The 72,089-nt window shown below is 37.2% G+C and overlaps 1 protein-coding gene and 2 long non-coding RNA genes across 7 annotated transcripts in view; 1 reads left to right on the top strand and 2 right to left on the bottom strand.

Moving 5' to 3' along the window:
* Nucleotides 1-1,860: 1,860 nt before the first annotated feature.
* On the bottom strand, nucleotides 1,861-51,701 carry LOC139978511 (repulsive guidance molecule A-like). Of its 2 annotated transcripts, XM_071988798.1 has the most exons (4): nucleotides 50,987-51,701; nucleotides 24,210-24,349; nucleotides 15,296-15,747; nucleotides 1,861-5,762 (listed from the first exon to the last, which is right to left on the bottom strand). In XM_071988798.1, exons 1-4 carry the CDS (start codon nucleotides 51,001-51,003, stop codon nucleotides 5,061-5,063), a joined length of 1,311 nt encoding a protein of 436 aa, XP_071844899.1. In that variant the 5' UTR covers nucleotides 51,004-51,701; the 3' UTR covers nucleotides 1,861-5,060. The 2 variants fall into 2 exon arrangements, with proteins under 2 accessions (XP_071844899.1, XP_071844898.1); XM_071988797.1 differs by lacking the exon at nucleotides 50,987-51,701 and having other exon boundaries at nucleotides 24,210-24,874.
* LOC139979111 (uncharacterized) lies at nucleotides 31,647-40,121 on the top strand. 2 transcript variants are annotated; one of them, XR_011797085.1, is made up of 3 exons: nucleotides 31,647-32,371; nucleotides 32,632-32,778; nucleotides 39,416-40,121. It is a non-coding gene; the product is annotated as an uncharacterized lncRNA (long non-coding RNA). The 2 variants fall into 2 exon arrangements; XR_011797084.1 differs by having other exon boundaries at nucleotides 31,647-32,778.
* Nucleotides 51,702-68,869: 17,168 nt separating the features above from the next.
* Nucleotides 68,870-72,089, bottom strand: part of LOC139978961 (uncharacterized) — a 16,645-nt gene continuing 13,425 nt past the window's right edge. For all 3 annotated transcript variants that reach the window (XR_011797058.1, XR_011797057.1, XR_011797056.1), the window contains 3 exons: nucleotides 71,374-71,940; nucleotides 70,007-70,066; nucleotides 68,870-69,205 (listed from right to left, as the gene is read on the bottom strand). This is a non-coding gene — a long non-coding RNA (uncharacterized lncRNA). The remainder of the gene's footprint in view (nucleotides 69,206-70,006; nucleotides 70,067-71,373; nucleotides 71,941-72,089) is intronic.

Consider the following 72,089-nt stretch of genomic DNA (forward strand, 5'->3'; position numbering starts at 1 on the left):
TAAGAATGAAATTTCAAAGTAAACGACAACAGACCGAAGAAACCATATATCGTAATGCTAGTGGAAGGCGGGGGTTGGGGGGGGGGGAGGTTGATATGATCATTTTGCGATAACGACAACTTGCTGACTTCTACCCAAATGGCAATAACCTGATCCATTTCATATCAATCACGCCGAAGATCCTTGACGATGATTGGTCACACTCTATCGAAGGGAAGACTCGTTGAATTTTGTTGCAAGATTTGCGAAATTCGATCTTAGCCAAAAGGCCGAAGAGCGATATTTTTACAATACACAACTTGCTTACTGCCTTTTTATGTATACACACGAACATTGAAGATATCTGGACTAGACTTGACACTGCGTCGCCGAGCATAAATAAATAAATATTAAATAACTAAATATATATATGTATATATATATATATATATATATATATATATATACATATATATATATATATATATATATATATATTATATATATATATATTAAATTATATATATATATATATATATATATATATATATATGTATATGTATATATATATATATATATATATTATTATTATTATATATATATATATATATATATATATATATATATATATATATATATATATATATATATATATATATTGACGGTATACTCTATTATATATTACTATCAATGCACTAGGAGGAAAAGCCTTCAATGTTTAATATTTTAGATTCAACACTTGCAAAACCAATCTCTGTTTGCAGAAATTAAACATTGTAAGCTATAGCGAAAAACCATTAAAATTCTTTCATTATGTGTACCACGATGATGTCATATTTAGACTTCTTCAAGTCTTCAGCCTTGTGTGTGATAGAACATTAAAAGTGTTTTTTTTTCGCGAATGGAATAAGATTTTTGTAAGCTACTTGGGAATTATTTTTTTCATTACAGATGTCTCGATGCGTCAATTCGATTTGCTTTTACACTGAGGAAACGAAAATCTATTCATTTTCCCCTCCGTAAACTTATGTAAACTGCGTGTAAATAATGCAAACTTCACGAACATCGATGGCCAGAGAATTACCTTATATATTGAAATTTCATATATGACATAAAAAGTTTTGTTGTGGGATGGGGGTTATTATGAAAAGGTGTGTGTGTATGAGGGTGAAGGGGTGACTGGACGGGGAGGGGGGGGGGCGCTTGGTGTTGAGGCACAGGAGGGTGAACTTAGGTTGGGGAAGTATGCAAAACGATTATATGACATGGTCGCTACTATGTATATATTAATAGGCAGAATACTTTTGAAGAAGAGTCACCCAGGAAAGAACCTGGGCTCGAAAAACCAAATAACAAACCGACTGATCCGCTCTCAACCTCAGTCCCCTTGCATCGAGACTGTAGATGTGTGACCATCGTCAGGAGTGTATCACCATTCCCTTAGAAGGGGAACATAATGCTAACACATGACCTTACCAAAAAGGTAGCGTACTGGTGTATATGCTTTTAGCTAAGGATGGGACCCAATTTGGCAAAGTGCCGGTTACCATACATAGAGGAGGCCTATAGGTTTGCTGTAATAGCCTATACTTGTTAAGCTGTTATGTATATGAGCCAGCCGCAAGGATGTGCTTCTATCTATCCTCCATTAATTCATTATTCATGTTAATAAAGGAATGCTGTTTTACAATAATTTGCCATGCTCAACTTATACTCCTGGAAGGAAGTAGATTGCCCAACATGCAATGTGAATGTATTCAGATGATTAGGTTCCATTATACTTTTTAGCTAGAAGCCGGATTGTGTTATAGTATGTGTTTGTGCGTGAGGTTGCCTGCATTGATTTGATTTATTGGACTTCAAAAGTAACAAGGACAGAAATTTTAAACAGTTTCATAAAATATTTATTTTAGAACCAGCGGGTACACATTTTCTTCAAATGTACAGTATTTGTTCCAATATACATTTTTCATGAAAATTACATCTCAGCGAATAATATCGATTGTAATCAATTATTTCAAATTGTCTATATTCTGACCAATTCTTGTTAAGAAAATTAACAACATTTTCTCTATCATGAAAATACACAAAATGTCCATTTAATGGACCATGGCATATTGACATCCTTTACGTCACGTTATACTTAGCTCATATGCACAAAAAGTGTTCGTTCCCCATGCAATATAACGTTCATCCCACAACTTCGCGAAACCGATCCCATGTGTGGTGGTGGTATGCAACTAACATTTCTTCCCAGATATTCCTAATAAAGGTATACATTAACTTGGAAGCTATCGACGTTTGTACATATCATATTTTTTGTAAGCTCGTAAGAAAACACTTATACTTTAATTAATATTCTCAAAATGCAGCAATTGAAAAACATTCTTCGAATGCTATAGCCCACAACATGAAGACACTATAATAACAGATTGGAAGCTTTGACGTCAAATCACGCGAGAAGATTTCTTTACACGGGTTCCGTGGACGCTTTTCATTTAAGAATAACTAATAGCAAAGCTTCAATGTTTCTCCTTTATGAAATTTATTTTACACCTACTTTTAATCGAACATTTTCTCATCGTGAAATTGAACTTAAAAAACTCCTTAACTTTAGCACGACAAATATATTTTTTTTTAGTTATAAATCATACAATTTCAATTTGATGCTGCATGGCTATTGGAAGCAAATCACATTTTGAAGCTATGTGTATAAAACAATTAAGGTGGGATTCGTGAAATTCATCTTAACATTTTACTTGGTAATATCAATATAACATATTTACGACTATTTTGTACAATAATTCAAAATCTGATCATGCGCATGGAACTTCATGGCATTAATGATCGAAGAGTTGCTCGAGTAACCTTTGACCTTTGACCCACAAAAGCAAAGAAAAACGTCTAAGTATTTTTATATTAAGCCGAAGTTTTGAGCAGAAATAAATACTGTGAAATAAGAACAGACATGAAATAGCTGTCGTATTTCTTTGTTCTTTTGAATACGCATACATTTATGTTTTAGAACGTATTTACAAATAATTAAAATAAAAAACAAAATAAAAAATACGCATACAGCATTTGCAGAAGAAATTTCTGGTAGGCTATTTGGTACTTGATATAACATCTTTGTGTATGATGGACGTTGAGTCATTTTACACATTGAAGCGGTAAATAAGATTATAATATATATATATATATTTATATACTTAATTATACAGATTTAACATTTTACAAGTTTTGCATTTTGTTTAACAATTGTTTCAATATGAGTTTAAAAAAAAGAACAGAAAATCCCTTCAGTCTCATAGTGGCCACACCCCCCCCCTCTACCCCTCCCTCATGAGAGTCCAACAGCCTAAATTAAAATAGTGTACAGTTAAATATATTTATCGATACAAATTGAATGCAGGATAACACCAAACAAAAATGGCGCCTTGGCCGTGTGACATGTGGACACAAGAACATTCCATGTTTATATAGGACATTGGTTCCTGAACAATGCATTCTCCATGGAAACAAAATGGATCAATGAAAACAGCCTGTGGGTTTGTAAGTCCCCCCCCCCCCATTCACGTTCCGTTAACCCATTAGCTGTTCCCCTCCGTTCTGTCGTTTTTCCAACCTTTCACAGTTTAACGATGCAGATTATGTGAGTTACACATTAAGTAAATGCACTAAATTTTAAATCTAATAGAGAACGGATATTCCCTGGTTGATGCTAAGCTATACAACTTTGTTGTTACTGTTATGATGTGCCTCACGCCCCCCTCCCCTCTCCTCCCCCTTCCCCCGCCCCATCCCCCTCCCCATCCCTCTCCCCCTTCCCTTTCCTCGCCTGCCTGACCGTCTCTTCTATAGTGTTGTGCATTCTTGGTTAGCGTTGAAACGTTTAATTGCTATCACTTACACACAAATGGTGCTGAAATATCACCACTATTGCTTACGGATTTTCAAAAAGGCATTCTCCCGTCGGTTTTTGATCCTCGGAATCATTTCTAGATTTGAGGAGTGTTCAATTGGGTAATTAATTTTCTCGGTAATGCACAAACAAAACCTTTGTGGAGGATAGTAAGCACTTGTTAAAAATATGAACTTGAGTGACCAAAATGTTCACTTTTGTAGCATATTAGGGAGCAATAATGACGCCTTTTAAATAGAAGCTGTTTAATAATGCCGGCCCTTTCAAATTCTCTCAGCTATACATAGCGATGCTTGCAATGACCCCCCCCCCACACCCCCGCCTCCCCAAAGAAATGAAACGAAAACAAGATAATTCTCTTTCGTTTCTTAGACAACGAATAATCACTGTCGTTTCTAATTGTAGTTAAATAAAGAATAATATTAAACATTCAATTGCTAAAGGTCTTTAAAGCCCTTATTAGACTTGTTCAAGACTTTGGAAAGGATTTTTCTTATCTGCTTGTAATCTGTAGGGCTAAAAAAGAGGATGGGGGAGGTGGGTGGGTGGGGGGGGAGGGGAGGTGAGTCATCGTATGCATCAATGTCACCACCTCTCCTTTAAAATACACCTTCACCCTTTCGGTTTGTGTATCTGCAGTGTATATTGCATTGCAGCACCAAAATATAGATACCCGGTATAACTGAACATGTCACGTAAAGAGATACACAATGAATGCATGTGTACGACAAATGATAGCCATACTACAAATCGTTAAAAGCTGCAAAATCTCAATATTGTCGGAAGATAGTGAAACCGAATAACTGGGAAACCGCCAAACAACGGTTATCGCGGTAAAGATGACTTTCGTTCCCTTCGATTTCAGTAGATCTTCTTCCGACGAAAATGTAGGTTTCTAGGACGGATATCTCTTCTTCAGCTTCATACAGTGCAGGTAATTGGGTGAAAATTGTTAAATTCATAAAAAAAGGCGAACGTTTGGAACGTATACTACACACTTTGGTTTCTCGTGAGGATAATCGTGAGACAGATATCTTATTAGAAGAATCCTTTTAACGATTTATATCGAAATATGAGTCCTCTTCGGATGAGATGGTAAGCTCAACTTGGGTTGGGTTTTTCTGCGGTACATTGTAAAATATCTGATCGGAATTACCAATCATAAATATCGAATAAAAAAAGTTAAAGCGAAGACGATCATAAGTTGGTAAAAAAGTGTCGACCGCGAGATAGTCCTTGATGGAGCAGCATTACCATATATAAGCCTCCATACAACATTATCTTGTTCAAAGACACTAGTCCTATTACGTAATAACGAGGAAGCCTCTGGGTTCAAAAGCTTCATGTCACTGAGGGCGCTTTGTGCTGCTTTTGTAAAGTTCGAATCCCCCGTGGTGATCAAATCAAACACACACGAATCCAAGTAAACGTCTATGACACCAGCTTTCCGGCACTTTGAGACAGCATTGTCTCTTATTGATGCAAAGTTATCCCTCACAGATAAACCTTCGCTAGATTTACCCTCCATTCTCGTCTGTACTAAAAAGTCTGCATACGCTATCCTCTCTGACTCAGGGCAGCCTTTCACGCAGAGCTGAATGTCGTTCATGCCACGGCTGCGAATGAGTTGCTCGGGCATTCTTATAGCGAATGTTATGTATTTGCCCACCTGCCTGACAATGATGATGGTAGCGATGTGCTTAATATGAATCTCGATATGTTCTCCTGGTATATTGGTTGTTATGGAGACGGTTCCCGACCGTCTGCTCCCGTCGATAAATGTGTTTGGTAAGGAACCAGATCGAACTTCGTACATCTTCTTCTCCGTACACGGTACATTTTCTTTTATGATGACGACCAACTGAAATTAAAGACAAAATGATAAATAAAATACATCATCAACGGCAAGAACAGGGAAAGCAATAACAGAGATAATCATTTCATTGATTGTGATCTTGGAAGGAAGAGTAAACAAGCAGTTTTAGCCACAATTTAACATAAATGAGTCGAACATTTTGATATCAACTTGTGACTACAGTCAGATAATTGATTTCCAAAGGATTGGTAAACATGTGAGTAAAAAAGTATTGTATGTTTGGCTACAGTTCAGAAATCTTTGTTAGAACATCACTCTCCCCTCTTGTTATTACTTTGTCTGTGATTCCTTTATTTTGCTAGTTGGTTCAGATTAGGCGTATTAATTCAAACGTACAACAGATACTCTTGTAAATATCAAAGGTCTCGCGTGTACGATGCCATACACTTGTATGTATCGAGGAAATGTTTCGTACTGTGCAGGTTAACAGGAAGAGAAATGTTCCGTTCTGCTGTCTAAACTATTGACATATTTTTTTTTGGCAATATTGTTTAAAACCTCAAAGGATCTTAAAAATAAATTTTCAAACCAAACAGTTGTGAAATAATATAATGAATTTCTTTTGTCTTCTTCCTGAGTCATGATTATCTTCACGTAAAAATAGTAGAGAGACAGAGAGAAGAAGAAAATAAGTGCCACATTGTTAGGCAGATCTTTGAGGTATTTCTTTATGCCTGTCAATCAGAGAACGTTATTCGGTGTGACGTCAGACAACTCGTCATGCGATATGTTGCTCCGAACGTAACACTCAAGGAATTTTAAGGAGGATGAATGGGGAAGACAAGTTATGATTCATTAAATTTATGAATTAAATATTATTCTATAGTTTAGCATTTAGTCGTATATATAAGTAACACACAATGTCCTTTGCATCCATCCACCACCCCCATCCACAAGCCTGGGGTGAGTATTTACTTTCTTGTTTTGCCTCGTAGTGTCGATTCCAAACGAATCCAATTTGTAAGCATTGTTTGCATACAATTCGCTGGTCCCGAATATATTCTAATCGCGTAGATATTCCTAGTATCTGTCAAAAACATGCATAGCGCCATCTTCTTCATCGTAAAACGCGTGCGTAACTAATAATGCTCTCCCTTATCAGTTCGTTAATGTTTTGGCTGGCTGTGCGGTCTTCCTGACTAAAGGCTACGATTAGCTAGATCGATTTTATCGATTACTGCAGATCAGCGAAAATTACTTCACACTCTCTCGCATCGCAGCTCCTTTCAGAACGTACGGAAGTAGACGAAAATACTTTAACTAAATCGCAGGAAGGGGAAGAGCTGATTGAATCACCAAAATTAAGTAGAAGCGACAGGTGAAAAGCACTTGTTCTATAAGCCGAGTACGACGCGCGTTCACAGTGCACAATACGTGTGTGTGCTAAATGCGTGTGCAATTCACTACAAATGCATACAATTCGGATGATCAAAACAGAAGTTGTTTAATTGAATGCAGACTGTGTACAAAATAGGCCTACTGGCACCTACAGTCGGAATACAGGCGGATTCTAGTACAAATTATTACAAACGGCATGTATGTATGCATGTATGTATGTATGCATGTATATATATATATATATATTTATATACATATATTTATATATATATATATTGACTAAGGGTTCTACCAAATATTCGCTTACAGATATAAAAGTTTTTAAAAGTCAGTAAAGACAGGGGAAACAGAAGTGAACACAAAAGGTTAAAAAGAACTGTAGACGAAATTAAACAAGTAAAACTGTTGTGAAATCAAGTGAGAAAGATCGTGATAGCATTTATTCATGGACTTATTTATACAAATTAATGCGAACTCTTGGGGCGCCGATGTTTGTTATTAAATAAGGAAACATGCAAGCAGCTTATTTATAGAACTCGTCCACGTAATCTATGTTTGTTGTACGGTTTAAGTGACGAGTAAACATTCTTGGCACAACCCAAGATCTCGAGCACGAGACACCGAGGATCAACACCTATATTTATGATTACCATATACATGAGCCTGATCTAAGCAGGTTTTTAAAGTTTCTTAGAGTTGACCAGCGATACGCACAAAATTCGAAATTTTACGTATATATGTTGTGCCTTTGCGTGTATGGTTGGTTAGCCATCACGGACGATATTTATACGGGTTAATGAGTTCTTTGACGCGTAGAGCAACCAACGGAGAAAAACCGCGCATTACGCCTTGGAGTTAAAAGTCGGCCTGCATGTGTGAATATATTGTCAATACGAGAGTTAAAACGATAGAGTTTGTATCTATCCGGGCAGAATTAGCCATTTCCATACATTACATACATTGCCATATCGGTATACTGTGTCATCTTCATTACTTACTTTTGCATACACATATACTTTACTGTTGTGTGCTCTCGATATGCGCGTACTAGTAAAGGAAACTAGGCTCTACATAGCTGCTGAAGTCTTCAAATGATGTATATTTCGTGGTTTTATATTAATGATACAATTAAAGTCTACATACTGGCCTTCAATCCATTTTTATGGTCGTTTATATACTTTAGCATAGGTTAACAATGAAAAGCGTCATGAAATAGCCGTGCACGATTGCATCGCAGAAACGTGCAAGAAAACCATACGGTCGTAGGGCATGTGACCCTATGAGCAACCCCCCGCCCCCACCTCAACGATCTACAAGAACTTGCTATATGTATGTCTAACATGAAATCCACTATGTTTTGCACCGTTTCCAACATGCTGTCAATGTCATGTATCATCACTATGATACATACGGCAATAAGCCTTGTCGTGTCCCAATATCTACCCTTATTCTACTACCCCCCCCCCACCGTCTACCCTCGACAAAAAATTGTCACTTTATAAATTGGAACTGTTATATATATTCCGAGAGTGTAGCTTGTCCTGAAGGGATGACATTAGGCACAAAAGAAACTTTCGACAGACCGCTAAAAAACACTGCTTATGAGTCCAGAGTTTAATTTCTAGATACAGCACATTTAATTCGTAAGAAACGATTTTTAAACACCAAAGGCACATTAACTGAAGTGGCTGGACTCCTTAATCTAACCATGGAGCTATAAACAGAACTCCATGATCTAACGGACAGACCATTCGGTCAGTTCCTCAGACGTAAAACACAACTCAATAGAGAAATAACGTAAGATTTGTATGGCCTCATGCACGTGACATGAATACGATTCATTGCACATTTGTCAAGGTCCAATGATGTTGAACATTATCCAATTATGCTCTTTTGTTTAAATGAAGTTCAAAGAACATGTTTTTGGTAATGTTATTTGAACTTATCCAACTATGTATTACGACTAATATTTAGGTTTTGTGCACAGAGGAAGCCGGCGTCATCATCAATTCGGCCTTAAAGGAGCACACCAGCATATTTTGAAAGCTGAATGTCCGGAAAACTGGATTTTCTTCTTGTATTTTTTTTTTTGTGGGGGGGGGGGGGGTGTACCAGAGGACCAAGTGGCAGTATCTAAACGTGCCAAAAGTCAACAGCGTTCATTGTGAAGGCCATTTGCTTCTTTTGTGCAGATAATCGGTTCCCTCAGCGGGAGAAGAACCATCGTCCATTTCCAACATTCTTGGAGCACGGCATGTTACTACGCCGTTAGGCTTATAACATACAGGCTAAACCCTTTCTCTCTCCACCTCTCACTCTCTCTGTCACAAGTGCACGGAAAATTGATTAAAAAATGTGCGTACCCGCTTTGGAGCAGCACGTTTTCATGTGTACGCTATATTCGTGTTTCAAGTATATTTATATATATAGCCTATAGTAGGTTCATACGTGAGAATGAAATTAAATTTCAAGATTGGTTTTTAAAGCATGAGTGAGCAATTGCGGAACTTTAAGTAATACGGATCAACTATATATCTATATGTATGTATATACGGCTGGGCTTACGACCAGCAGTCAAAATCAAGCACATTTGACTAGGCTTCATATTTGCCTCTTATGAGCCATGCAGCGGTATTTAATAATTGAATTCATTGCACAATAACAGCCCATCTTGAGCACGCGACAATGATGTAAAATACACACGAAACGGTTAACAAGACCGCTGGGCTTACGCCATGAGCTATCTTCCATAGTATTCATGTTAAGCCGACAAACGCATCTCGCACTATTGAATTAATATACTGCAAGCGAGCGGTGCGAGATCAGACCGAAAGACAGTGAGAGGGAGAAAGTGAGAGGTGGAGAGGGAGAAAAAGATAAGTTCCCGCCGGCTAGGTATAGCATTTTGCTCCCATGGACAGGGTATAAGTACCGATGAAAACGTCATTCCAGAAAAACGCAGGGCTTGGGGCGACAGCGGTTTGCCTTTTAAGATTCTTGCCTGCCTTCATCATACCCAATTCCCAACTTGAAGCCAATAGTCAGATGAAATAACAACGAAGGGTCAAGGGTCACACAGAACTGGAAATTACTTGGTCACGTCGTGATACAGAGATGATTCTTGGACGCGGTTCCCAGCTCCCCTTATAACCTTACCTAATTCCTGCCAATTGTTTTTCACAGCATTGTATGAATTAGTAACGTCGTAAAGAACGAAATGCGGAGCAGAACCGCGCAGTTGTATAGCTCGGTGTTGTGAACAGGGTAAAGCGATTGTTGAACCATAAACTATATATGGCCGAAGTACGACCCAAAGGAGAGATTTTCTCTTTCTCTTCGAAAGAAATATTGGTATATATGAGCTTGAATGGGTCAAATTACGAGCGACAAAAAAAAGAAGAAAGAAGCATATCTCTAACATATAGGCATTTGTATATGCAGTATATATTAAAGGTAAAAGCGAAGAAGATTTGTAGAATGATTTCTATTAAATATTAAGTCTATCGAACTATTGCACAGTGTTTGTTTATTTTTCATCGGTGAAACAATAATTGATTAATTAAATTAATTACACACACACACGCAAACAAAACAAACGCTAACATACACAAACACACACAAATACGAATGCATGAGAAAGCTTGCCTTGAATCACATTTCATCTGCATGCAATATTATAATTCCCCTTCACGTCTGTTCACGCACAGTTGTGTTTGTGTAACGTGATTTGTTGTTTGAATTTCATTAAATTCATTCACGAAAACAACTTACCCTTTTCCACTTCATGAAATTTATACAAGACAGAGACGATCGCGATGAATTTTCATGAGCTGATAGGGTAATTTGAGCAGGGGTATAAACATCTTGATATGTGTCCGACCATAAAACAAAACAGCTTAAAAAAAAGGGAAGCAGAAGAAAAAACACAGAAGAACAAACAGACTAGGAAACGTTTCTTTGCAAATGTGTCTAAAAATGAGAATACGCAAAAGGCTGCGATATAGTGAACCGGAGGAGGGGGGGGGGGGCTGAGACATAAATGGCTACCGGTAGAGCCAACTGCGCGCCGTCTTCGAGCCGGTGTGCCGATGTTCAGATATGCAAATGATTGAAACACTATCATCGGAAACGCTCATCTGAAAAATGTTGAGGCCAATTATATAGACAAGGGGGGTAGGCCTATATAAGGTCAGAACTTTCCTGTGATGCATTTATTCTTGCACTAAACTGTTGTAATACATGAAAAGAGGGTTTTCTATACTTTTCTGCATTAATTCAATCTGTCGTTAAATTAATATCGTTTGAGATGATACTGTGACATATTATCTGATAAATATAAATGTCATATCTAGTACAAGAGTTCCTCCTGATAAACTTTAAATTTACCCAAGTACCATACCCTACACATTATTAATAAAATTATTAATAAAATAATACTGTAGGGTCTAGGATAGCTTTTCAGTCAGAGGTTTTCTTAATGTCAAATTATGGATGCTAAACTATTTACCCTCTTTAATACACCAAAGCAAAGCCATTGACAGAGAAGATTCCATACAAAACTATCGTCCGTTTATCTGTGGGCTGCTGCTACATATAACCAGCTAAGCTGTTTTCATCGGGGATACAAACCCCTTACTGTGATTTCATTCCACACGATGCTAACTGATTTCACCGCCGACCCACCAAACGACAGAAGAAAAGAGAAAGAATAAAAAAATATATATAAAAAAAAGCCCAGCATCGCAACCGACCACAACGGCTTTCATTAGAAACTGTCCCTGCGAGGTGTTGAATTTTATAGCGGCCAAGTGTGTTTTCTTTAGCCTAGGCAGCAAGGATCGCAACCTATTGCAAAGCCCTTTTGGATTAACTGCTTGCAGGAATTTCGAAGAGCAAAAATAATGTTGTAACCAGAAGCACGTACACCTCAAATTTTTTGCCTTAGCGCAGTGATATTTCTTCACCGCAATATTTACGAGGTGGATTTACGAGCGAGCGGCCTGCTCCAGTTGATTCATTAGGCATTAACGATTCTTTATAACAAGTTACAAACGAGGCATGTGGGTAGTTTGCGGGTCGCTTTTCTTTTCTTTTTTTAAAAGTTACGACCAATCAGACGTGAGAAATTGCTAAAAATATTGACCTAGAGCAGGAAACGGGCAACCCTAACACGTTGAGAAAATAAACATGAACATGACATAACGTATACTGTTTTTGCATTATAATAGCATATCAGAGACAGAAACAACATGTCAGTTGACATGCTAATTTTGGAGTCTTGTTTTCATATTCGCGTTCACAAGTGTATATACAGTAGCTATAGTATCAGTATGTATCAATCTCTTACACAGTGGCATAGTCTCGGATAAGTCGCAGTTTTTTTCTTATTTTTTTATTTTTTATGCTGCTTAACATTCAAAGTGAAGGTGACATTCTTTCCCATTATTATCATTCGGTAATAACATCAATTAACCAATTTTACAATATCAGTCGTGAGCAAGTTATAAAAAGATCGCGAGAATCAAATCTAAGTGAAGAGAGGGGTAGAAACCCTCTCATATAGTGTCTCTATAGATCTGGTATCTCTAACGGTGCACCGTCTAGAGGCGCCGGGCGGGTGGAGGGCTGGGGTGGGGTGGGACGGGAGAAGGGTTCCTTCTGTTAAAGGTCAATGATTACCGGTACGCGTTTGGGGACAACATACAGTAATTGCACCAATTTAAGTGTTGTAGCAATGATGGTTAATATGTGGCCTACAATTTGGCATACATATGTAGGCTTGAATTGTTTCATCGGTGTAGCTACTCCCTAGTAATGAGGACAGCAGTCACAGCACATAAACTGGATGATGCCCTCTGCAAAAAGGTCAAATGTTACTGGCTTCAGTGTAAAGTACGTCTATTTAAATAGTGCAACAATATCGATGAGGACAGGCTTGTCGACATATATAGTACACAAGTGACTTAAAATTCACTTCACATAAATTGCTCAACTTGAGGCTGCGTCCCTTTTATAGGGCGTCCCTTCTTTGTTAGCGCCCTTTGTCAATAGATGAAGTTTGGGGTACACAAGAACCAAAAATAGGTCATACATGTAAATGAAGAAGAGAAGGGGGTCGTTGGGGTGGGAGAGTGGGAGGCAGGTAAGGACAGAACGCAATGGGTACTCGTATAAAAGGTAGAACTCGTGCATGGAATAGTATAACATGGCAACCAGTCCATACGGTCCAAATGAAGGACATTTCTTCATAAAAGCTTGTCCTCCATTTTGTTATTGTGTTTCCTAAGCGTACTATATAACGACGTATACATTTCGTGAAGAGCATGTTATGCTTTCAAGTCCATTGATCATCATAAAATGATATTTTACGTTTGTCTCTGAAATAGGTTAACATATTTTCCATGGCGTAACAGCCAGTAAGGGTTGGATTTGTTTGCTTTTCTACGTGGTCACATTCATTCATTGAAGCCAAGATCCCATTCTTAACAAGCAAGAAACTTAAAAAGACATCAGTCAAACCCCCCCCCCCTCTCTCTCCCAAAGGAATCACAAAAATTCTTCTTGGCTATAGACTCTAATAATAAAGCTTATTACTCAACGCACGAAATCCACGCACGTTGGGGCGGTCAATAACCGGGACCTGTTCAAAACCTTATGGAAATTCCGTTGCTATGGTAACATTGCTTCCCGCACTGAATTGTCAATCTTTGCTAAGTTATTGGATAACACAACACCTTACGTGATTTTTCTTCGTCGAGGATCTGCTAAATATTGAATTTTCCATCGAAAGGCGTGCTACTATACTTGTTCCCAGGCGATAGCCTCTCCAAGCACACTTGTGTCTGTTTTTCAGCATCCATGCGAAGGCATACTCCATAGTCTCCACTACACTGCAGTCATACACTTTATATGTTTTTTTTATCATGGCCAATCTGGTTGCCTTTCGTTTCCACATAAGTATAAGGGTAAACGTATGGTATTAAATAATATAAATTAGCCTGGCTGTTTGTAAATGTGGTAAAATTTTGCTGTTAAATCGGACGATTCGATGACGTATAAATGAGTTCATTACATTATAGTCATGAATGACTTTAGGCGATTCATTGATATACGTCAAAGAGCACGTTCCTTTTGTCTGACATGAGTGTTAACTTAACTTGAAATTATGTTTCATATTTACAATACTCCTTTAAATGGCAAGGTGCATGCATGACGTTTGATCTTCAGGTCAAACTATCCGATACATTATTTTGTTTTTAATTTTACTTCTACTTTACTCTGATTTAAGATGATTTCAGTGCACAATAAATTCCTATTGATCTCTCTGTGTCGATTCTGAAATTCTGAAGAGCTAGCATATTGATGCGTGTGTGTGATTGTGTGTGTGCGTTAAACTACTACAGAGTTCAACTATTTCATTGATGAGCCTCCGATGTCTTGTGGGTAATTACCCCAAATAAAAGTGGAAGAAAATGTAAGCTTGCACTGATAGGAATGAAAAAATAATGTTCTAAAAGAACAAAGTACAAACTAACATAATTGACTAAGTCTTGCTTATATCAGGACGAATGAAGGTAATCGACTGTTAATATCGACTGTTGTCTTCTTGCTCCCCTTTAACCACCCCACCCCTGCGTCGTTCCCCAATATACCCCCCCCCCACTTGTATGAACCCTCGTAATAATCTGTTAAATTAAAACTCACACGCGTCAACGCGCTGTAGCGACCACTTCACCACAAACATAGGCCGAAAATGTAGGTCAAATGGCACGAATTAGCTTTTTCTTTGTGGGAGTTCTTAACCTCCCCCCCCTTTTTTGGTACAATGAAATTCACACGTAATTGCAACGTCATATTTTCACGCAATTAGAGGACATGGTACGCCAAAAGGGTCACCGAGTTCAGTGGCGTGCGCAAATGCGCCATCCCATACCCCATTCGTCAGTCGGGAATCAAGTCGTTTAGCAGGGGAACGTATTTATGCATTAGACGAATCCTCCGTGCCAAGGGCGCCCTCCCATAAAAGTTCGTGCCCTTGCCTAAATTAGTAGTGGGAATTTCGAATCACCCCCCCCCCCCCCCATCACATATTTGAATTCAGTGTACGTCGCTGATCAAACCCTGTGAAATTTGGCGTTGAAGATTGGAATGAGATGGAATTTAAAAAAATATATATTTACCTTGGATGTAGCCGTAGCACCTTGTCCATGTGTGAGTGGTACGTTCGTAACTTGGACGGCCAAGTATTCATTAAATACTAATGGCCAGGCCCCGGCCGCTTTGCATGTTAAAAACGTGTCATCGAAAGTTCTGAGGTGCGGGTCACCAAAGAGGCCGCAATGTCGAAAATTGTTCGTACCCTTCCAACGGCACATACTGGACTCCGTAGTGTGGGTCGGCACCTCTGGCGTAACTGTTCTGGTGTCTGCACAATAACTTTTCATAAGATCTGGTATAATCGTCATAGTTGAATGGTAGGTCAAATCTCCACGGCACGTGCTGGGATCGATACCATCCACGCAATCCTTAAAACGAATCACCGCCTTGCAGGCTTGTCTGTTTTGTCCGGTGAGGTGAGTAGATTCCTTCGAATACTGGGCTGAACAGTCTTTAAGACGACATTGACCCCGACCTGTCGCAAACAAAAAGAGAAAATCACATTTAAAGAATATACATTGTAATCACATTGATATTGTTACGTTACGTTTAAGTGAAACATATCACATAATACATTCCCTTATATATAGTATAATGGGGTATCTCGTGTAACAAAATATTTTGGCGACGACAGATGCAGTGACATCTTGATAAAGATATATTTATTATCTACAAGTTCAGCTTCCAATTACCGTTCAAACCAGATTCCAATTACCGTTCCAAAATTTACACATGAACGACATTGAACTGCCGATTGGGTCTGAAACGGAGACCTGAAGTAGTTACTTATAGTGATAAATAATACCAATACTCGAAAATAAAAACAGTGCAGACGATACGGGTATCGACCAATTCGGGCATGCGCGTGTGAAGACGGAAGGAATATAACTCATAAACTTTTCAAATTCAAAATTGTGATCCAAATCGGATTGCACCTGATTAAACAAAACTTTATCGTCAATATCTATTTACCCAATGCAGTGCAAGCGATTCCTCAAGGGGTACAATACTTTAAGGGTTCAAAACGAGAGGTAGGGGGGTGGGGAGGGCACATCATGGAATGTACTGATTGCCACCCCCCCCCCTTTTCACGGCGGTTCACCTGAAGAGGACAATGTTAACAGGTTACCACGTGGTCTAGACACGGTATAATGAGGGCGCAGTTGCTGCGAGAAGACGGGCAACTGAAGAGTGAAATAAATCTAGAAATTACAAATCTCTGGCTTGTGAGACTCCCTTCTACAAGTACGGACAAGAGGACTCCAAATCCTCTTGGCGACCACCAACCCATGGCTTGGTAGGAATGGCAATCCCCTATCGCACGACCCATGGGTTGTCCCTACATGTCACGTGACATATTATAAATATATATATATTCAGTATTTATTCAACGCTTGAACGCTTGCCGACTACCACAGAAGTATATAATGAATTGATACGCCAGTGCATGAGCCAGCTTGGGAGCTGTCATTGAACATGGTAAGAGCAAAACACGCCTCAGAACGAAGTGCACGAATGACGCGCAGAATAGAATTGAGTCAAGCTAGCTGCATATAGCGTGATCACGGATATGTTCTTACGCGCAAGCGAAAGGAGGAAGAAAAAAAAAGAGAGAAAAAAAAAGGAAAGCCGGTAGGGGTATCCAAATGAACGGTAACACTAATTGAATTTGCATGCCCTAAGCTAAGCCCAGGGTAAATCTTGAGAAATCTAATCAAACAAAAACCTAGGCCGCATTTTTTTTCCAATTTCTTGCTCTGGAGTATGAACAAGAAAATCGTGAAATCTCTCCCCCGTTTTAGAGTATAACGCTTTGAGGTACATGATAATAATATACAAAGTACATACGGAAATGTAAATCCTCTTGGAACGGAATGATATTATGAAAAGCAAACTCCGTATACGTGTATGATATAGTCTCGAGGATAAATGAAGGAGCATCTTGAGGTTTGTAGATATACGATGATGACAGACGGACAGACAGACACTTGCGGGATAATAAACCTGACTCGAAAACATGATAAATGTTATATTGCAAATACCAAATAATTTCTATAGATCTTATGAGCTACCAAGAGGAGATTATGTAATAGAAAGCTTTCTCGGCAAAAGGAGAAAGGCATTGGACGCCTTGGCTCCTCTCTTACCTGTCTCCGCAAAATATACACTCCATCTCCCATCACCTACAATAATTGGCAACTTCTAAGCACTACGCCCCCTATGACCCGGGGCACCGCCAACTTTAACCCCGGGGCACCGCCCACTTCCTCTTCTTCCCAAATCATTCAGAAGCGTTTGCAGTACATTCGTTGATTGGAGACAGGTAAGTATGATCAGTCGTATATGTTTTGGGGGATTATGAGAATAATTAAGGAATTGCTGTTTCGAGATTTTATTCCGGAATGAGTTTAATAATGATAGTTAAGATTATAAAGACGTGTCTATGAATGTCCACAACGCGTTTTTGTGTTTCTACTAAATCTACCGGAGTTTAAAAATAAAATTGCAGTTGATTAAACTTAGACCAGCGCCCCTCCCCCCCCCCATCCGCTAGAAGACGTTTTCACCATATGAAGGTTATTTGAAGATTATGAAGACATGACTATTCGTCGATCTAAAGATCTGAATTGCTATAGGATTGAGCATTTTTACCTTGTTACAGTGAACTTGAAGAAAATGTTTATTTGATGAAAATACGACTTTAAAAACTTCATCATCTTCAATATGATGAATGTAAAAATAGCGAAATAAATACTAATACTACAGTAAAGTATCGTACGTTACATTAACAAACAAAAGAATCAAAAGTGAAGGCTATTTGGATTGAAGCGCATATAACTATTGAGTAAAGACCACATGTAGATATAGGTGAGACAGTTATAATGAGTAAATTGTAGTAAATTCCCGTTTAGTTAATTCTTAAATCATAGCAGTGACGTCACTAAAGGCCTATCTCTCTCACTTAAAAGCATATTTCTCTCGTGTTGGTTGCCAACGTACGATAATTTAATCAATAATAAATAATATATTAATTAAAAGAAGTCCTCAAAAGAAGATTGCAATTGGTCCAAGTGAGACACTTTCTCCAAGTTTTGAAACAAAGGAAGAGTTGATTAAGGGATTAATTCATTATCCTAGTCGATCCTAAGAATTTCGTCAACCATGCAGACACTTTTAAATATTATAATGTTGGTCACGCACAATTAAGGAAGACATTTTTACTGACACCCTCAAAAGTATTTTTTTTTAATGTTTATAATTTCTTAAACCCTCATTCCTCATATCTTTCTATCTGAAAATAATATATCTGAAAATAATATGGAGTATCCTAGCCTCCAAGGGGAGATTATTTTGAAAGCTTTATGTATGCTAATATTTGGAGGCCAATATTGATACGGTACTTTTTAATTTCAGGTAAATGGAGCAAAATTTTAAATTTTAAATCTGAGCCTCAATTATTGACAGTACTGATGACATTTAAGCTTTGCTATTTTTAAGCTAATGAACTGCGTTATTATGGAAGTAATAATTAATATCCTAATTTTACAAAAATCAAGTCAAAGGGTCTTTAGAAAAACACTTAAAACAGTTTTAATTCATATCAACGATAGAATTCAGGATTAACTAATAAAAATATTTGTAAAAAAATTCTGGAATTTTTGACATGAATTAAAAGTTTGATTCCTCAATTAAGTTAACCTCTTGCTGATCATTAGTACTATATTTGTTTTATTCTTATTACTTTTATCGAACAGAGAGCGGCAAAAACAAACCTCTTTAAATACCTCGCGACGACTAAAGAAAGAAAATTCAATAAGTGAATGAGTACTGCAGGCGAATTTTGGGATTAAAACCTCGCCTTGAAAAAAAAAGCAGGAGAAAAGCTTTCTTTTCTATTAAAAATCAGGTATGTCTAGCGCTTATTCTAGTGTTTTCTTTAGTGGTGAGGGCTGCAGGGTGCCCGAAGGTGATTTGTTTCCATACAATTGATTCCCCGGTTTTGTGAAGATTCTTTAGAAAGCATATAGGGATTTGACGAGAACGACACGGTTCAAGCTTTGAAAATAATGAATCGCTTTGGCGACGAGTGGGAAAGGTGTCACTTACTGGTACTATCGATGAATACCTTGTATTGAACGACCCAAGACTTAGTTTATATACTTATCGGCAATAGAAGGTTTGTATTCGTGGGTGTTGCCAATAAAAAACCGTGGTTACTTCACACGTGGAGTAAAATAGTTAGACGTGAATATGACTGACACAATGTGGCCTTAAAGGAACAGTATGAAGTGGTGGATGTTATGGAGTGCGTAAGAGGGGGGGGGGGGGGCGGTGGATGGGGATGGGGGAGGAGGTAGAGCATGGGAAGGATGCCGTCAGGTCCAACTATGTTGACATAATCTTTGATATGGTTAATATTTTTTGTTTCAAATAGATCTATAAATAAATGTATGTGAAGACATATACGAGGAACCACGCATTCTATATGTACAATTCTTTTTTATCATATCGGAAACAAGAACGTTCCAACTTTAATAAGGGGCTTTTTTTTAGAACACGCAATTTGGCGAGGTCACCTATTGAATACTGGCTGAATGCTCTGGGCTCGAAGTTTTACCACTCACACCAACAACCTACTGAAGCAGTTTGTGTGAAAACGTTAGTAGATAATTCTTGGTAGATATAATAACTAGTCTTCTCGAGCAATTTGCAGTTTAATTAATTATAATCAAGTTTATTACTTTTGATTACTTTTTTGGTAGCAATGTTTAATTAAGAGTAGACAATTGTTTTATTTTAATTAAAAAAGACAAAACGAATATGGTACTCAGTTTTTTCACCCCATTTTTGGGGGTGAGGGGGGGGGGAGAGTCTGAAGTATATCGGGAATTCAAGCACGGAAATAGTAACTAACCTCTGAACCGAATGTTTCCTTAAAGATCATCAGTAGCCTACAACCTGCAAATATGCTAATGAGTTAAATAAAGGTCAGAGTTCACGATGAGATGCCACAATGAGATTACTCACTGAGACATCTCATTGAAGCCTAATTGAACAAGCCTGTATTTGTGTGAACAATTTAAATGATCAGTCTCCATAAAATTACCGAGTGGAGGGGTAGGGGTGGGGGGGGGGGGCAATTTTCAATATGCTAAACTTTGGTGCAGGTATACTAATGACCTTTAAGAAAGGAAAATATTGTCACATCGATATAGTAATAGTTTATGCACGAGTGAAGGTGAAAGAGAATAATGAAAACAATTTAAGATTATGTCCGAGAATGTGTCACTGGTATGTATACACATGCTGCCATAATGGATAGAACCAACTAAGTGTACTTGTATATATATGAACAGTGTCAGGCTGACAGCAAAACCCAGCCTAAGTTGCCTACCACTATAACTACATACGGTATACCTTCTGTTTACTATACGGCAATGTTTCACCTTGTGATTCGAGTTGATGTCTTCAACCAAACTTGGCATTTACATCATTAAAATGTTGTATAAATATCCAAAGAGCTAACGTAACGAAAGACTTGTCAGCTCCAAAAGCCTGAAAATGATTACATCATTAATCTCCATGGTAACCATGCAGAGGCTTCAAAATGTCAACGTAATGTCACCCAGTGCTAACTTGCACATATATTGCTATATGAGTATATATGGTAATGAATGGCATGGTTTAACGGACACACCTTTCTTTCATTTTTGAAGGGTGTGGTGTCTTTTAGATTGAAATTTAAAATACATTAATTAGGTAATCCAGTGAAAGGGACCGTTCATTCATTCAGTATAAGGCCTAGATAGACCTATAACATAATAATACGAGAGACCTATACAAGCCTTCCACTCATGGGGAAGCTGTTGCAACCTGGAAGTTGTTATACCAATGTTGCAGCTCCAGTAGTAGCATTCACAAACCGGTGAACTGTAACAACTGGTGGAGAGAAAATGCCACAGACATGCTTGTCAATTGGCCGGGTTAAGTATACGGATAGCTGGCCATCAAGCCTTATACGCATACCCCAAGTGTCAATTCCACTTAGGATTTTGTGCGCGGAACAGTTCTTCCCGTTTGTGCCTAGCACGGAACTTGATCAAATTTATTCATCGAGTCGTGTGGTTCGGGAAACATATTTTCACAGCAAGGAATATAAGGTTGAGAGCTCAATGCTTATTGGTTTCTACGTCAATGGATTACTAACTTACCCACCTACTGCGAGAGCAATAGACGTATACATGTTAAGTCCCACCATTGCGCCGAGTTTCAATAATAAACACAACCACAGTTGTATTTCGGATGTATAAACGTGCATATATATATATATATATATATATATATATATATATATATATATATATATATATATATATATATATATATATATATACATATATATACATATATATATAATATAATGCTGTTACACACTCTGTTAACAGACTGACATAACTTCATAAAGGTACACCAAACTGGCAAACATTTTGCTTGCTTGGCCAGCGTGTGTTTTAAAATCTGTAATGACTTGCGTCTGGCGACATGAATAATGGAAGACACAAGACATTGACTAACTTATGTGTACAAAACATCGTATTGGAATTAGTTCCTTTTTTTCATTATTCCTTGGAAGCGAGACTCGGCTAGAAGCATAGCAAACTTTTCATAACTTGCAACAGTTTAGAGAAATTAGATGGAGCAACTATACGTTTACTCGACAAGAACTCTATAAAATGCAATGGGCCCCTAATTAGGCTTTCCCTAAGGAATATAGTTGAAATATTAAATGGCCGGCTGAGGTACGAAAATTGCCTGCTTTGATATGAATCATGAATGAGTGCTCCAGGTGTATGTATATTAGATGCAGTAAGATGTAACAGAGTATCACTATAACACCTGTATCACACTATCGTATCTTGAAGTTTGGAAACTTAAGAACAGAAAATTGTCACTGAGGCTTAATTAGATCTTTTTATTCGCCAATTGTCTCTCTATACCCTTGTGAACCCCCTGGTGAATTTAAGCAGCCATGCCTCTTGCTCAAAGAGTCATTCTTGCATAATTGATTGGTTAGTCTCATATATCACAACTTGTGTCATTACACGCACTAATATACACACATAATCTATTAAAGAACATATCAGAAATATATATATATATAGATCGCCTGCAAGCGGTTCCACAACCATAGTGTAAAACTTCTGGGAAGTGCGAAGATGCTTTTTATTTCTTTTATATATATATAATATATATATTGATATACATATACCGGTATATATATATATATATATATATATATATATATATATATATATAGTGCATTGTAAATTTGTATATCATGCATTGTGTTGTCTGTTGGTCATTCCTTCTTTGGTGTTCTGTTGCTTTTATAACTACAATTATAATACGATGGATAAATATGAATTTAATTCGACTCTACATGAGGTGCTGACGTCATCATCAAATTCAAGTATTATATCCATAGGGAGAATACTTGAAATCAATCCAAATTATAAAAAAAAATCAAAGTCGATACGATTACACAAAAATGTTCTTTTGTTGGAAAATCAGACGTCCTCAATAAGAATTGGTCTTAGAATATTTCGTCCTTAAATAATTCTTGAAAAACTTTAGTAATGTCCCTGAACTATTAACAATATGAAGAAATGATATATTGCGAAAGCAATGCAAGACACTTTGATAAATTGATTTATTGGCGACAACCCAACGTAAAGTATACAAGTATATGGAGGTGTACTGACTGGAGTGAAAGAGCTATTTTAAATCAAAATCACCGATGAAGAAAATTATACCTCAAGGCTAAGAAATGAACTTTAAAGAAAATGTTGCCATTTTCAAGGAATTTTTGTAACATTAAATCTCCATCCTTGAAATCGAATGTTTCCGTCACTGGAGAAAATTTCCTATTAAGAATGCTAAATGGCACATGTAGCAATCATAGCATTCATCAATGTATATGATTGCCATCCAACGGTGCGTAAACACTTCTGATACAGATTGACGTCATCCAAGCTGATGGTGGAATTGAACATTATACATGTGATAATGGGACGGGTGGGTGGGGTGGGGTGAGGGTGAGAGTGGGGAGTGGAATGATCAGCCCGTCTCAAAAATGCTCCTACTTTCGATTTTTTTTTCACTTCCAGGGAAAAGTAAATAATACAAATCCTATAGGTTTTTCTGGACAAATTTTCCATGAAAGGCAATCACCACGTAGAAATCCTTGCAGTATAATCGCTACCCAGCTTAGGTCATAACTCGGACCCCAACTGATCCGGAATGCACATACAATGCATTTTCGCCCACAAGATGTAGTTAAACCAGCAATTAATGACAATTTCTCTTTCGGCACAAACAAATTCGACCGTTGATTATTTCGATACAATTAGGCCTATGTCATTATCAGTCATGATGGCCTGTTATAATGCTCATTCTAGCCAACACAAATATGCATCTGTTGTGACTGGCTTTTGACTAAATATTGGTCTGAAATTGTTTTCATAATGGAAAAATGATTCAACGGCTTGAATTTACTATTCTCTTTATTCAATAATGAGCTTATGTTTCAATTGCAAGGTTTGCATAATATTCTTTAGTTTCTATGATGTCATCATAGAAAGTAATGAAACGTCAAGAAGACCTTTTAGGCCATGCATAGGTATCCATTAAATGACCACATGATTACAAACACTTTAACACTTTATTTGGAGCTGGAAAAAACTCCACCAACCAATTAACTTCTCGAGTGGAGGGACTTACATTGTTGTATATATCTTGCAAGCAATGTGAGGTTTAAAGGCCTTTGTGTGTAGGATTATGCATATCAATTTCGTCAACACCAGTACGGTCTTAAAAGGAATTAGGTGTCAGAAGAAAAAAAATAAGCTCACAATAAATTTGTGAACGGAAACTTACCCAACGCTATGATAGACGCAATCAGTAGAATCTGGAGGTAGAGGGCCGCGTTGGTCAGGCCAAGATAAGACCTTCTGTAAGACGGGATAACCATTCCAGCCAGAAGCCATACGAATGGTAAAGACACACTACCACGGGGTCTGTGCAAAGCCAAAATAGACAGCATTAGTAAGATCACATACTATATAACATGGCATTATACTATCGCTTTATTCAATCCCAAGCCCTGTGAGAGCAGACTCTTAAATTCAATTTACGAAAAAGACATTGCACAAAGTAGAAACATCTGCCCCCTGATTCTCCTGTATGTAAGTCTCAGGACATCTCGTGTATCGAAGCCATCCTACACTCCCACAACAACCATAAAAGTTATGTTCCCTCTCTCGGTGCTTTAACTGTTGAAAAACAATCCCATACGTTTCTCGAGTTATTTCCACAGAATAATTCACATAAATGTTTCCACGATCGTAGATATAACAAAATCCATGTGATTTTTTTGGCCGAAATTTCTGTTCTTTTTCCTACGCTGGCGAATTCTCGCAGAAAAGGAGAGAAGCACTTGTGTATTACGTGCTCACTTCACGTTGACTGACGTTCTGTGTAACTCGCCGTTCTTAGCGTACGGTACTCAGCCAGTCAAGAAGCAGTATCGCGCGAAGCCCCTACTGTACACAGCTGCCTGCTATTGTTAACTACAAATAAACATTGGCAGTTCTTACCATTCAATGTTGAGCTCTGCTATAAAGACTTCGCGGCCAAGCGTTTTCTATTGTGTATATTGAAAGCACTTTAGTTAGTTCAATTTAGCGTGCTAGAAGGGCTTTTTTTTCTCCCCCCATTCTTTTCTATCTTCTTGAAAGGCTTGCTTCCATTCTTTCGGCGCGCCGGAATAGTGGTGAATAGCAAATCAGGGGTATTTGTCCAGTAAATTGTCAGCGATTGTCAGTGAATACCTCATTCAGTGGGTTCAATAGGTACTTGTAAAAGCCTTCTTTTCAAGCAAGCGGCGATCAAGGAATATTGTTGACCACTAAAGTGTAGTTTAGTGGTGTATTGATCCCCCCTGTTACTTCATACTTGGGTTTTTTTCCATGTCCAGTATTGAAACGTACCTTTACTTATAATGGGGAAACAATTGATGCGATTTTCACCATGATCACCATAAACTATACAATTAAAAAAAAAAAAAACAGGTTGTGAAATGTATATTGTCTTAATAAAGTTTATTCCTTTTTTCTTTGTATTTTAAGCAGTGCAGTCACAAAGATTAGTAGGCCACTTATAAACAGATAATCACTTGGCATAACAAATAATATCACATATAGTATTAATGGAATATCTTTTTTCTTCATCATTTTAATTTGTTTACTTCCATTTTGACTTTCGTTGATTTCGTGTGTTCGGACATGTAACTGTACCTGAAACACAAAGACCTCAGTTGTTGTCAAAATGTGTCAATACCTAAGCATTTAACATTCCTTTTGGAATCTAAATTATCTGGTTTACCGCACCTAACCACCCCCCCCCCCCCTCGTTCCTCGCACTTCGCTCTACCTTTGAGAAAAGTCACCCAGGAAATAACATGGGCACGAATAACCAAACAACGAACCAACTGGTCCGCTCTCAACCCTAGTCCCCTTGCATCGAGACTGTGACTGTATGATCATCTTCATGTGTGTATCACGATTCCCCTAGAAGGGGAACATAATGCTATGCACATGATATTAGCCAAAATGCCGAGAAGCAAATGTTGTTAAAGCGGTTCCGTATTTTTCTGACACTTCCAAATTATTTTTAGTTGTAAATAAGGGAATAAAATAGGACTATGTTGGATGACCGGCAACCATGTTTCTTCTACACCAGCATATTGGAGTGAACCTGGGGGAGGGGGAGGGGGGTGGGTGGCTTTCACTGTAGCATTTTTCTGTAGCCTATCGCATCACGGTATGTATGTGTGAATCAGGTTGTTGTGTTCGATATTGTACTGTCGTCAACAATATCTAAGTTGAAACATTGTGACGTCACACAATGACAGATTGTGATGTCATACCAAAGTATGACTTATCACTATTAAATTTAAATAATAAATTAGCATGATTATTAATAGTTATGATAGCCCCTTCCTTCTGGGGAAATTAGGGGGAATTATTCTGATTCTTTTGAGGTATTCTAAATTTGTTCCAGGTAAAAAGATTGAGGTTAAGATTGAAAGCAGGGCAAATGACCTAGCCTATATTATATATGGAACACATTTAGTATTGTATAGTATATAAATACATGGATCATTACGGCGTTCATCACGCAGTGAAAGCACTGGGACATATTTACACGGTGAAAGTTGGCCATTTCTCAGAGATCTATGAGATAGGCCACATAATATAGTTGTAGCTTTGGTAAAGGCCTCTGTCGTGGTATTACAATGTCACAGAAAACACTTTTTCCGCCTCTCCCAAACCTGACATATTTTAGAAATTGGAGGCACCAATGAAGGGCTTTCGAGGTATCAATTGCAGTATACCCCATCCCCGATGGCGAAACACACCATGCATCCGAGGAGCATGCCTGACTCAGCTGTCATATCACGCTGTGAGTTGGAAGGTCATTGGCCTGGCGAAGATAAACATGCATAGCGTCCTCTAATTTCATTTCAGTTACGACCTTTAGTGACATTTAATCCGAACACAATGCCCAATATGTATAATATGTATAATATGTATTAGCCCTACCAAGTATCATTACGGTAAGTTCTTTAATAAGAACTATATGTTAAAGGTACACATAGAACTATAATGAAGATATATATAGATATATATATATATATATATATATATATATATATATATATATATATATATATATATATATCGTTGTACTGGATAAGTTCAACACAATTTCTATCCTACTAATCACAGTACAATATTTCGTATCGTCTGACAGTTGTGACAATACTCAAAATATGAATAACTTTTAAAGGTTTTCAGTCGATGAAAAACACAAAACAATATATATTTAAATATATTTTGAGAATTTCATCTTCAGTGAGTTATGTTGCATTGATTGTTTTTATTATTTTCCATATTTTTCTATGATCGCGTTATTGAATGTAATTTTTTGCTTTAAATGACTCGATCAAGGTTAAGGATGGCTACATGTTGCGTTGACTATATAATTCTCATATGGATTGAGAAGAATAATAGTGTTATACCAGAAAGACTCACAACTGGATTCTGTCTATGACATACATAGCGTAAGTCAGAGCCGTAAATAGAGAGGTTTGGGATAAGTTTACGAAGGACGCCATCTTAGAGGACGCTCTTTCAATTAATTTCACAGTATACCATAAATTGTCAACAAATTCGTTCGCACTTTTGAAATCGAGTTTGTTGCAAGTTAAAAACCGAAACATGCGTACAAAATAAGACGATAAATTACATGTATATTTTTGTTGTTGAACGAAAGACATGAATATTAACGAGAAGAAGTTGATAAAGTTAAATTGTAATTTTCAAGTACAGATTCATACAGCTCTTAGGCCTGCGTTTCTCCAAGAGGTGGGAAAGTACAACACTGAGTAATTAGATCATAATCACTGATAGTGCTATGAGTGTGAGGAGGCAGGTATGTAAGCAGCAATATAAATAAACAAATAAAACGCCGAATTATGAATTTGAATATCAGTTATTTACCGATCTAAAGGCTATAACCAACTAACAAGAGGATAACTATAAACTGACTGCAACATACATTATGTTTCTTTCGGAGAAATAAAATACAAATAAGAAAAAGGGGAATAGGCAAATGAAATCTTGCATCCATTAGACAATTATTTTGGTTGCATATTCAGAACGAGTAACGGAGATTATTTCATATTATGACGTCATGTATAAATATAGCAGATGAAACTTGTATGATTGAACGAAGGAATATTGACATTTTCAATCTATGTTTCTCGTTATACACATCCAAATTTGATAGGTACATGGATGTCAACGAAACTGTATTAAACATAGCCTATCACTGATATGTGAACAACAGCTGTTGCTTAGTTATCATTTTTCTCGCGGAATTGGGCCAATAAATGATAAAATGGTTAAAAAATACAACGCTTTATGGTCAATTACTTAGTGTATGGTAAGCAGTAAAGCCTGCAGATATACGTTCTGTATCATTCCTGTTCCTTTTTTTGTCTTTATCTCACAGATTAATGGCGATAAAATTCTTAATTAGTTGTAGAGTCATCTAAAAGAGCGTCTAATTATTGTAGCCGATCTTACGAAAGAGATGTTTTGCGGTTCCTGTTCTTTCTGTCTTGGTTTGCTTATAGCAAAGGTTTGTCAATATAGACCTTAACTGGTTAAGTAATCACATCGGAGAAACTGAACCTTCGAAAACAGAAATCACTGTGGACAAAAGCATCGAGTCCCACTTAGCATTTTTAGTATCCTAGTAACCACTTGTAACCAGCGATTTAATGGGAAGGTGTAAGAGTAAATAAAATCTGGCCATGTGGTCACTCTTTTGTTGGTCTAAAACGAACGCAACTATGAAAGGCTCCCATAGTACAACAAAGTCACAAAGTCAACATAAACCTGTATAGCAGTGTCAGTCTCGTCGCTATAGGGAATGCCTGTACTGTTTGACATAAGTTGGATATTGCGAATGAGCCTGACAAAAGTTGAAAGACCAACTGTCGACTAATCGAAATATAGCATATTATATATATACATACATACATTCATATATATATGGTTTTGGTAGTTAGTTGGAACGCACAATGATTCAATGTGGCAGATAGACCATTCGTTCTACACCTTCTCCCCCCTCCCCCCAAACCCCCTCCTTTTCCCGAGAACGAGGTATTGTTATAATATCACTTTCTGCAAAGGAATTACATATACTCCACCATAACCCTCCCCCACTAATCTAAGGCCAAATCACCCCTCCCCCACCTCTGGCCCTCCCGTCGTGTGCTAAAATGGACTTTCCCTTTACACTTATGATATACCGACTTTATTGGAAGTTGATTAGACTAAACACAACAACATTACTTACTCATGTATTCAAAATCAATCTATACACTAAAATCTTCTGTGAACTTTAAATGTCGATAAACATATCAGAACTTTACAGTACTTTTTATGTGTGTGTGTTTTGTAATATTGTACTCATTTATGTTCTTAAGAATCCATTGTAGATCATTCCTTTTCGATTTTTTTATAGTTCTTTTTTTTTCTTTCGAAAATTGGTCGTTCAAAATAATCTTGAACGTCTGTTTACAGCAAACTTGGAACAGACCATCTATTTTGTTTTCATCCTCCTTGGCAAAATGTCGTCTTTTTTTCTCATTCATTCTCCAATTTCGTAGCTATCAATTGATGTCTCACTAAGGCATGTCTTCGAAGACACTGAATGTCCCTATGGACAGGTACAGTTACAGACTCGTGGGATGACACCCAGATACTGAAGACGCGTGTTTAAGATTCGTGTTTCAAAATATGGCCTCCATCCATGAATTAAAAAAAAAGTCACAGGAAATGTCGATGCTTCGTACAAGTAACTCTCTCTTTCTCTTTCCTAGAGTATATATACTATACAGCTGAACTGAAATAATTACACATGATTTCAAATCGACAGAACTGACTTTTATTAACTGTGGAAAATAAATAAGACCACTTTTGCATGTTATATTACCTAATAAATTTGTCTATGATGGCTGCAGGTACATCAAAATGGATACCACAGAAAGTGTATTCTTAATTTTATTTTTCTTACCCACCTTACTATCCTAAAGTCCAATACAATATACCATACACAACTTATATTGGTATATGTTGGTAGATTTAAGTCCTATAATTGATATACACACACATATATATATATATATATATTAACAGAATAAAATGTAAAGGCACCATCCAACCACAGACGGTCACCCCCCCCCCCAAGTCAACCCACATCGGCAAAAGGTCACTCAAGTGCCAAATCTCCACCTCCCCTCTATGGCATAAATGCAACCCTTTTATTTTCATGGGGGCATCTTGTATCTCGCATCTCGTCTATATATGACGTCACGGTACCGCCCACAAGTTTTTAAGAAGTACGGAGGCTTGTGTGAACCATATGCCATTTTTGTCAACATTTAAACATGGGATGCCCTACCCTGCAGGGGATCCCCGCTCAAAGACCATTGCGATTCGATTTCGATGCTTGGAACAGATTTATAAAATTGTATTTTTAAATTCTTCACTTTAATTTCCCTATAGATATGATAGATCAGATGATGGAATCACTGTATATTGTTCAATAAGATAATGACGGGTGATTTGTCCCGCCAGCGTAATTTCCATGTACCATCCGGCAGCCACGCACCAACCATCCGGCACCCACCCACCCACCCACCGACCAACCATTCGGCACCACCTGGTACCACCCATCCGCCACCCACCGCCATCCAACCACCACACATCCTAAAGCATACACGTACTTTCAAAGCCAAGTCATAAAACTCACACTAAATAAGACTCGAATACATTTGTAACGTCTCACGTAACATTTAAATAATGAAGTTACTTGAGTCACTTGACTCGAAACAAGTCATTTTTCATGGAAAGTCACTGGCGTGGAGTGAAACGTTACAACACTCTTATGAAGTGATGGCAGCTATAGCATCAAAGGGACTAGTAGATAAGGACATGCCTTTTTTTGAGGAAAGTCAGAGGTTATAAATCTACATAGCTGTTTCCAATTTCAGTCTTAAAGCCATCATCATTCCTACCTAGCCCAGTAGTTTTTTTCCCAAATTTGGTCGTTTGTAACATAGATTGAAAAATATCAAAATTCCTTCGTTCAATCATGCAAGTTTGATCCGCTTTATTTATGTATGACGTCATAATATGAAATAATATCTAATATACTGTCTGAATATGCAACCAAAATGATTGTCTGATGATGTATTACTTTACTAACCTCTTCTCTATTGTTGTTTGTTTGTTTTTCTTCAGAGGGAATGTAATAACACTGTAAGCTTATATATTTATCCTGGCTGTTTTAGTTGGTTAGCCTTTAGATCTTTCACTCACACTTTCACTGCTTTTCATAATATCAACTTTACTGCTCCATTTAAAAAACCATTAAAAATCGAGAACAGTTTCGATGAAGACACCGATTAAAATTTTAAATTAATCTTAGTGTAGCTTGTGTCAAAAATACCAGAGAATAGCCAATGACCCCATTCAAGGGTGTAACACGAAGACCGTGTTTTATCGTTTGTTTCTAATCGGAGTTACGAGCAACCGCTTTTGCAATGTCCGTCCTTTCCTCTTATCTTCCCACCCCTCCCACCCTCCCACCCCTCCCACCCCTTCCACCCTCACACCCCTCCCAACCCTGTCCCGGTCATCTCTCTCCACCCACCCAACCCCCTCTCTCTTTCTCTTTATTCCCATCTTTACGGCAGTGCATATAGCCAGTTAGCAGTCGTTTTAAGTTAATAATCCTTTCCATTTGGCTGGAGCAAATGTCTTCCCCCTTTACACACACACACACACCTCTACTCTTTCTGCAGACTTGATACAAGATATCTTACAACTTACTTCTTCACTTTTATAGGGTTGCCGATATATACCACAGGTAACAAATCATTGTGACAGTTACGAGAAACCAGATTTTGTCAAAATATGCGAAACATCAATCTTTCAAGAGAGTATTTGGAGAATGAAAAAGGTAAAAAGAAAAGAAAGAAAGGGGAAAAAAAGAGACGGTTCCAACAGAAAACATACAGATAAAAAGATGTTTTCACGGTCGAATGGCAGTACGAAATACTGTTTTTCAATCTGGGTGAGTTAACATCTGCAAAAATAAATGAAAATTGTTGCTTGGATCAACCTTTATAATTTGAGAAAGCTATAAACCATGATAAACGAGTTCTTGTTTCGAAAGGGCATTCTGTATCTACGGTAATAAAATCAATGACCGTGACATCTATAGCATCGAAACTACAAGGAACATTACAAGACTAAAGGTTACAGTATTATATCATACATCAGTATAGGATGTGGACATATATAGTATATATGTATACGGTAACTAGGTGTAGGCTACACCTATGTACAATGTAGCATATCACGCTATTGTGCTTCGAAAGGGCAGTCTGTATCTATACGGTAATAAAATCAATGACCCTGACATCTACAGCATCGAAACTATATATACAAGAAACGTATACCATACTAACGGTTTTTATGGCCTACAGTATTATATCATACAGCAGTATAGGTTATATATACAAATATAGGCTATAGGCTATAGCCTATAGGTGTAGGCTATAGGTATGTACATTGTATCATACATTTGTGCAATATAGGCTCACTTGAACATTTCAGTATTTATCTCAAAGTTTAACCTGCAGTGTTTTGTTTTACAGATTCCAAGAAGGATTTTCCCTGCACTTTGTACTCCTTCGATTTGCAAGAAATTGAGGAAAGTCACATTGAGGAGAAAAACGGTTGGCAACAACTTTGTATGGTTTGAGCATCATGATCGCAAAAGCTGGTATTTTTGTACATTTGTGGTGAGTAGCCCTACCGATGATGTTTACAGATGATATGCAGGTGCCCCCTCCCTCATCCTATGGTTTGATTTAAATACAGTTTATTTATTTCAGAAATTTCAAATTGACGTCATCTAAAAGCCGGTCATCCAACACTGTATCGACAGTCGTATCCTTTTTACTTTCTTCAGCGGTTTGATTTTTGCTTTTCTATAAAAGGTTCTTTTTCCTAACTAAAAATAATCTCCGTCTCTATATGAGGTAATTTAAGAAATTATTCGATAACATATAAGGGTGTGGGTCAACATATAGGCTGGATAATAAGAAAAATTAATATTTACATTTTCTCTGTAACTGAGCGTTTGCAATTGACATCACAGATGTGACAACCTAGATTTTTCTGATGAACGTCTTCTAATTTAATGTTTGCTGCAAGCAAATGCTCTTCAAAGTCCCGCATTTGCTTTAAACAAAGGGCTTCCAGGCCTATCATTATAGTTACTTGTACCTTTAAACCCAGAACTGGACAAATCCCCACGTTCAACCTCCACTCTAACTCAAGGACCCTCCACACACCCCGCGCCAGCGGCTGCTATGGATTTCCTGATTGGCAGTCAATACATTAAGCTCATCGACAATTTCTCTTCCGCCCCCCAAATACCCCCATTACATCCCACACTTTATCCCTGCATAACAAATCCCACAAGCCTATATTGTTTGGGACATGTGCAATCAATTGTTTTCCTTGTTAGCATAACTATATCTGTTTACTACGGTATTTAATTTCAACGATTACTGGATATAAACCATCTCGCTATATAGTATAAAGAATGTTTGTAGGGCCAGAAGGTAAGAAATGGCGTCGAGGAATGATAATGGTTTATTTACAAAGCTTAAAATATGTAGTCTGCCAAACAGATGTTAAACACCGCACTCACCAAGTGACGCTTAAGCCACGTCTTTCAGCATATATCCCACGAAACCTTTTTCGCCATCATTTGGCAATGCCTTGAACGTTAACGCGAGATGCCTCATGGGAAATTCAAAGAATGTATAATCAAAGGTATTGCAAACCATTTATTCAACGCTTTTGAAACTGCTAGTATATGATTAGGCTATACTGCAGCTTGAGTTTCAAAATATAAGATGGACCTAATTATGACTTTCTGGTGTAACCACCAAAAGAGCACGTACACAATTTTCAGTTGCTTTGGGCTAGTAACGCTGAAGTCTTTTCTCCCTTCTTACTTTCTTACTCTCTTTGCTTCCTTCTTTCTTCCCTTCATTTTTCCTCCCTTCCCCTTTTCCTTCTTTTTGATCAATATCTCAGTTGATTTTTCTTTAAAAGTGCCTTATTTTGACTTGTTTGCACACTGACCCTAGCTAGCCACTTTCACGTCAAGAGATGTCAATCAAGGCCGAATAACAATTTCCCGGTTGATTCATTTTCGCGCCTAAAGTTAGTCATTTCTGTTGACAACTTAAATACGACACTGCTGCGGTTCTTGCCTAGATGTATTATTATATCCCCTCCCAACATATGCGCGTTTGAACTTGACAGGCCAAAATGGGTAAAAGAAGATAAGTGGAGGAGGATATTATATATGACTGTACTACCTCACTTATTCAGGGATCGTTAGGCTTCGAAGCAATTTTTTTTTTATTTGAACAACTGCTATAGCTTTTACCACATAGTATAGATTTTTAAAGTGGTATTAGGACAGAAAGGGGGTGGGTTACTTCTATCCGAAAAGTTCCTGTCTACCAACCACCACCTGCATTTCGCCCCATCTCTTACGAAAACCGCCGACACAATAAAACCAAATGAGTGAACGTATTGGTCTAAAAGCATATGGTCAATTTATCATTGTGTGCTTTGGATGAACCCAAACAATACACATTTATTACCCCCTCCCCCCTCCCAACCTACCCCACTTTTCCTCGTACATAATTTGTACTGACTAATTTGTTTCATTTTCAATATTAAAATTGTCGAATGTAGTTCCGCATACATCTCGAGTGCGCTCAAGAACAAACGTATATTGATTGTATGTAATTTTTTGTACATCTTTTAAGTTGATCAAATATCATGTGAGCAATACGGCGTTGACTGTTACGCTATTGACCTATAGGCCAACACGATGTGCCGGCTGATATGTGAGTCAATATTATCGAAATGTTAGTTGCAACATCTTATTCCGATACCCTTTTTCATTGTTAATATTAAAAGGTGCTGAGGGTACAACTACTATTCTGGTTCTTACCCCTCCCCTTCCCCTTATTCTTCCATCACCATTGTGAGGGTCTCATTACATCCATCTACACGAACATGTTCGTCAAGCTACATTTGTTGTATACCCGCTCCCATTAGTCAAATCAAGTACCTGGTACAAAATGACTCAAACTTATAACCCACCCCCTTCCTCCCCCGCCTCGCCATTCCTCCCAACACCCCCTTCCCATGGGCGTTGAATTAAACAGACGCAAATGCTTGATTAAAATGAAAATATGGAAGGTTGGTTTTGTAACAGATTCGGTTGCCCCCCCCCTCCCCACCCCTCCCTCCCTCTCAAAATACCTGTGATGTAACGCATTAACCCAATACTAGAGAGATCCTCTATATCTGTCTATGACGTCTTCTCTCCCAACAAAGTTGATGCAATCCACAGTAACCTCCCTTCTTCCCCTTCATGACAATAACAATTATCAGTGCATTGTTTTACCAGCAAACAAGATTGTAGGACCTTTATATAAAATGTACATGCATATGCCTATACATGTCAAATTCTGATTCACTACTAAAGTTGGTAGCCTATAATTTGGTCTTAGAAAAGTAACAAAAAGCCCTCTGCCCAAGCGTTTTGTTCTGACACAATATACATGCAATAAAACTATTGCACGTTAACCCCATCCTCGAAGGGCCCTACTTGCGTGACCGAGAAACGGGTCCCGTTACAAATAGGGGCCATCTGCTTTTAACTTAGAGACTTCATAGGTCTCTTTAACCTATACACGTATATACGACGCCATGCCATACACCCCTGTCTACAGGTTTAAATAATCACTCAACAATTCCTACGTCATGTTTTGTCGTCAGTTAAGTTTAACTAACACGCCAGCTTTCAGGTATGTGTGTGCGCTTGTGTGTGGTGTGTGTTTGATTGGACTTCGGTTTGGGTAATAAAACAAGCTGTTAACCTTTTTATCTATAATTATTGCGGACAATTAATTGCTCTGGAGGACTAATGCGGATATTTTATCAATGATAAGAACCTATAATGAGGAGGCTCAAACACCTTTTTCAAGTTCAAAGCCATCAATACATTACTTTGTAGATCATACGATTTTCTTTTCTGGAGAGAGAGAGAGAGAGAGGGGGGGGGGGCGGAGGATCGGAGGTGTATAGCTTTGTTTTTTCTTGCTATTTGTTGCTTTGGAAAAGAACCTTAAATTTACTTTTGTGAAAAGGTGTACCGTAATTAAATTGCTAATCAACGTGATTAATGGTCTCCATGAAAAGGGGAAGTGTCCATTACTTAACTTAAAGAACTTAACCTTATCTAATTTTAAGATTAATGAGTAATAAAATTACTGCTATTTTTACCTGTAAGTATTAATTTGTAGACAGTGTATCATCTTGAGCTAGTCTTAATTGGATCATAAAGATGGGAACGTATACTCCATTAACTGGATCAATAAATTATAATAAACTGTTATAAGAACCATGCGGACCGACTGCTATAGAATGCCGTTTGTATATGCATTTTATGACACCAAATTGCACGTATCATAAATTTATTACATCTGTGAACAGCAACACTATGACAGAATTTATGTTTTTTATTCATCATGCAACCAGGGGCGTCGATAGCTAGATTGGGACCCGGGAATAAAAATGTCAACGGGCCCCGTTATTTATTTATTTTTTCGTCATTTCTTCTCAGGTAAATTATGAATATGAAATACATTCTTTTATCTCATATTTCCCTGCCCCCCTTATTGTCACTCCTATACAGTGGCGGCGCTACGAGGGACATTAGGGGGAAATGTCCCTACATTTTCCCCTTTCCCTCTAGTTGCCCCCCCCCCCCCTCAACCAATCAGATCTGCTACTGATCCAAAATAGCCTATATAGAACTAGGCTCATCGTTTGTATTAGAAACAGCTTCCAAATGCAATTGATTAATGTGAAAAATTTTCAAAATATAAAATCATTTTGCGTCTAAGTCAATTCCCAAAGGGGAGAGGGAACCCCTCCCCAATATAAGTGTTACATATTTTGTCTCCTCCCCACAACCAAAAAATATGACTCGCCCCCCTAGTTGCCTCCCCCCCCCCCCCAGGTAGCCTTGGATGGTGCTCCTATATTAAAATTAGCAACACATCCACTATTATAATATCGTAATTACGTTATTACAGAGCTCTTTCATGTTGCACGCAATTTACAAGTTTTCTTTATTCATCACATTTACTGAGAGCGCATGCGCTTGATAACGTGAGAGTACAAGACTGTGATACTGACGAGCGCGCTTAATTCTGACGTTGTTGAGTAAGCTCCTCATATAATGATAAATATACAATATTTATATAAGTTTTGGTTCTAATATGGACATGAATGGAGCCTATAGCCCGACAGTCCTATGAATTACATGTCCTTTCACCCTTCAATCTAATGTTGTTTTTGTAAGTTCACGGGATAGGTAAAAAAAAAACCCACAAAGAACGATAAGTGAAAACACTTAAAAAAAAACCTTTTTCTCTTTTTGAGAAGAAAAAATAACGTTTATAGGTTTAATTGAACTATTAACACTAATTTCCCTACTCGAAAATAGTGTATAATTGCAGTCACTGTAAAAACATGAAGAAGACAAAAAAAAAAAAAAACTGGTTTATTTTATTAAGTGTTGTCAATTCTAAGAGCTCTCACGCGTGATGTCGAGTTTTACAACATAACTCAATTCATGGCATGTATTTTATACGGCGGTATAATGTTATATTATATACACACACCATAAAGTGTAGACTATATCAAAGTTTGTTCATTTATTATCTTTTCAATCTCTTCGCTGATTTGTTTGAAGAGATCTTTGTCAACAAAAACAAACTAATACCTATAATATCTGATAACAGAGTGTGAGTTATGTCTGCGAAACATGAACTAATTAACCTCATCTGATAAAGACAGGCTTATTGGATGTCGATAAGACCCTTCAAATGCTGTGTGTGTTCTCATCATTCCGTATCAACACACAACTCAGCATATGAAAACATCATTGACAAAAGCATTCGAGCTTTCAATTATTTAGTTTGGGCTTCAGCTGCGTTTGGAAGGCACTGGATGTGGAAAGAGAGTTTTTTTTGCGGTATTGCACATGAGGGTGAGTGGGCGGGGGAAGGGGATCAGGGGGAAGGGAGGGATATCTCCAGTCAAATGGTGTTCCTATTTCTACCTCACCTCCCCTTCCCTTCCCCATCCTCTTTCCCGGATCTGATAGTATATATCTGTAGTATTTACAGAGATTTAATCACAATACATATTTTAGAATTCGACAGACTTAATACAATATCCATTGAGGTATGGATGTGCACTATGACTATGAAGGCAAAGTCACAAAACTCATGATTAAATTGCTTGGAATAAGGGATTTATTTATTTACTTTTAATCATTCTCTTATATGCATTGATGAATGCCAACGAGAAAATTCTGACTTTGTGTGAGCTGCGAATTTAATAAGTTATACTAATTAAAACATACACTGCCAGCACTCTTCTCCCATCCCCTCCCCCTACCCCAGCACAAACCCACCCCTTCATCTTGACATAAAAAACATTCGTTATTACTATTTCATGCATGGACTGTAGCTGAACAGGTCATGAACCTTTTTCCAACGTGTTAGTGATTTTTTCCCTTCAAATTAAGGAATGAGTCCATTTCTTTAAAAACATTCTGTTTGCTTAAATTGTTTAGTTCCATTTCGGTGCTACCATAAAAGTTAAGATCGCATAAATTTAGGCCTGGCCAATAGACGCGGGTAGAGTTCGTTAAGTTTGAGTATTCGAATTTCTTTCATATTTTCGATGAAAAGTAGAAACATCATAAAATATTTTGACTCGCTGTTTCTATGATTTTAACAACATATTTTGTGAATTTAAAAAAAACACATTGTCTGCCTGTCTGTCAGGATCGGACGAAAACATAAAATTAATCTCGAATTTACCATTAAATTGCAGAAAAATTAAAGAAGGGGTGTCAAAATTTCTGATTATGATAAAAGTTAGCCAATAAGTACATACACCTTAAAAACAGTCCACATCGGCCTGCCCCCACCTCATCCCCCAGCCTCCCCCTCCCAATCCCGCAATGAAACCAGAAAGGGGAAAATACAAGCTGTATTTTTCGTTTTCATATCTTCCATATTATCTTTCAATTTCTGTTTTGTTTTTCTATTGTTCTCTGCTCTTTTCTTACGTCAATATTCATCGAGAGTAGAAACTGACGTAACCATAAACTGATATCTCCGATTGCCGTGTTAAAGAAGTCGTGTTCTAAATGTTACCGCTTTCCTTTTTCTTTTCTTTCCTTTCTTTATTCCACGACTGCCCTTGTTAGAAAACACACCAAGTCCCTCATTTTCAATCTCTTTTCACCACTGATAGGAAGCGTCACTTCACGCAGTGATTCGCCGCGTGAGACTAGCCGTAGACCAACAGAGGATACCGAGGTGGAAATTAACCAGGAAATTCGATGAAGTTAGCTTCGACAGGTGTTTAAGAAAGATGTTTTGCGCATTATAATTCTATTTTTTTTATTTCAACATCTTCATCATTCCCTTTTCTTCTCTATAGAAGCTTGAGAGGGCAACTTTAAAAATTAAATTTCGTTTTGTGAAATGACAGATTAAGGAAATAATACGAGCCCTTGGTTGAAAGGGTTATTCACACATGAGTGATATATAATACACGTATATGAAAGACAAGTGTATATATATACATATTTATATATGGATGGATGTATGTATATGTGTGTGTGTTATACAGTTATATGAAATACTCCTCCCCAGTTAAGATGGTGAGATATTGGACATCAAGCATGCCACACACGACTGTATGCGGACCTAGCGGAAGCAGAAGGAATAAGAATCTGTTCATATGAAGGGTCGTCAGACGCAAGACTTGATGAATTGTGACACTCGTTATTACGTAGTAGTTAGTGTAATACGCCTCAAAGGGATAAGCCATGCACTTGAGATTATGTTTTTTCTTTACTTTTTTTGACTATCTACTTTGTGACATTTTTGCCTTGTTGGGGTGTAGAAATAGTTAATGGTATTTGGCGGCAGTTGTCGCCTGAATAAAAAAATGTCCAAGTAGCTGCACGGATTTTTTTGTAGAAGATGGGCAAAACGAAAGAGAGCATTCCAAGTGTATGGCGAACGTTAACTCTGTGTAACCCCGTGTCGTTCTGTTGTATAAGGGCCTATTCGAAGTGGTGCCATGGGATGTATATAAATATAATTAACAGTTAAAGGTAGTAGTGTAATAATTGTAAAAGGTATACAGACCCACCGCCGCTCGTGTTTATACTTGACTTGACTCACGTATGTACTTATATGTTTTATTTGATTTAACACTGATAAGAAGTTATATATGATGTGTACACTGGTTCATTCCAAACAACCAATGATCAAACAATGACGGTTCAATTGCTCGGGAAGGGGAGTTGGGAATCAGGGAGGGGACCAGTGAGGGGTATACAGGAGGGTTAGGGGAGCATGAGGAGGGAGAGGAGGAGTGAGGAGGGATAGAAATAACCAAACTTTAATAGCTTTGATTTATTATAATAAAATATTACTGGAATTAACGGAAAGTTATCGACAAGTATGGAAACATAAGTAGTGGGGAAGGTTGAAGTGGAGGGGGGGGGGTAGAAGTCGTGGGGGAGGAGGGTGGTGACGATCTGTACTTCAAACATCCAACGTGTTTCCTCTGTAATATGTCGAGAATAAAACGAGGCAGGCGTGTAATACCGGTACCTCTATCCCTGCCTCTAAATTAATCCCGTAAAATATACAGACGGCCTTCGTGACATGCGCATGTTGGATCGTTTCCATGATGTCACCGGTGATCATGCCGTGAAGGCCTATTTTATTTTGTCAACAACATAATATGAAATCAGTGATTCTATAAGCCCAAAATGCCATGTTGGCGTTCCATGAGAGAAAAACAATATATTTGTACTAACAACTTCAAGGTGAAAGTCACAAGGATTTCGGTTATATAGGAATCAATTAGCTAACTAACATATTGTCTGCAAAATGTTGGCAAAAAGAGTATCTTTTATCAATATGCACGTGCGTGAAACATCTAATAAAGAACTTAAAAGAAGTAAAATTTATCGAATGTAGGCTAATGTAACCCCCTGGTTTAAAAAAAAAATCAGGTCCTTCACCAGTTTGACGAAACCCTACGCTGTGTTACTTAATTACGAAGCTGGCCAGGAAGTGTTAGTTATATATGCCAACGGAGGGCATTGGTCGATAATGGCAAATATGGAGGCCGACTGCGAGCCCCATGATAGGACTATCACTCCCTTCGTGGAATGGAATTTGGCGCGGTGTCAACAATCAAAGTTGTCCCGGCCCTCCCCCTTGCTATCCCAGTGGTTTACCACTGTTGTTTTCACACCTCATGTTTATCAGTTCTTATTCTTTTCATTGTCAAAATCAGGACAGGTGAAATGTGAGGGTGCTGTATGGTGCTGCGAGGCGCAGTAGTTGGTACCAACAGGCAAATGGGATATAAGAGATACGTTGGAAACTCGAGTTAGGTTGAAGAAACAGGTGTACATGTGAGAGCCTGGACCAACCACGGATACAGTCAAATGTACACAATTATTTCGAATGACCTTCTCAGAGAGGTAAATGCAAAAGATCTATAGTATAAAAGAAGAATGAAGAATTATTATGTCAACGAGAAATATTTATGAGGTGGGGATCATGTAATAAGTTAACTGCATTTGCATACCACTAATATGTGGTGAGATTACTGTATCACAGGGGTTAGCTAAACAGCCTAGCATTTAGTTATGCATTTATTTTGAGGCGTGGGTGGTTGGGTAGGGGGTAGGGGGAAGGGGGAGGTCACGGATGACGGAAAGGGTGGTTCCTCAGAAAACCAGGTGGTAACCGTCTAGATCATAGAGAGTTAATATTTTATTTTGATATCACTTATAGCCTAATGTTAGCCACGGTTTTTGGGTGATGCTAGGTTGTGGGGGGGGGGGGTGGTTTTAATGGTATAGGTGTTTACGTCATCCGAAACAACAGGGGTTGTCAATTAATTTACTGCGAGGTCCAAAGAAAACCATTGACTGAAGCAAAGGGCCCGACATTGTCAAAATCTCACTTTACATAGATTGAGCAACGTGCAAGATTGTCTTATATGTAGGCTGCTCAAACCGTAGGTATTATAAGGGCCCGAAAACCCGATCAGTGCAAGATTGTGAACCGATTGTTATTTCGCGAGCCGGATTGAAATCTTTTCACGTCTTGAAGTTGGTGAGAACCCCTAGCCGGCAGGTACATGAGTGACTTAAAACACAGCATGTGTTTCATAGCTAAACATATATTACCCATAATGCAACTCACTAAACTGTGCACAGTTCCGTACGAACACCAAATGAAATTTTGTTTCCTTTGAAGTGGGGTCAGAAGTGAAAAAAAAAATCGTTTGGATTATGTTAATCAAGATAGCCAACAATTCTTGCAAAATATTGCAGTGACAAAACTAAGTGAATAAGAAGATAAATAAAAAATAAATTATTATGCATTACAGAAATAATAATGTCGATTTTCATTTTGATGATGTAAGGACTTTTGGTCCTTTTATGTATGTGTGTAGGAAAACTATATGAGGCCTTTGCAGTAAACGGCAGTTTGGCAGGTCACTTGTTACGTAAAATCTGCGTCCCAGGTACGCATAACCAAACTTCCGCCTGTCCGTATGTTTGTCAATATCGTTTCAAATCGTTTTAGAAGCTTCGGACAAACCGGCGCCTTTGTACAGATATCTTTAAACGCTATAATGACATTATCCAAACCAAAAAAAGGGGAAACTGTTGGTTTCTCAAACTATCTAAATTTCTGCCTCTGCCAATGACATTTGAAAGCTTACCAAATGGTGAGAAGTAAAGAGATACAACTTACTGACCAGTTCTCAGTCCCATAATCCGGACGTCTTAGAGACATCCACAGGGCAGGTGTAGGGGTGGGGTGTTGAGGTATGGTACTATGGAACGCCACCAAAGTCAATAACACGTGACTATTTAAGTGATGTAATGACGTAGATTTACCGAAATTATACGTTGAACTTCGCATAGCCTATTTATTTTAAAATCTAAATCAAATTCCCCTTTCGACAAGATAACCATGCACGAAACGCCCAAAAAGTAAGTCAAATATCAATAAAAAATATATTTCCAGGATTGACCAAATATACGCTAAGGCTAAAGAAGTATAATATATACCATGGAAATCTTAGCACACACAAAATGTGTGGTAGCGTCATTTATGATGGGTGGAAGCAGAGAGAGGGTGGGGGGGGGGGGTGAGTAGGTGTGAATGCAAGGGGACTCCAGGGGCAAAAGCCCTGATAGGAATCCAGACTCCTGGCGCTCCGCAAGCTGCAGTATTTTCGGATATTTCTCGTTCTCTCTTAACGACTTTCGAGCGCACAATTTGCATATCATAAAGAAAAATTACTCTGAAATTTCGTTGGTCTGTGTCTTGTTGTTTTCTTCAAGTAAATTATTTGGTGTAAATATACATTCACCCCTGGCTCTTACTCCCTAAAAAAAACCCACACAGACAATCATCTATCTTATTGGGGATTGGTGTTCAATCGAAGGATGGCGCACAAACGGTACCGTCATTGTAAACAGTGCCTAGCAAAGATCCAACGGTACTGATGTATAGTTTTTCTGCATGTTAGTAATTATCATCATGATTGTCTTTTATGCTTGGATGTTGAACAGTATGATTTTAAACCTTGAATATGTGAAGATCAGAAGATGATTTAGGGTATAGAAGAAATCCCATTTCGTGAAATTGGGAAGACTACACGACGAGAGCTGACACATATAATATGCTAAATATTCACCTTCCTAATCTAAATTGTCATGGTAATGGAAATTGCAAGTGACCAGTTAGTCCAAGCCATCATCTGCTAGTCATGGGTCGGACATGCGGTAAAGAACATCTACCTATGCTCAGTCGACCTTGGAAAGTGACGAATTGGATTGTGTAAATCGATGGGACAATTACTTGTGGTATAGGCTATGCATCCTGAAGTCTCTTTAACAAATCTATATAATATGCGTAGAAAGAAACACCGCCAGAAATTAGTAGTACAATTTGCATAACAATAATTTCAAAGCTAATCTCTATAACGCCTCCATAACGCCCCCATAACTTTGCACTGTCTAGTTTTTCATTCCTATGATATTGTGGGAATTAGTCACATTATGTTGTGAAGAATAGCAATACAGAAGGGGAAAAAAGGGGGTATTTTTCTTTATGTGAGATTCAAATAGCAAGTTTAACTTAGGCCTGCATATATAATTAAATTCTATTCAAAGGAGATATGCTTGTCTTTATGTTACCATAACAATGGAAGATAATATTTTCTGTGCATTGTAATAAATATATGGTGTTATCTTGTTTTCTGTTTCGACACCCGGCATTGTCGGTTTGCTCAAGAGAATGTTAGAGGTGCCGCTCGATTGAGTGACCATAGATATATTGATACAATCAATCGGTGACATGAAATGCTATATACAACAGTGCTGCTTCAAGTGCTATTTTAGCCTAATCTTCGAGTGGAAAACCATTAGCGCAATCTACTTTCAAACGATCATTGATTTTGCTTTGTCCGGTTACAGCCTCATTATGTGCATACGCAAATGTAACAGACTGCAGACAGTCCAATGATCATGTGAAGAACATGGACAATTGAATGAAGAGGCATTTGAAATAATCACCGGTTTCTAAGGCAGAGTGGACAAAGGCAAACAAAAATGTGAGAGTGTTGCTAAAGCTCCAATTCTCGACTTCTATACATATATATCTGTTACAAGGTTACAACCTCGAGGAAGCAAATAGGACAAGCTTTTCCAAATTTGAATTCCAATTTATTTGATATCATGTCCTTCTTTTTGGGATTTGCAATCGCAGTGAAGTTACCTAAATGGGGGGGGGGGGGGGGTATGAAGCGGAAAACCGTGCCCCTCGAATTATCCATTTGCCACTTTTATCGGTATAAATTGACTTTCCATATCGGTAAAAAGCCTGCAGGGAGCTGGAACACAACTGTCTTTAACAGACGACTTTTTGTTCCTCTTCGCCGACTGAAAGTACCTATATACATGATGACTACACTGTAGGGTCTCGAGTTCAACGTGTTAATGATGTCAAGTTTCCATAGGATTAAGCATGACCGCGACTTTTGCTATTGCCTTCAGGCTTTTGTAAAACATGCGAGCATAAGTTATTTGTGTTAAAGAGTAGACATACATTTCTCTACAGTAACCGCTTACATCCTTCATTCCACACGTTATGTGGAATAAATGATACATAAGCTTCTTTATCTGTTTTTAATTTTCTTTTTCTAAATATGTATCAAGGGTCGCAACAATTCTCCATTCATTATACCGCACGTTCTCGTCGTAATAAAACGAAAAGAAAAATGAAACATTGAACGATCCGGCAGAACACATTAACATGATAGCAACATCGTCAAACTGACTCATCTTCAACCCCCCATTCTTCTTACATTAGGATTATGGTCACGTGGTCGTGACGATTTGACAGGTAACCCAGTGTGTCCAACCAACCATATTTTAGTTACTAATGTATACAGCTATGTCGTCACAGTCAAGCTATCGTAGTCACAGTTATAACCGAATAAATAGGCGTTAGGTCTATATATGTTACGTAAGAAGCATCACAATAACAGGTTAGTGAACATAGCATCAAATAGTAGGCATGCATATTGTGTACAGTTCAGTTTGACGCAACGATACTTATTTGCATACATGAATAAACAATGAAGGCGGATCTTATAAATACAGGTGCGAAACGGGCCGTAGGTACCATGTTTAGTCAAATAGAAAGTGATGTTGGAGGAGGGGAAGAGGGAGGGAGGGGAAGAGGGAGGTGGCGAGCGTCAGCTACCAGGCCACGTAAGCAGAGTTTAATGTTGCTTTCATATTTAGTATTGGGTGTACACGTCCCTATTCTGTGTTAAACTTTCAATGCAATTCTGGTTCAAAAGTCATTTGAATATTGTTCCAATTCATCTGTTGCGTTTCCATTAACAGTTTAGCTCATTTTAGAAATGGAAGAGGGAGGTGCACTGTTATGTGGCAGATGTCCCGAGATCGTATACATTTTGAGCCTCCTCACAAGGTATGTCCCAACTGACCTCCTCCCAACACCCACCCCCACCCCCTCTTCACCTCCCCCTCACCCCTTTCCTTCCCTCGCCCCACAAGCTATAGATCTGGCCCCGATTTTACATTACAGTGATCAGGAAAATTCACGAGCGACTCCCACCTGCATATATAGACCTACTTTTCACTCTCTATATACCCAAACTGAGATGGGTTATTTTTACCCATTCTGGACGGTAGCGACATATAAGCTTACGGCATCCCACTGAGCCTTCATGTCAAAGAAGGTGACAAAAGGTGAAATCAAATTTACGGAGAATGAATTCGAACATCAACAAGCAGAGGTATCAGAAGGCCGTGGTTCATAGCTTTGCTCAATTACTTGGTCATATCTCTTTTGAAAATATGTAACAGTTTATATATATATGTGTATATATATAGATAAGCAAAGTACCTCAGTGTTAAGCAAGCTTGATCAGTGATTTGTGACATACAAGAATCGCAAATAGCGAAGCGTGAACTTTGTATCATTCTTAGGGATCATTGAACGCTGTTGGGATAATCCCACAACACATGTGTTCATTGGGGACGTTATGCAATCATTATCTTTTGACCAAATGTTATGCAATGATAGTATAATAACGTTTATACCGTTCCGATTCACAAATATAGAGTCTACCTACAAATATAATTTTATGTATTATGAAAGCGTTGTGAGATTCCATGCATATATTGTTTGTTGTTTAAGCTTAATTAACTGCATGCGTATATCTCCACATGAATGTATTGTAATATAGTGCCGATTATCAACATTGTCAGTAAATGCAAGAAAATAGAACATTTTGTGCTCATTTCGTGTTTCATCAATTACATAGTTGAGCATATACAATATTCTCGCAAAGAAAAGCTGTCTATCTTTTAGCTAGCACACCATTTGTATGGAGTGCTGTTTGAAGCAACAAGTAACTTGCATTTGAAATTTAAATGTATGACAGCAACGTTTTTTAATTAGCTTAGATAGTTTTGATACTTTCAACTGCGTTATAACCACTTAACCATAATGAATTCACCCAAGAGCAATATCCCTTATTCTGATATTATAATATAGTTTACATAATATTTATGCGGTTTCGTAATGAAAAATTTGTCCCTCTTGCTTGCAAATTATTCCCCAGATAGAACAATTTAGTTCACAGGTGAGAAGATTGTCAGTTAAAAATAAATCTCTATGAAATATTTATATCCTTCCATGTCAGCTGATTTACAGTTATAGATTAGATTTAAGCTCATATCTCAAAATATTGAGACAATATTTTTTTATTTTGAATGAGCAAAATTTTGAAGGAAACGTCAGTTAAATACATACAAAATGATCAATAAGGGTATTTTCAATTGTGAAATATTGCATTTACCGTTTTGGGGGATATTTTGATTGTTTCCAGGATGCAAATGAGAGCAAATACTATATTATAGTTGCTTGTAAAATATGATAATCAAAAATTGTCAACAGTCAACAAAGTTACAAGAATTCGAGCAACAAAGTTACAAGAATTCGAGTACTGGATTGCTAAAAATTTCCATATTTGTCGCTATATTATTTACTAAATCATTTAATTAAAATGTTTTCAATGAATTGCATCTCTAAACTTCAGAATGGATTCTATGGTGTAGCTCAACTATAAAACGGTCATGTGATATGATGTGTTGTGCTGTGGTGTGGTTACGGTTTGATATGACGTGGTGTGATGTGGTGTAATGTGGTGTAATGTGGTGTTATGTGGTGTGATGTGATATGATGTGAAGTTGTGTGATGTGATGCGATGCGATTAGAGAGTCTGAAAGAACGTCGAATTATGCATCGTTAGATCATTGGATTCTATATTTAAGTATAAATCCGAAGTCTAATGAAAAACATGTTGTGTAAAAATCCAAAGGACGATTTCAAATTTTTGTCTGTTTTGCTCTTAATTAATACCATAAAATTCAATCGCAAATGAGTTTGCTTTCTTTTCTGCAAATTTATAATAACTGCATCTAGTATTTCTTTGTCATTTTTAAGGATTATACGAAGTGTCCTCATGATTTTGGTAATATTTTATAGCTGTTGAAATTAATAACGTACAGTGTACTTCAAATAACCAGACTGTGGTTCTTTTCGCGGAAGGTTAACAAACTGCATGCATTCCAGTAAAAAGAGTAACCAAATAATTTTGGTAAAAATAGATTTCCTACTTTTCGTACAGTTCATAATTTTGAAGCCTGCGAGCACTTTGTCTAGCTTTTCGATGAAATAACAACATGGAATGGCTAGAGAAAAAAAACCCAAAACTGTTTTCATATTTTTTTACTGCTCGATGAAAAATAAAATTGATTGAGGTAATAAAACATTGTGAAATTAACATAAGTGAAGTTTTATATAGAAAGGTGAAACTTTGTGACGTTTAAGTATATATTAAGGGAGGTGATGGGTGTCGGGGTTGGGGTAGGGGTAGGTAGGACTATTTTATATCTGTTTTTTAAATATCAGCTGTGAGAATATATTCTTTATATATTCGAGGTGTGAAGGGTATAGGTTTATACCTTATTCCAGACACGAAAAAACGCTATATCTGTACCGTTATACTGCTGCATTTAGGCGTGATTTTGTTTATGTTCTGTTGAGGTTCAGTGAACGGTATGTCGCAAATGAATAGCCCGAAGAGTCCTCGTACAATGTTCACACGTCTACATGATTAGAGTAGATGCGTGCTCATGAAAACATAATTTAGTGATCATATACCCACCAACATGTATATGAAACTTCAGTGATATATACCGTAGAAAAAAAAAACTGTGATAAAACAAAAGTACATTAGTGATATGTGTAAATTATTTACAACCAAATATGAATGTGCAAGTTTCATGAACTGATGGAAGTTAATGTTATGCTTACGCACATTATATGTCTTTCGCTGATACCCTGACGAAAACAAAGTACAATCGCTTTCTTCCAAGATTACCATTTTATTCGTAAGACTGTTAATACTCTTGTAGGTTTTTCTAAGGATTTATCTCTTGCAATAATAATAATAATGATAATAATAATAATTAAAAACATGTCTAAACATGTCTAAATTTATCCCTTGCAAAGCTGTTTATTGTACAACTTTTCGGTGACCATTTTTATACTATTCACTTTGACTTGATACATGGACTATCGTGTTATTAACTTGTCTCTGTTTTGTTTTCTTTCAAAAGGCTGAATATCACATACGTAATTAAATATGTTATCATGAATGTATATAACGGAAGTTTACATTTTATGCATCACAAGATGAACGGCTAAATACGAAGTTGTATAAGCCTCAGATTTTTTTGTCCTTTTATTCTTGAGACAATATAAATTTAGCAAGTGTCGTTAAAACCGTTTCCTATTCTGAATATACAGTAGACATGAGTAAGTCCAGCCAAGTGTGCAAATATTGACATCACATTCAAGCTAAATAGAGTCATTCATTTGACAAAATTTTCAATCAAAAGAGATGTTGTTGGCATTGTATTATGATTGATGTATGTACTGCAGTCTTTTAAAAACAAATCCATATTGAAGCCATATCCACGTAATGTAACTTTGTGTAATATCACACTGTAAAGGTTACGTATATATAGGCCTATGTCGTATATATATATATAATGTATCATACATGGATAATGTGAAGTGTATATGGACATGCATTATAAATGGAGACCATTTCTTATAAGACCGCCAGAAGTAAAAGGATATGCATAATACACCCCTAGCATGACCCTAATATTTCTTTATAGAGAATTAAACATGAAAAATGTTTAGTATACATACAGATATATTTTTCATATTTATGGTGAATGTCTTTGACGCTCAAGTAAGACTCAGAAAGGAATTTGGGCTCTTATAAAATGGAGAAGTGGATTGTTTCTATTTCACATTCCATCCGTGCAGGTATTGAATTATAATCCAATTCTGTTTTTTTTTTAAATATTATCTCACTCTCTCTATCTCTCGCTCTATATATTTTTTATTTTATTTACAAAACATAAACAAGGCGTTATCGCGTAAGCTCTATCGCAAAACATCAACAGCCGATAAGGCTGTATACAAGTGTTATTTATACACATAAAACGTGACTGTATAGGAATGATTGTGTTTTACATTTATTTTGTCACCCGAGTTAAAGCTTATGCCTGTTTCAACAAATCCCTTTATAAGTATTTGTTTTTAGCGTTGGATGTCAAACTGGTTTTGTATTCCTTTCATTTTCTTCTTCTGTTTTTGCTTGTTGTTGTTGTTGTTTAGATGTTGAAAGTTACGATATGATATTAATCTCAGTCACGTTATAATCAAGATTGTACTATATAATGCAAAAGGTATGAGTAATCACTGACAATTAACCTACACAACAGCTAAAGAAAGAAGCAGAAAAGGAAGAGAGAAAAATGACGATGACGATGATGGACGATGATTAAAATTGAGTAAAATTTCTTCCACATTTCGTTTCATCGTCGGATAAATATTCTACCAACTTGATATAGATGCAGAAGAGATGATATCAAGTTGAATGACTGTTTTGTTTCAAATCTCTTAATCAATAATCAAACAGAACGGTGCAAAAAGATAAATAAATAAATAAAACTACGATGTGAAAAGGAGGAGAAGTTTTACTTTAAAATGCACATAAAATTTTTTGTCGAATAACATGATTGTTTTTATGTATTTTTTATGATTATTATTATTAAGAGTATATATACATATATAGTTTTCTTACCTTTGCGTCTGTCCCATCAGTAAAGATCCACGCACACGAACCACAATGAAAGAAATCACCGCTTTATTATGGTATCCAATAAAGAAAACGAAAATTCGAAGAAAAAAAAAAAGTTTGAAAAAAAAAATAAAAAAATGCGAAATTAAGAATGAAGTATTCCTTGCGGATACAGCTGATGTACCCTAGAGTTTCCTATTAACCGCTGTCCGGGCACATTTTCTTCGCTTCGTTACGCAAGGTGGCATGAGATAAACTGTAATCGTGTGGCCGAATCGACAGCTAAGGTGTGAAATTGACGTGTTAGATCTAATGACCCGTACTGGGTACACAGACACATACTGACTGACTGACAAGGCCTTACACGAAGTAAGTTTCTCAAATATCCTCTCTGTATGTATATGCCCTCTTTTTCTAATCTGGTTCCTGTTTTTCTTTATGGACGACAAAAAAAAATGACGAGCCTTCCTTCACAGCCGGGGCTTTTTCAAGCACGGTACGGGAATTACAAGCATTCTATTATCGTACTCGCTTTTGATAGTTGTAAAGGTGTTCTACTCTTGTGTTGAAAAGCCTATTAGGTAGTTCAAACACTTTGCACGTATCTTGCGGCGGTCTAGTGTGATCACGTTGCCTTCTGTACACAAGGGGTACTCCATTCAGTCGCGGGGAGGATTTGTGTTTTTTTTATCTTTCTAGTTTTTGTTTTTTCTTGTTTTTTGACAGACCTCCAAAAGAACGAATTTGTTTGCAGAATACTTTGCAAGGTGTGCTTGTTCTATGTACATTGATTTGGTTGAGGAGGGCCTAAAGGCAAACTGAACAAGGCTTTTGAATTCACGATTGCTTCCATGAAAGATATAGGAAAATGCTGACGGCACATTCCTTACTTCTGTTGGATCGCGCCTCTATAGTCAACAAATAACTAAATCCATATAATTCGTTCTATATATTTTCTTCGATAGATATTCTTTTTTTATTGCTAATTTCACGCCCAAAGACTTTAAATCGCTTGAGGTTAATTTGGCAATCAAAATTCACAAAGGATTCACATTCCGTAATTCTGTTCCATTCTTTTGTACAGTTTATCGGTATAGTGGTACACTATATACTGCAGATTGGTGGTTAGTTACCCATATTACACAATCAAATATATATATATAGGTACAACGAAAGACGAATTAACAAAGTGATATTGGGGAGTTATATACCGATATGCCTAAATGACAAGTAGTACTAAAATATCTTGTTAAAAGCAACTTAACTGTGTACAAGACTATATTTGGTGTGGTACATATAGGCTCGTTAATGATGTATAAATAACATAAATGGTTTGTACATTGTTGAAAATTGTCGAGCATTGATCTGAAATGCTCCGCTCAGTCGAGAAGGTGGAAGAACAGAGAGTTGGGACTTCAGATTTGTGAGATGATTGACAGTATATGGGTTAAAATTGATAGTTTCACAGAGTTACTATCGCTATAGTTTCATTAAAATCCCCCCCCCCACCCTAAAAAAGGTACCCAGGTCACCCAGGAAAAAACCTGGGCACGAAAACAAAACTACCGAACGACTGATCCGCTTCCAGCCCCAGTCCCCTTGCATCGGGACTGTGACTGTGTGATCATCGTCAGGTGTGCATCACCATTCCCCTCGAAAGGGAACAGATACATGATCTTAGCCAAAAGGCCGAGAAGCGATAAAAAAGGGTATTTCGTTTGGTAAAAAGAATTCCCTTAACTTCATGGGATCAGTTTAGCAGCGGCATATTTTGTCTTCATTCCATGCACCACTTGAAAGTTGGAAATATTGTTTACACTTTAACAACATGTCAAAAGACGAATGTGTGAACAAAACTTTTGACAGTGGCATTTATTCTTTGGCGCGATTCAACAAAAATAGAGAAGCATATACAGCCAGTGTTTCATTGGCATTATAACAGCGCTGTTATATATAGTTTTTTATTCTGTTACTAACAGCTCATTTTTAATGCCAATCCATTTTTGTGTCCCACATATTCAAAACAGTGTAAACTTTATTTTGTTCTCACATTGAGTGACAATGCTTTGACGTTTACCCCGCAATCAATTTCTCGAATGTCAGAGGTGGCGGAGCCGGGACGGGGAGGTGGGGGGGGGTAGGGGACAGGCAACCCCCTTTCGCTACCCCAGTGGCTATTGTTCTTGCGTCAAGTTGTGCATGAGAGACACTACTGCTAGCAGACTGCCAGATACACTTCATGATAGCGCATCAGTTTGATCTGTTATAACTGAGACATGGAGGTATTACCCAGATTGTATACAAAGGGATGCATGCGTACTCCACTGCAGTATTCCAAACGTTCCTGTCACCTCCTGGGGGAGGGTGCCGGGGGGGTGGGTGAATAAAGTATGTCTTTCGAAGTTGTTGCCAGAGTTGAAGTAGGAAGTTCGGGCATAACGGTGGTCTCACATGTACATACTGTTGAACAGAAATGAGTAGATACCAGGTCATGTTTTGACGGTATACTGCCTGTAGCCCTATCGGGACAAGTTACGAAATAATTGTATGATTGTTCTTTATGAAAACAACGAAATATGTACTGGTACATATATGATTAATATTAATGTAGGTAACAATGACTGCGTATGGAAGCATAATGCGTAATGGAACATACCTTTCCCTCAAACAAAAATATCACGTTCTCAAACACTTCCAACCATCCCCCCCCCCCCCACCCCCTCACTCTAACACAAAATTAGCACGCTGACAATGTGGCTTGGCTACGGGCAAATAGAAAATCAAAAGTAAGCAAAGCGGTTTAGAAAATACACAAACCTCCAAATTTGTAATTCGTTATAAACCATATGTATCATGTGGGACATCAACGTGGAGGGGGGGGGGGGGGGATTCCTCCATCATGCTGGCGCACCTCCCCATTAAATCGCCCGCATGAAATAAAAACACATATTATACTTGTTCATTTTCTAAGCTTCCTTTGAATTTGTCGATCATTTTGTAGGCCCCCCCAAAAAAAGAAGCTTAAGTTTAAGGTTAAAATATGACGTAGAAATTCTCTCGTCTCTCCTTTCATCAAACCTACATTTTTCTGTTACCCCTGTCATTAAATGGAAGTGACCAGGTATAGAATTATTGACATCTTAGTTTCGCTTCAACCGAGGAAAAGATTTGAAAGGTGTTGCACACCTGCAGCTTATGGCGGCTTGAGAATACATCAATAACTCGAAACTTCCCCTGCACAAGGTAATAACTGTAATGAAACGTCATCACCTGGAAAAATGTGTGGCAACGACCTGGTCAACCTTACAAAAATCAATGAAAGTTAATTCAACATTTATTTATATATATATATATATATATATATATATATATATATATATATATATATATATATATATATATATATATATATATATATAATTGAAATATTATTGAGTTGGAAAATCCAGAACAGTATATACATTTTTTATACAGACAGCGTCACTGGTTCATCAGACACTCAAAGAGGAATTAAGTTAAGTTGAGGAAAGTTTCAGATTGGCACGTTTTAGGACATGAAATGTATGCATGCTTTACGTGGTTAGATTCTTTCCACAAGTGGACATTCTTAGCAGCAACTGTCGGTCAAAAGAGGAACATGAGAAAAACTTAACCACAATGAAATATTTACATTTTTTCTTCTTCTATACGATCTTTCGGACTTCCAACACTTATCTATGATTCATAATCTCTAAATGCTCAAGAGTGAATAAAACTATGTTTGACAAGGTCTGAGACCACGCCCCTCCCCCGACCCTATCTCAACCCCTCCTTGACACACATTCAAACGGTTTTATGTATAACTTGTATTTGCTAACTGCGCATTTTGTGCTTTTTCGACTATAATGATTTGCGGCAGTTTTAGACCTGTTTAGCTCGGTCAATAGATTCCTTTAAAATAATAAATTTTCGTCCACATTCTACTTCATGTGTGATGTCAAAGTTTGTCGACTGAAGTTGTAGTTTCAAGTTTTCTTTTATGAAACTGTAACGTGCTTATTACCCCGGGGTACATCATCCAGAGGGTACATGACCCAGGGGTACCGTTACACAGATGTACTCCAAATGACGGGTACTTTTTTATTTGACTGTTGAGTGGTAGTTCAAACATAGGAAGAAGAAACGTTTCATTTAAGTTGATGAGTCATTCTGGTTGGACACATCATCTTATAGTGTCAAAGCTATATTTTATTGGATAACGTATCCGACAATAAGAAAATAATGAAGTTTTCTTCTTCATTTGAGATATGAGACTTTACCAGCGTCCAACCCACTGTTCTTGCTAATCGTACGCCCAGCATCTGATGAACTTGTAATATACCGGTAGTGTTATTAATATTAATTTGAAAAACAAATATTCAATGTTACACCATGGATTACAGAATTAAAGAAAAATATTTCTATAATTACTGAAATTTATTGAAAGCTTCTTATGACTTAATATTTCAAAATGAGAAACTGTCTGACTGTGTGATACTTTCTGCGATATATTTCTGAATCAGAATTCAAAGTGATGAAAGTTGGATATACACTGCGAAAGTGCTGATTCTTTTCAAATGTTTTATAAAGAAAGTTTTGAAAGAGCATTGAAAAGTATTTATTTGACTTTTCAAATTCTTCTTCTCAGACTAATTAGATTAGGCGCTGCACTAATATCCTAAACAGTTAGACTGAAATGATAAATTTATGAAATTGATGGAGGATGGGCATCAAGTGATTCAAAGAGTGAATGTATCAAATGTAGCAGTACCAGAACTAGCAAAATAATCGATGGATGGAAATCCCGGAAGTCAGGAATTACGCTTTAGAGGGGCGCCAACAACTTGATGCGGGGCACAATATTTTTTGTCCTGTAACTTGTGACGCTTTTGATCCTATATACTGTACATATACACCAGCTGGTATATATGTTATAATGTAGCTATACACATACACCAGCTGGTATATGTGTTCTACTATAGCTGTACACATACACTAGCTGGTATGTATGTTCTACTATAGTTTTACATATACACCAGCTGGTATACATGTTATACTATAGCTATACACATGCACCATCTGGTATATGTTCTACTGTAGCTGTGCACATACACCAGCTGGTATATATGTTATACTATAGCTGTACACGTACACCAGCTGGTATATATGTTATACTATAGCTGTACACGTATACCAGCTGGTATATATGTTCTACTATAGCTGTGCACATACACCAGGTGGTATATATGTTATACTATAGCTGTACACATACACCAGCTGGTATATATGTTATACTATAGCTATACACATACACCAGCTGGTATATATGTTATACTATAGCTGTACACGTATACCAGGTGGTATATATGTTCTACTATAGCTATACACATACACCAGCTGGTATATATGTTATACTATAGCTGTACTCGTATACCAGGTGGTATATATGTTCTACTATAGCTGTACACATACACCAGCTGGTATATATGTTCTACCGTAGCTGTGCACATGCACCAGCTGGTATATATGTTCTACTGTAGCTGTGCACATACACCAGTCGGTATATGTTTTACTTTACCTATACACCAGCTGGTATATATACGTTCTTCCATAGCTGTGCAGATACAGGCAGCTGATATATATGGTCTACCATAGCTGTATATACACCAGCTGGTATATACGTTCTACTTTCTCAATTATATCATTAAATAACGTTCATGACATTTAGAATAAGCAAACGCATAAACAGTTGCTGGGTATATAGAAACTCCCATGGTCGCTGAACAGACAAAAACTGGAAGGCCATTACAACACTGCAAAGCCTTTACATATGCAATGTGTATAGGGTTTTTAGCCTATTGTTAGATAGTTTGCGGTGATCAGCTTTTCTTCGCGCTAAATAGATTTTCAACACAAAAGGATCGTTCTAACTGTTAGAAGAGGCAATCAACATGGACAAATGAAGGCGTTTGTGGCCATACAATAAACCCGTGAGAGCGATATACCAATTATAGCTTTGATAGGCAAGTTCTTGAAAATGAAAAGAAAGAAGGAAAGAAAGAAAGAGAGAAAGGTGGAGTGAGTGAGACAAACCGTAGGCAATAGCCAAGTACTGCAATGTATTGTGGGAAAAGAGTGAGAGATAAAAGAGATCTTTTCAATTTTGAGCCGTGAATAGGACTAGAAGTGAGAGATGAGCACATCACTTGAGATTCTACCAATAGTGAAGATGGTATTGATTGCTGATACGTGTGAATTCAAAGACAAGACAACAAGAAGATGGGTTTGTTCACAATCATTGTTCCGGGTGCCTCTTCTAAGGTGATAACGGTATACCTGATAAAATTTAAGATGAGGCCAGGCTAAGATGAGCTCTCTAAGTTTACCACCGGGTTCATGTCACCAGACCTAAAGAAACGGGTCCGGGGGTATTGGGGGGTGAGAGGGGGGGGGGGGTACCGCTCTGGGACCCGGCCAGGTTAATTGGCAGGGGTCAGGGAAAATTTATTTCATGAGAAACTATATCTTCTCACTTTTATCAAAATGAAAACTTCTAAAAGTGGGCTCTGATGCAAATTACAGCCCGTGGGCACTCTGTAGTTGCACTCACGTGAGTTTTTAGGATCTGTGTTGTACTTAACGAACAAGCCTATAGCCGATTAGTTCAGGAGGAGCTGACAGAGAAGTAAACCCATCCACCATAATTATCTTCTGTGATATAGATGCATGTGATGAACAACCACAAGCCCCCCCCTTCCTCCCCTCCCCCAAACTGCTAGGAAAGTTAGATTTTCCTTTGAGAGATATCGGTACTTTAGCAACAGCATACCATTGTTTCAAGTTGAAATGGTTTTTTATTCATTACATTGGTCATGTTTTTTTTTCAAATTTAGTTATTGTTCGGATATATTATGATACCTTCTCATTTTGGTGCAAGCTAATCGACGTATTCAACATTATCTTACGCTGGCATTTTTGTCAGTAACATTTACTAATGGCAACCCCCCCCCCTCCCCCCTTTGCTGGCGTAACTTTCTTAGCTATTTAGAATTTGACTCGCAAAACTACTTTGTTTTGATAAATCCTTGCTAAGTTTATAAATGTTAGTGGGTCTAACGTCTCGGTCCTAAGTGGATCTTTTTTCAGACAAACAACCTCACACACACACAAACACCCTCTCTCACACACACACACCCACACAAATAGACAAGGGGGGCAGACACGTTAATTGGAAACTTGAAAGAAGAAAAGAACGGAAAACGACAGAACAACAGTAAGATGAGAGGTTTAGCCTTTGTTCGCCTCAGCCTGGAGAAGATTCTGCTGGATCGAAACGCTAGACATTCTTACTGTTATATATTAACCGACACAGGCGCTTGTTGCAATAGTAGATAAGAAACAGTGTTTTCTATCTCTTCTTGTAACGTTGAAGCCTGTTTACTACGATGACATTTTTTGTTTTTAACATCCATTCATGAAATATGAAATACTGTTTGATTAAAGTTTTCCCTAGATCCAATCTGTTGCGTATTTACACGTACGCATGCGTATGTGTTCTTCGTCGACGTCGTTATACATTTAACCTTATAATTGAAGGCCGACAATTTCCGGCAACCAAGTTTCAGTTACGTCATAGTTAATAAGTAACTTTTTTTTTTAAGATTTCTAAGCTGGGTTGTGTTCCAGCCATGTGTAATGTCATGAAGACCAGGAAGTTCCCTAACAAATCCTGGTGAAGAATGAGCGATCGACTATTGTATCCACATTATCCTTATTTATTCACATGATGGTCCTCTTCCCGGCTTCTCAAATTGTTTTCGTTCAGTGTGTTTGGGGATTACACACATGCACATACAATGTTTGATATGCACATATAGAGTGGGTGGCCCATATGTACCATGACACAGCCTACACGGAATTTACGGTGGTTGCGATCGTATACTACTAAAAACACGAAGAGAAACAGAAAGATAGAGGGAAAAACAGACTCAGAGAAAGAGAGATATAAGAGGTCAACACCAAAATAAGTTGTAAAATCCAGCGATGTCATTTTACGATCTTCTTGGACACTATGAACCGAACCGCATGTCAAGACCCTTACTTTATAGACTGCCTCCGTCGATATTAAAGGAACACATTACGTCGTACAGAAGACTTCACGTGCAGATGAACCTATATATTGTCTGGTTCTGGTAAAGTAATCTGGTATAAGGCTGCAGTGTACTAAATGGTCAGTCCCGTTTGGTTAGTAACAATAGTTATATATGCAGGCTGCTTTTGAATATGGGTGGCACATTTAAGAAACATATCACTGTACAGATCCCATAGTGACGTCATGCATAATTAACATCATATCTATACTTTTCTATATAGATGAAAGAATTGCCATTGTGTACACATATACACTTATACAGGTGAATAAAAGTGTGCCCGGAAAAGTGATCTTGAATTATGCTAGTTTAACTTTCCCCGTTGATTGGAACACTGGTACGCCACATTAACTATGTAAGATATATTAAAGAGGTATGTTAATGTCTACATAGCCCATTTTGATGCCATGATCTTGACCACAAATCAAGAACTTATTACACGTATGAGAGAATAACTTTCTGACTGATTACAAGTAGCGACATGCCACTTTAAATATATCAGGGCACATTAAAGAGATACATAAATCTCTAGATCTTATTAAAACGCTTGAGTGTTAAATTTAAGAGCATATCAACATATTACGAGATGACTTGATATATAGGAAACACGTCATGTCCACAAATAACTTGAAGATGAATCACATGGAGCCTGTGTCTGGAAAAGTGAAACTAATGATGGTTTAACTTTCTGATTATGTTGCAATGCTGACATGTCTCTTTAAATATTTAAAGTACTTTAAAGGAGATATATAACTGTACAGATTCCATTCTGCATTTTACGTGGCAGTCTTTGTATATTTGCTAGAACTATATTGCTTTCTTGGCTAGTGAGTAGACACAGCCTATTTATTTACTAGTTAGATTATTCCCATCATCAGGGCCCCCGACACAGGTTTGGGATTGGTAAGGGTGGGGGAGGGGAGGGGGGTTTGAGAGGGGACGGGACACCATCTCTAAGTGAAGTTGAAATTGCCATACTTGCATGGAACTTTCTCTCTTAACCCGTATATCCTTAAGCCTACCTTTTCTCTATAGTCATTCACCTATCATCTCCCCAGTCCCAGCTACTTCCATCTCCCGTCTCTTCTCCTCGTCCCTTCTTGCCCTCTCCCCTACCTACCTTCATCTCTCCCCTACCTACCTACCTCCCCCTCTCCCCTAACTTCCTACATTCACTTACCTTACCTCTCTCTAACAACCCTACCTCGTTTCATTGAATTATCAGATGAAGGTAGTTGTATGTATATGTCATTTCTCGTGGTAATATATATGTATATATACGAAGATGGAATTCACCAAACCATCACAACTACTATAGCCATGAAACACAACGTAATAATTTAACCATAATTCAATTTAATGTTAAAAAGATATAGACGACAGCAACTTGTACACAAGCTGTATACAACTAATACTACTGTTCACAGCTTATTTACCGTAGACTAGAAACCCCAGGTCAAAGGTCGAACTAAATCCTGCAAGGAGTTTCTTCCCTGTTTCTCTCACGAATCATTTGTCATCGCATACACAACGCTTGTAGTAATTCACTGCGTGATGAATCAAATCAGTGACAAGTTTAAGGTCCCAATGTGGTAGAATTACGCACCCTTAACCGCCGAACAACGGACTTTACACCTAAGACTTATAAAACTTGTCAGTTCGACATAGGTGGCACGCTTGGATAGATTTATGACCGACGTTTGCGCTCGATATATATATATATATATATGTCGTTGTTGTATATATATATATATATATACATATATATATATATACATATATATATATATATATATATATATATATATATATATATATAGCCTATGTCGTTGTTATATATATATATATATATATATATATATATATAAATAGTAGTGGTCCATACTGATAATATAAAAGATAAACAAGCGAATATTTTTAACAACGACATACTGCTATATTTCGGAGTGGTCACCACTCCATCGTCAGGCAATTGTATTTATGTCCCTAAACTTTGCTATTTTGAAATTTTCTATGGTATATGCATCTGGCAATAACAGAGTGAGTGACGTCATTTCAAAGCTGTAAATACATCAAATATAATTTGTCGTTCTTTATAACGTGACAATTGCCTGACGATGAAGTCTCCATAATTTTTTCATGATATCACAGGGAAGCATAATTTTGAGACCCATGGTATATTGTGCTTCACTTCCAAAGCATATACAGGGAACCCGTCTATCCCGTTGACCTCACAGGACTTTCACAACAGATGAGTCTCAATTGCACATAAGGATCAAACGAACGTTTATCTTTTTTTTATCATCAAATGACTGGGCTAATGACTAGTTGCACCAGATTTGCACCTATTTGGTCGGAGAGAATGTTTCATAACGCACTTAATAATTAATTAAACCAGGGTAGAGCTAAGGCCACATTAAGGTTGGGTTTTTATTTGAATAGAAACGCTGCTGAAGTTGGCATATATATATATATATATATACATATATATATATATATATATATATATATATATATATATATATATATATATATATATATATATATATATATATATATATATATATATATATATATATCAATTGACGTGCATAGGTATCTACCGGGGTGCATTTAATGGAGAAAGGGGTAAGCGGTGACCATTTCTTTGAGGTTTCGACTGAGAAAGAAAAAAAAAGAGAGAAAGAAAAAGAAAAAAAGCTATTATATCTACATTCATGGTCTTGGTCATGGTCATAGTCAAAAGTATTTGTGCTAGTCAACAGAAGCAAACACAAACGCAACCAAAATAAATTGATGACAGGGAAAATTTCTCAAATGTAAAGAAGAGGAAAAAAACGAGTTTAAACATAGTCTATCAAACAATAGACTACGAAACACCCAAAATGCGCACAAACTATGTCCATGATCGTTCTAACAAATAGGCCCACACTATATCTATGCCGATCTAATTTGTAACTAATGACTGTCACGAGGATGAATGGCACATCTACGTATGCAAACCTATAAACAATGACCATATGTGAGTTTCAACACGATGCACCTAAGTATTGCATAATGTTCAATGTTGTACTAATGTAGACATTAAAAGGTTAATAAAATACCCCTCATCTCATCACGTGTTCATTGTTTGCAACACAAAGCGACATAGAGGATTAAGATGGGTGAAGGAATATGTTTTTGTGTTGGGGGGGGGGGGGGGTTGTTCCCTCCTGATATTTCCTTCATCTGGAATATATGATAATCTTTGTTATTAGATACTTTTCCTTTTCCAGTTTGCTTTCTGCATCCTCACTCTTACCGTAGGAAAATGCACTGCAAAGTTTCCTCTGCCTATCCTGATAGTGTGTCAATGTTCTACACTGCTTGTTTGATGTGTATATATAATAATTATGTGTACGTCGTCTGTCGGATTATGTGACGGAATAGTAATTTTTTTTTCATCTTCTCCTTCGGAACTTGTAAAAATGAGGCACGGAAGATGTGGACGAAAAGGACAGAGTTTAAAATATCATTCTATGCAAAATGCAAAATGGCCGTCAGGTATTCAATGTAAAAAAAAAAAACGGCATATTTGTAAACATAATGTTTTCATGATGGCTCGGCCTGCGGCATTGGTTATGGTAATGATTTTGTCGCAAGTGCGGCGTCCCTCGAAACCCAGGCATTTTGTCAAGAAGACGCTTCCGTTGAAAGTCGCCGCGGAGGGCGATAGGAAGGGACTGAGAGCGAATTCAGTAGCCTTGTCCTATTTCGGTAGTGGTTGGTTATTCGATTATCGTTTGTTACTCCTTCAGTGCACAAAAAGAGGGGGAAATGGTGACGTCACAAGGTTTTTTGATAAGGTATCCGCCTTCAACTCCAAAGAGACTTTCAAAATGCCCTAAATATTATTTTATTTGTATAAATAATGGACGAGACTAGCGCTAGACTTGAGTCAAACCGTTTTTTGTGTGTGCTATAGCACACACAAAAAACAATAATCTCAGTAATAATACCGTACACTGCATAAAGTGAATCCATGACAAACCTGCACACACACACCCACGCACACAAATTCCTCGACAAACGCGGAAGATTATCAGGCACGAAGAACAGGCCTTTCAAACTATTTAATTTTTAATATTTATGAATTGAGTTTTGGAAACTAATTTGTGACTCTGTGTTAATCATCGGTCATATTACTGTTACACGAGGATGATCCGTTGTTTCATAAATGCTAAAACTCCAAACCCAATATGTATCTTTCCTTAACTTCTTATATAAGCAACAAACAATTCTGGGTGACATCGAAGAGTCTGCTGCTCATGATAACATTGTTAAAGTGCCATGCAACAGACATGTTTTTTATAAAGACTTGTTGTTGTTGCTGGTGAGGAGCTGATCGAATGATCTGTAGACTAGTCTAAGTAGTCCAGCCACTTTGATTGTTAAACTCCCAAAGCTCTTCATTTCCCTGATATAGATGTGGTACAAAAGTGCAACACACATCAATTGCGATTTTTTTGAAGGTATGTAATCAATGCTAGATTAACACATAAGACTTACATGTTTTCCACATTGATGTATAGAAAAGAGAAATAATAGCCTAAATTGACCCTGTCATGTGGTTAAGAATGTCAATGTAAGTATTTCTATACGGTATGGTTGATGTTTAATATGAATTTCCTACATTCTCTATAAATATCAGTGTAAAGACTCACTAACTGTATAATTAGTCATACACAAGTTCTAACATCGATAGATATACCCACCCACCCACCCGACAACCCACATACACACACAGAGAAACATGATCATTTTAAAACAGAAATGGCTACAATATACAAACGGAAGTTAACGACAGTCCAATCAGGCACTTTTAACAGTTACATGCGACTATATAGGTGTGATTCGAAGTGATGCCGCAACTCCAATAGTCAGACTCACCGTGCATGCCAATTCAACTTGACAAATAGTTGTAACAATTCATGTACATCTCATTAATGTTCATATTTGATCACGTGTTCTTCAAAACCTCTATCCTGTGCATGCGTATTTTGTCGGTATATCCGAACGTATTCATAAATATTTTGAATATTCTGTATGGGCCTCAAACCGGCCCTACGAGATTTTTTTTTTCAGTATATATAGTGGCCCTTTCCGGATCAGAGATAAACACCTGGCCTCTTGGATTTAAAATAAACAAATTATTTTACCCTTACTATCCCTCTAATAGATCCCTACAGGAGATATACAGTGTAACAGACGGAAAGGGTTGTAAAGAGTTCATTTCGCAGCTGGTACTACGCATGCTCAAATAATAATCGTGACGTCAATTTTAAACGATAAAAACATATATGTTCACGGGTTTTCTTTTTATATAACCAAGTGTTTCCTCCTCTGGTGCAGAAGAAAAATCAGAGTCTGCAGGGTAATGAGGAATAGCCACCAGTCTCAACGGGGATCAAATAAAAATATGTATAGAAAAATGTCGCCGATGTAAGAGGAAGAATGTATGGATAAAAAGCTGGTTGTATTCAATGCATAACAGGAAATATGGAGTTCTGTAAACTATCGCCTAACATATGCAATTAAGGGCTGGAAAAGGGAAATAAAAGGAGACGGAAAGTAAAAACAACTGCGAGATTCATTTGAGATAATTGGTTAACGAAACATTTTCATGTATGCATGTTATTCCTTCCAGCGACATTCTATAATTTGAAAGGGGCTTTTTTTTTCTTCTAGTGAAACGTCTTTTAACTGTTTCAACAAACGTCGTAAGTTCAAACCGATTGTCAAAGAAAATATCTATAATGGGAAAGAAAGAGGTCAAAGTTCAATTGAAGTTAACCTTCAAAAGCTGTTTTCTATACTTGAATTTACTGAAAGGCCTTCAAAGAAACGTTACTTCAATTACACAAACATAACCCCCATGACAACCATACCTATTTATGATACCGCTATACTTCATTCTTACCTCCACGCCTCTAATTAACACCATAACTGTGACCACGTGGTCTTCATAATTATGACTGCTGGCCGGGTAAAAGGAAAACACCAATAAATACCGTACGACATACGAACTGTCTGCGCGAAATCGTTGAGAATGGATATACCGCCTCATGTATACTCCATCTCATATAGTCCTATACTCTTTTCATATTTTGATTGTGTGGTTATATAAAATTACTGCGATTTGGTATATTTTTCTTTGCTCATCAAGTTAAGAAAATATCCTATATACATTAAAAGGCCCCAATTATGCCTCCTCGCACACTTTTGTGGGTGTTTTTCCCATCTAGAACTGCATTATATAAATGATTAATCCAAAGACTTTTCATTATAGTATTGGTAAATTTTATGAAGTTTTATTCATCTAAATAAGACGATATCGAATTTTTGCCCCCCATCTCTCTCCTTTCTCTACCGTCTTATTGCTGCTTCTCTTTAGCTTATATATATATATATATATATATATATATATATATATATATATATATATATTTATATATATATATATATATATATATATATGTACGGTATATATATATATATATATATATCTATATATATATATATATATATATATATATATATATATATATATATATATATATATATATATACCGTATATATACACCGTATATATATAAAACGTAATGTGTTATCTATGTGCGATGACCACTAACGCAAACTCTCCCTTTACATGTTACCACTATATAGCCGAACAGTCTACCAGTTTATAGTACCTTAAAATACTGAAACTATTTTTCATGAATCACTGTGTAACATTCCACGTTACAGGTTAGCTCTGTTCCTTCTAATTAATTGAAGGTATTTGGAATAATTGAAGTCAAATATGATCTATGAATTACCTCGGGCCTTTCTGTTTTTAAAGCTATACCTTAGGTGCAATCCAATCATATTGATTCCTTACTATTGTGTCACGGCTAGTCAAGTAGAAAGTGAAAAAAAAAACGGTATGATGAAAGACGTACGGAAGCTGATAAAGACCATACACAGCGTGCGTTGAATAAGAGTAAAACAAACATTTTCTGAAGTAAAACACAAACATTTGTTACTTTCAAAATGCGTCGGTTAACTACACACTGTCACAAAAGATAATGAAAATTGCGTCATTTACTTACAATATAGCCTTGCTGTTCATAAATAAATGAAATATGGATGGATGGATGGATGGATGGATGGATGGATGGATGGATGGATGGATGGATGGATGGATGGATGGATGGATGGATGGATGGATGGATGGATGGATGGATGGATGGATGGATGGATGGATGGATGGATGGATGGATGGATGGATGGATGGATGGATGGATGGATGGATGGATGGATGGATGGATGGATGGATGGATGGATGGATGGATGGATGGATGGATGGATGGATGGATGGATGGATGGATGGATGGATGGATGGATGGATGGATGGATGGATGGATGGATGGATGGATGGATGGATGGATGGATGGATGGATGGATGGATGGATGGATGGATGGATGGATGGATGGATGGATGGATGGATGGATGGATGGATGGATGGATGGATGGATGGATGGATGGATGGATGGATGGATGGATGGATGGATGGATGGATATGTAGATAGATAGATACCTAAAATCATTTATTTTCTTGACAGCCATATTCTAGATTTCTCTCATATCTTTTTTTCTCCACGATTCGCGATGAAACTCAGTTTCAAAATGGCATATAATCACTGGATTAACTAGCAATTACTAAAATCAACGCGGGCAATAACTTCCACCAGCTTGCCAATGTTTTCTTCTTCTGTTTCAGCAGTACCAACCGGTATACCTGGTATACCGGTACACCTGGTATACCGGTACACCCGGTATACCGGTACATCGGTATACCGGTACACTTGCCTCCCAGGCGCCCCTCTTCCGAAAAATCCATGATCCACCACTGTTCTTTGGCACGGTTGAAACAGTTTCAAACCACGTGATCAGGGACTATACGTCACATAAATGTTTAATACAAATATCTTTTGCGTTATGAAAAGAAGGAGTTCATATATCTGGATTGCAATATATAGAAATAAGGGCATTTTAGTAACCTACTCGAAGAGAATACTTTGTTATCTGTTTATTCTTTGCAACCATGCATCACTATTATTATTTTAAGCCGTTTCTGATGTGTTTTGTAGACTAATGATGATGGCGTCTACAGCATATGTCAATACTTTTATGTTGTTTTTTTCATGAGTGAGGGAATTTCATAATTCAGTCTATAGTCTCAAAAATGGAATCAATTATGAAAACTTCAAGAAAGGGGGATCAGAAACAGAAAAAAAAAATAGCAGTCAGTAAAATAATAATAATATAATAATCTTGTGGATCACTTATAAAATTATTGTCACCATAAAACACTTGTGTAAATAGACCTACAGGTCGAACGAACCACATTAGTTGAAACGGTTTCCAATTGATTCGTTTAGAAAAATATTCCTGGAAAGGTCCTTTTTAATTCCATTCGATATGTTTTGAGAGATATTCTTAAAAACTGAGCTCAATGGAAAGTGAAGACGGATAGGTCTGGTATTAAAGCCCTAGGATATTTTACTTATTTAAGGAAAGGTACTTAGGATTCACCGTAGATCAAAAAAGAAAAAAAAAATACCACTGGAACACATGCTCACATTCGACGAGGCGATGATAAATTGATATAAGCGTCGCTTCCAGAACTAGAGCAAGCAAAACAAACCTGAGAATTGAAAGCCAGATTGGCACAAACCACAACTGTAAATGACCCTAAGGAATTCACCTTATATAAGGACATGTCGGAACGGAGAGAAAATAACAAGGAAGAAAGAAAGGAAGCAAGCAAGAAAGCAAAATGCAACCAAGTACTAAGAAAAGATTGAAAGAATATAACGTGAACAATAGCCTGACCATTTACCTCCAATCTTGAAAAGAAAGGGGTCACATGTAGGGACCTACCTTTCATCGATAACGCACGATATATATATATATATATATATATATATATATATATATATATATATATATATATATATATATATATATATATATATATATATATATATATATATATATATATATATATATATATATATATATATATATATATATATATATATATATATATATATATATATGTATATATGTCAAGATTTGTGCCGATAAACGGTCGGAGCTTGACTATCTGTAAGACCATGCATGATGTACATCGCATGCTATATAACTTGGCAGTTACACAAAGGTGTAGTCTTTTCTGAAGTCTGCAAAGTGGTCACCATCCTTCGCTCCTCCCCCTCCCCCTCCCCTCCCCTCCCCTCCCCCTCCCAATGGGTAACCATTGTTTAATTTTTGTTTAGCTAACAGGACCATAGCGATGATCTTTTACTGTTTCATCATACGGCATATACATGAAAACACATAACTAGATCTAGGACAAGTCAGCATTAACACCCGACTATATATTATATATATAGCCTATATATTATATATATATATAGCCTATATACATATAGCCTATATATAGCCTATATATATATATATTTGTATGTATCTATATATATGTATATATATATCTATATATAGCCTATATATATATTTATATTTATACATATATATATATTTATACATATATATATATATATATTTATATATATATATATATATATATATATACATATATCCTATATATATCTTATATACATATAGGTCAATTAAGACGTGGGAAATGCAAATATCACCTGAGTTTGTCCAGGTAACGAGCGTCACTTTCATGCGAGGCTTATTGTCTTACTTTCGAGTTTTTTTCTTTTCTTTTCTTTTCTATCTTTCTTTTCTCCACGTTTCATTTTGAGAGCAATTCTTTTCATCAACTTAAGTGAAGAAATCGTATCGTGAGAGAAGTGTGTTTTTTATCGACGGACAGTATACCCTGTAGAGGCAATAGAGGTGTTTCCTTCCTTGATTTGCATTTTAAGAACACTACTTGACCAACTTTTCATCCATGAGTCATCGGTGAGTCAGGCAGGCCTCGCTGGACACCGAGAGAGGCTGCGAGGTGGAGAGAGAGAGATGGAGAGATTGGTGTTTTTTTCTTCTTCAGTAGATGACCGCGCATACCGGGCATATTACATGGTCTTATTATTATTATTTACCAGGCCTGTGCTCTCATCGTCATATTAAAACGTTTAACCGAATTAGATGAAAGCATGCGTGTAAACGAGTCGATTAAATCAAATAATCGTTTGTAGGGATATATATATATGACACTTAAGAGGATACTCCAGGGTAAATTTCCTTGTGACTGATGAAAAGGGGGAACATATAATATACATTCTGGAGAAACTTGCATTCAGTTGGTAAAATGCTCTTTATAAAGAAATCAACGTTTGAAGTTGATATATACGTTTCAGTTTTTAGAGGGGCGGTGAGGGGTAGGGGCAAATGGCGACTGATTTGTGGCTCTGGGTGCGTTGGAACCGTCTTGGCGGTGCTCTTCACCAAAACTTAAAAGTTTAGGAATGAAACTCTGCATTCTGAAGCACACGTTGACTATAATGAAACCGCAAGGTTGTGCTTAGAAATACTTCTTGCAGTTTTGTTTCAGGTTGAAAAAGGAGGAGGGGGGGGGGGTGCAACCACAACCCTAACACCAACCACCCCCTGGATCAGTGCTGAGGGCGTCTCGGGCCCGGAGGAGTGGTGTAACTTCTTCCTGGCTGAATGTATAAAATAATAATAATCTCCACCCGACTGACGATAGATGTGGGTGCGCATGCATATTCAGCGACCCTGGTGACGTGTTGTATGATTTGCATATAGAGAGGAAACTTCATGAAGTGTTTTGATTACCTTTTTTGATACCAGCAAGTTGAAATACTATAGTTTGTGCTAGAGTTTCAAATTGTATACCTGCGAACAAAATAAAAAAGAAGATAGCTGCTACATTTTTTTTCGAAACGTAATTTCCCATCGAGTGTGAAGTAAATTCCATGTGAATAAACACATCTCTAGCCTTGAATAGGATTATAAGCAATATTAACAAAAACATAGGACTATACCACATTGTAACAAGAATAAGGAAGTGTTTGCTTGCTCTTTACAAATGTTATGTTTTTAGGTCATAGCCTATACTTCGCCTCTTTTCAATGTTTATTTAAAACCCTTGAGTCTGCGTGTATACCCCGTAAGATAGCCTAAGTTATGGAAGTTATTCCACAATGGAAGGTTAGTAAATCTATATGATTAAAGGCATGATACATCGATATACGCGCTGCCCACAATTTCATAAACGTGCATTTTATTTTGCTGCTGCGTTTTGTTAATTCGATTCAGTGTATCCTATAAGCAGGTATTACAGTCACACATACTTTTATGTAGTCTGATATTGGATAGTCTTCCATCAAACTATATGTAGGGATATACATAGCTATACTTGGCTGATTCGTTCACTTTTATCGTATAGCGAAATATAATGATAATATTTATTCCACGACTTAAAGAAATTTGTATCTCACAAAATTAGTGAAACATCGTTAACCTATTTTTGTTATAAAACTTTGAAGTCTTTGCCTATATAGTTGTAATTACTAGGGGCCAATCCAGGATTGTAATTACAATTGGCGGAGCCAGAATTGTAATTAAAAGGGGCGGATCTAGGATTGTAATTACAAGGGGCGGATCTAGGGTTGTAATTACAAGGGCGGGTCCAGGATTTTAAAGAGCAGGGATGTGACCCTAGGGCCGTTAAAAAAACAGAAATTCAATTTTGGATGTGAAAAATTGTGGATTCTGAGACATACTTAGTCTATAGATATGTAATCTTATTTTTCAACTTATACATTCCGTAGATTTAGTCAACTATTCTGCCAAATTAAAAAAAAAACACTACAGCTTCAAGTCAACGGGAAACAATTACGTTTAAAGTGCTAAGACTTCATCAAATATCTCCAGCAGGCTCGTTTAAACATTTCGCAGAAATCTTGTTCTAAAACTAAAAGTGAAAGACATGAAGAAGCCATAGCGAAACGCAGAGACCATTAAAGAGCAGTTTGCGATTAGAGTTGTCACCACTTTGATATCATATCAGCGTTTTAAAGAAATTCTGGCTTCATCATATACCTATGGGGCATTTTTGACGAACTTCACGCCTATGTAATCTACCATCACCCTCGATCTCCCTCCGTTTCTCTCTATCTCTCCATCTCTCTATCTCTCACCCTTTTCTTTTTTATCCATTTTCTTCTTATTTTCCTTCTTCTTCTCTTCTTCTCCTTTTTTTTTTTTGGTTAGAAAGAGTTTTCACCTGGCCTATTTCCAATCGGTATAGTCCGTCTTTTATCGAGCTCAGGGAAATTAATTATTTCTAATGCGGATGAGGAAGTAAGAACATCGGATGCCGAGAATGCTTTAGGTCGGACATGTGATAACCCTGCCTCTGGGAAGAAGAGCAAATTCCTTAATTCTATTGACTTATTAAAATTTGCTCGATCAATGCTGGTTAATGATGGTATATATTCATCATGCATGGTATATACTAACGTTAGAGTTCAGTCTTTGACTTGCATTTGATTGAAGTAAATAATACCCTCGGGAAAGTATCTCCTCCTCGTCTTCCTCGTCCTTCTTTCTTCTTCCTTTTTTCTTTCTTTTTTTTTCTTTCTCTTGTCTCTCCCCCCTCTCTCTCTTTCTTTCTTTCTAGAATATAAGATCCACACTTCTTTCGCGTCTTTGCCTGTACGTTTGGGCGACCTACTTATACCGGATCATCGTTTATAGAATTACCCCTGCAGGAAGAGAGATATATACTCAAAGCCATTTTCTCGCTAAATTGATCATGCGTGGAAACTAATGAGATTTTAATAACTTATACGGAGAATATCTTTATTATGTGACAGAATTGCACTACTCGAGTCCACACTCGTATACTTGTGGT

This window comes from Apostichopus japonicus, chromosome 13 (genome assembly GCF_037975245.1).
Source record: "Apostichopus japonicus isolate 1M-3 chromosome 13, ASM3797524v1, whole genome shotgun sequence".
NCBI lineage: Eukaryota > Metazoa > Echinodermata > Holothuroidea > Aspidochirotida > Stichopodidae > Apostichopus > Apostichopus japonicus.

Excerpts from the sequence above, each read along its gene's own strand:
- LOC139978511 (XM_071988797.1), bottom strand. The coding sequence starts at position 24,375 with ATGCTGTCTATTTTGGCTTTGCACAGACCCCGTGGTAGTGTGTCTTTA. Across the intron at positions 15,748-24,209 it reads TGCGTCTATCATAGCGTTGG|GTCGGGGTCAATGTCGTCTT; the intron begins GTAAGTTTCCGT and ends TGTTTGCGACAG. Across the intron at positions 5,763-15,295 it reads GTGCTACGGCTACATCCAAG|TTGGTCGTCATCATAAAAGA; the intron begins GTAAATATATAT and ends CTTTAATTTCAG.